We start from the raw sequence: 72,089 nt of genomic DNA, 5'->3' as shown, positions 1-72,089 counted from the left end.
GAAATGAAAAGAGAAGAAATTTGCTTTCGTCATAAGATAGAGGCTGTGTGGTTTTCAATGAAATTACGATTTCTATCGCTTGTGGTGGCCATCAATAAAGGTACTAAATTGCTATTTACAAACAAAAAAGAACCCTCTAGATCGACCGGTGGCTTCGCCACCTTGACCCCCGACATGGGCCCTAAGGAAGGGCTCTGGCATTGACCCCCCCCCCTTTGGAAAATTCTGGATCCGCCGCTGATCAGCAGTTGAACATAAACCATACATAAACACACACACACACACACACACACCCACACGCACTCACACACACACTCACACACACTTTTTTTTTTTAAAACAATTTTGTTTTATTTCTCCAGATGTGTAATACAAACCATGACATACAATTGAATAAAATAAACGTGTTCAATATTGATGCTTTTACATAAACATAATTAAACACAAACTTATTTGCAGTATAATATAACTTAGCAACAAAGTAAACGTATAAGTACTTAAACATAATATGTCAATTGTAAATGTTATTTACTTATATATTACAAAAAAAAAAAATCTGGAGGTAATTTTACTGAAACAATCCTGCCCCCTCCCTGCCCCCTCCATCACACAGACATACTCACCCTCTATCACACAAACATACTCACCCACTCACACACATACTCACCCATCCACCCACCCACCCCCCCCCCCCCCACACACACACAGTACTCACTCAGTGGATGTCTGCCAACATTCTCAACTCAAGAAAAATATACTAAATAAGTTATCCGGCCACTAAATAAGTTATCCAGGCCGCAAAATCGAGTTACGCTTTTAACAGGCTCACGGTGGAGAAGAAAGCAAATCTTAATTAATCTTAAGTTGCTCCCACTTTAAGAAATGTGATCCTAGCTTTCCAATTTTAATTGCTATTTTCTTTTCCTCATCCCTATACTTAAAAATGCTTTTTTTCATCTTTTCTAAAGTTAGTACTCGCCCCCCTGATCTTGACATAAATGTAACATACTTCACCATGAAAATGATAGTATTACACATTTTTATTCTATATGAACTACCTACCAACCCAACAAATATATCTCGCCATTCTAAATCTTTAATTTCATCTAACTCAAAAAGTTGTATTAAAGCCTGCCATAACCTTTGAACGCTCCCACAAGATAAAAATAAATGTTTGTATGTTTCTATTTCCTGCTTACAAAACGAACATAAATTATCACCAACAAAACCAAATCTATGAAGATGCTCATTAGTGTATATGGCTCCATGCAATAATTTAAATTGAAATTCACGTTGTTTTCTAATGAGTATAGTAATTCTTGGTCTAACAAATATTTCTTTTAATTCTTTATCTATAAAATCATAATCATTTTGCCCATCCCTTACCTGCAAATCATACGTTCGTTGCAGTGCTTTGATAAAATAATCATAGATTGTTCTTGAACCCACATCCACAAACTGTATTTTTTTACTAGAAATATGGAAATAAGTATTAAAGCTTATCAAATCAACCTCGAGGAATTCTATTAACCCTGAATCATTCTTCCATAACCTGGGTATCGCATCATAAATATCAATAATCATAAGCAAATTATTACCTTTCATACCGAGGTTCATAAAATATTTAACAGGCTTAACATGACCTTTCTCAACCAAATGATTCAGTTGAACAATCCCTCTTTCAAACAAGTATCTATCAAATATACTTTATCCATTTATACATATATTCTGATTATTAAAAATAATTGGATTAATATAACCCTCCAAATATCTTAAATTACTTGTCTCTTGCCATGCTTGCAACATTTCCATATAGTATGGTGGAATATCTAAAACGAATTTAATCTTGTTTAAATCATAATCACATAAAAAAAAAAATCTACCACCCACAAACTGTAAGCAATGATCAAAAAACAATTTCCATCCCAAACTTTTCTCTCCATATAAAAGACGTTTTATCCACATTATGCGCTGTATTTTAACGGACATTTCAAAATTAATCATTCTTAATCCTCCAAAGTCATAATCCTGATACATTATTGCCCGTTTAATTCTATCTTTCCCCCTCCATATGAATTCAAATGAAATTTGTGCAACTTCTTTATATACCCAATGAGGGACAATAACGAGAGATGAAATATAATTTAATTTTGAAAGCGCATAAGTTTTTAGCAAATGTATTTTACCCATAATAGTTAAATCTCTTTGTTTCCACCATACAAGCAATTTTTTTATTTTACTTAGAATTTCTTTATAATTCAAATCATCTTTTAATCTTCGATCTAATGAATAACTAACCCCTAAAATATGTATTTCCTTAACCAAATTTCCAAATAAAGGCCCAGCAGGTTTGTTCTCATCCTCACCCATCCACATAAAATGTGTCTTTGTTTTATTCACTTTAAGACCACTAATTTGTTCAAATGATTCAAAAATATATTGCAACCTTCTAACCGAATCAATATCCTTCAAAAATATTGTCATATCATCTGCATATAACACTTGCCTAATTTCAGATTTTCCAAATTTAATCCCTTTAATACCGTTGTCCCTCCTTACTGCATGCGCCAAAATTTCGATGGCAACCAAAAACAAATATGGCGATAATGGATCCCCTTGCCTTACTCCCCTTTCTATTTCAAAATACCCCGTGGAGTGACCACCGTTCATAACACAACTACTTATCCCTTTATACAATAATTTTACCCAAGAGCAAAATGAATCTCCAAAACCGAACAATTTCAATATTTGAAATAAATATCTATGAGATACAGAGTCGAAAGCTTTCTCAAAATCCACTGCACACAAAAACCCTTTCCCTTGTTCCCCATAATGCATAGAATAAAATAACATGTCATCTATCAATCGTACAGCTTCCCCAATATTTCTATCTTTTATATATCCAACTTGATCATGATGAATTATTTCATTTAAAACCTCTTTCATTCTTTTTGCTAGAACTTTAGATACAATTTTATAATCTACATTCAAAAGCGTGATGGGTCGATAATTTTTTATATGGAGAGTATCTTTCGCTTCCTTCTCAATTAAGGTAATTACCCCTTGTTTTTGAGATGCCGTTAATTCCCCCCTTTCGTATGTTTCATTCAATACTTCTACTAACAAATCACCCAAAGCTGGCCAAAAAGTATAATAAAATTCAACTGTTAACCCATCATTTCCCGGGGTTTTATTCAATTTCATTTCTTTTAAAACTTTCAAGCATTCATCTTTAGTTAATTTACCTTCACAGATTTCCCTATTGTCTTCATTTAACTTTGAAATATCATTAAAAAAGAAAGGGTCGTTTTGATTTATATCAGCCCTTAAAGAATATAAATCTTTATAAAATAGTTTAATTTCCTTTAAAATTTCCTCCTTATCTCTAGTAGTTTCCCCATTTTCTTTGTACACCTCCCTAATTACACTTTTCCTTTTATTCGATTTTAACAACTGTTCAAAATATTGCGTATTGTTTTCTCCATCTTCAAACCAAGGTGCTCTTGATCTTATTTTAATGCCTTGTCGAGAAAAATCATACAATTTATTTAGTTTATCCCTTTTCTCCTCAATACAATCAACAATATATTTAGTGGGTCCCACTACTAGTTCGCCTTCTAAATCCTTGATTTGTTTCTCTAACAGTTCTATTTCAACCCTCCTTGCTTTTGCCTTTTTCCGCGAGTATGTTATAATAAATTCTCTCATTTTCATCTTTAAAAATCCCAAATTACTAATTTATTCAAAATCTGTAATGACCATTCAGCTTTTAATTCCTGTATTTCCTTATTCATCTCTTCAACAAAATCTTTATCCATACATAAACTACTGTTAAATTTCCAATATGATTTCCCCAAAACAAACTTATCAACCAGATCATTAAATTCTAGCCTAACGCCAGAATGATCACACACACACACTCACACACGCGCGCGCACGCACACACACACACACACGCCGAACTGCCGATCACAAGGTCCGCGGTTCGAGTCCCGCCGCTGCACTAATGTCCTTTGGCAAGACATTGATCTACATTTGCCACACTCCACCGGGGTGAAGTAAATGGGTACCTGATAGAAATTTATTCCTTGAAACGCAGCGCTGCTAAAGCAAGGGTAATTATGCTGCAATTTTGTATTTGTAGAGCGCTTAGAGACTTCTGCGTAGGAAGTGTTAGGCGCTATATAACAGTGGCGTACCTGGGGTACTCCGTCAGGGGGGGCAAGCGACCGAAACAAACAAAAAAGGCGATGCTAATTTTCACTTCTGGCGAGCGAGCGAGCGAGCAAAAAAAATCTTTAAGTAACGTTTGGTATATAAACTGGTATTGTTGCAAGTTGGGGGTGGGAACATTCACTTGTTAACAACGTTAATTTCATTTTTTTGCAAACTAGTGTAGCGAGCAAGAAAAAATCACTTCTTTTTTAATAATTGCCACTTAAACTTGGTTCAATTGTCCCATGCAGGGCGCGGGAACAATATTGTGTTTAGGGTGATTGTTGCAGGTAGGGGGCGGGCACACTCGTGTTTAAGGCAATGTCAATCCCATTTTGGCGGGCAGGCAACCCCCTACATTTCTCTTTTTAATGATATTGTAGCAGGTTAGTGGTGGGCACATAATTCCACGAGCTAGCGAGCGTAGCGAGCGAAAAAAAAAATCACTTTTCTTTTATAGGGAAAATATGGTACATAAAACTTGGGTTCATTGTTCCATGTCAGGGACGTGATTATTAAAAGCGGTGTTAATTCTATTTTGGCGAGCGAGCGTAGCGAGCGAGCAAAAAAAAATCACTTCTCTTTATAGGGAAAATATGGTATATAAACTTGGTTTAATTGTTCCATGTCAGGGACGTGATTATTAAAAGCTGTGTTATTTCTATTTTGGCGAGCGAGCGTAGCGAGCGAGCAAAATTTTTGTAATGATAATTGGTTCATAAATTTCAGATTTTTTTGTTGCAGGGCAGGGCTTACACAATCATGTCTAAGGTGATTAGGTCCATTTTGGCAAGCGAGCATAGCGAGCAAGCAAAAAAAAAAATTATCTTTTAATAGAAATTAATAAATAAACTTGTTTTTATTGGTGCAGGTCAGGATGGACGCAATCGCGTTTAACGCGATTCAATTCCTTTTTGGCGAGAGGGCGAAAAAACTCTTCCATTTTTAATGGTATTGTTGCAGGTCAAGGGTGGGCACAATTGTTTCCAAAGCAATGTCTATTCATTTTATTCGCGAGCGAGTGTAGCGAGCGAGAAAAATGAATTAGTCTCTTTTAGTAACATTTGGTACATATATTGTGTGTTATTGTTGCCATGGTTGCAGGTCGGGGCCCGTCGGGGCAGGCACAATTGTATTCTAGGCAATACTAATCCTTTTCTCTTTCAGGGGGACGAGGAAGTGAAAACATTTAATACAAAATAGGCTAGCAAGCAGTTCGCGCCAGCGAAGAGTTTCAAATTTGTTATATCACTTATATTTTCCTATTTTCATTTGTTTTAATTTTTCAGGGCCGTATGCTAAATATTTTTCTGATGGGGGAAGGGGGAAAGATGCGTTAAAAGTTTTCGAAGAATCTCAAAAGCAAAAGGAGTGAAGGGAGTTCGAGCGACCGAACTGGTCATGAGGGTACTTTTGCACTTTCAAAAGTAGAATTGAAGGATTTGGTATAGGCCTACACTACATTTTCAGGAAAAAAACTGTACGATTTCAAATATCTGGGGTCAACTGCCCCCCCCCCCCCGGTGCTTACGGCCATGTTCTTTATTTCTTTTCCCCATTTTTATTCCTTTCCTTTTCTTTTCCCTTTTTCTTCCTTTTCTCTTCTTCTTCCCTTTTTCTTTCCTTTTTTTCCTTTTTTCTCTTTCTTTCCTTTTTTCTTTCCTTTTCCTTTTTTCTTTTTCTCTCCTTTCCCTTTCTTTTCTTTTCTTTCCCCTTTTTCTTTTTTTCCCCTGGAGCCCGTCAGGGGGGCACTCTGCCCCCCCTGCCCCCCCCATAGGTACGCCACTGCTATATAAGCAAGGATAATTATTATTATTACACAAACACACACTGACACACACACACACACACGCACACACACACACACACACGCACACACACATCTATTCTGCCTTTAGGCCTCATTAATTAACAAAGCATTGTTTGTGTGGCGAGTGTCTGCATCTTCAGGACTAGTCTGGTTCTAGACCCTTTCTATTGATTTTTTTACTCGCCGACTACAGGCGTTATAGGTAGGCCAACTTGTCCCATTTGCAGGCCCCAAAAAATGAAAAGGTTAAATTCCCACAGCATTTGAAAGTAAATACTAATTTAGAACTTCCCTAAAACAATGGGGGATTGAAAATGTGTTTAAGTGGGAAAATAACCACTATTTAGTTGTCGAATCGACTAAAGAGCTATAGAGCCAGTAGGTAATATTATAATTTTCAGACCATTGTACCGAATGGTCGTATGTTTTATGCTGCGCAAAGATTCAATCAGTTTAATTTTGGCCATTACAAGAAGTGGGTTCTTGATGTAGACAAATGCTCATGTACCCTTTACAGCTCATTTTATGTATGTTATTACCAAAGAAGAAAAAAAGCCAGTCAGTCACTCAATAGTGTCTGGCAGTGAAGTCTATCAAGTAAACAGGTTTCCTTGCATAATTTGAATATTAGGACACTGCCAACGTTTAAATTTTAAAGATAGGACATATACATGACACTCCTGAAAAGTTTTACAGGATTTGATGTTGGCTGCAAAAGAGACATAGTATCCCGAGTGATGGCGCGATCCCGAGAACCGGTCCGGATCGCGCCATCACTCGGCTTAAAGGTAATACAAAGTTTTTGTATAGGGTCATTAATTTGTTTCAAATTAACATATTGGAAGCATATGCGATCCTACAGTATTCAGCATAGGCGCCGGAAGTGGGGGGGGGGGGCATTTGCCCCCCCCCCCCCCAATCAAAAAAGTGGGGGGGGGGGGCAAAACGCATTTTTGCCCCCCCCCCCCCTAAAAAAAAAAAAGGAGTAAAGGAGTAAAGATGGTTTGTATTTTTAACCCCAAAGAACATAACAATAATAAAAACCTGAATTAAATGACTCATAAAATTATATTCAAAGAAAAGGAAAGTTAACAAGAATTAAATTTCCCAAACATTGCGCATGCTACCTATATTTATCAATGGAGGTTTTTATAATAGCGCGCGCATATCGTGGACATATTGTGAGAGAATGGGAAAGCGTGTCTGTGTTTTGTTATAGGGGTGAGAAGCTCATGAGCCCCTGAACGCTGGCGTACTGATAGGGGGGGGGGGGTAATTTTTATTCGATACCAGTGATTTACAAATGTTGCTAAATTACATGATTTTCCCGTATTTTTTCTCAATTTTTTTGTAAGTCATACCTTTATAGCGTATGTTGGAAATTAGAAATTCCCAAATTTACAGTCGGGCGAAAAATATGCTTATTTATAAGCCTGTATGTCAGGGTCTGCAGAACGGCCGGGCTCGGGGGCTCGAGCCCCCCTCACTTTTTGAAAAAAATTGTTAAAGAGAGAGAGAAAAAATAAGTGACCTGTCTATGTCACAAAATAATGAGGTATCAAAATATGCTCATCTGACCGTAATTAAATGCCTAAAACTCCCGAGCTTCCGGGGGCTCCGCCTCCGGACTCCACCAAGAGCCCTCTAGGCGGTCCCCTATATGCTCATCTGACCGTTATTAAATACCTAAAAAAACAAGCTTCCGGGGGCTCTGCCCCCTGGACCCCACCAAGGGCCATAAGCCGTGCCCTGGATGATCATCTGACCGTAATTAAATGCCCAAAACGCCAGAGCTTCCGGGGGCTCTGCTCCCTGGTTTCTCCGCCAATTGGTGGTGGTGGTGATGCAGATTTTTCTTCTGCCACCCCCCCCCCCCCCTCCAAACGTTTTTGCTCGTTACGTCACTGCCCCTGGAAGGTGAGCCCCCTGGAATATTTGCCCCCCCCCCCCCCCCCCCCAATCCCAAACTGCTTCCGGCGCGCCTGCTTGAAAGCATCTTTTACTCTGTCCTGACTAAATTATGTAATGTTGTTCAATTTCTGGATTCTTTGTTAAAAAACTTGCTTGTTGGCAAAAGTGTATACTTCTTTCATACATTTTAAATGTATATAGTCCGATTAATAATAGCACGTAATGATGTTTTTTAATGTGACAAGTAATTCACATTATCCTATCGATAAGCTAACGATTTTCTTTAGTATCATATAACAAATGTAACAAATGACAAATATGGTTTTCGTGAAAATGTATATTCATCGTTAAGGTAAATGTTGTATGGTATACAACAATGGGCAAATAATTGTTTCCAGACCAATGATTTCAGTGAGAAGAACTTATATTTAATAATGAAGCTGTTGCCGTTTGGACTTACAATAATAAGTACCCCTGAAAGTGTCGCAATTTATCATGTGTGAGTGAGCTTGAAGTTTAATGGTGTATGTATGTTTGAGACTATATAGCCTTTACACTGTTTCATTAAAGAGATATATCTCCAATCAAATCAAACTGAGTGATGTTATCGAACAACTAAACAATATCAATCTTCTATTGTCCTAAATAAACCTGGGAAACCTGAAAATGTAAATTCATCGTTAGTGAAAACGTTATACAATATACAACAATGGGCAAATAATTGTTTCCAGACCAATGATTTACGTGTCTGAGAAGAATTTACATTTAATAATGAAGCTGTTGCCGTTTGAATATGGACTTGAAATAATAAGTATAGCCCTGAAAGTGTCACACTATATCATGTGTGAGTGAGCTTGAAGTTTAATGGTGTAGGTTTGTTTCCATTTAGAATTCACCCAAGTTTTCATTTATGTTTTTATATTTATTTATATGTTATTTATTGTTTTTATCACGGAGCATTATATTCACATCATCATCATAATTTAGGATTTCGTTTTATATTATATGTGTCTAGTCTACGAATACCGTCTAGTCTACGAATACCGTCTAAGGGCCATCGCAATTTGTGTTGCTGTCATAATGGTCACTTTTAGCGAAAATGGACACATATATATTTTAAAACTTTCTTCTCGGTGGGGGAGGGAGGGGGCCGGGGAAGGGGTTGGGGTACGATACCAAAAGAATATATCATTTCATGTAATGCTAGATGTGTAATGAAAAATGTTTAAATTCAGTATTTTTTCCCGCCCAAGATTTACCTTTATTTGCCACATGTTCTCATATTATTTTAGACCCCTCGGTAGAACAATTGCGCTGTAATTGCACAACTATAGGCAGACCTATCCATTCGTACCATGTACCCACCTTTTCATTTATGCAATTAGCATACTAGCTTATATCGAGAAATATACAGGTGCCATCGGCTAACTTAAAATCACATTTCCTATCCATGTCTTGTTTACCTTGAACTCTACACTAATCTTACCTTATTTTAACTACGGAATACTCACCTGGGGGAACAGCTCAAAATTCCTCATTAATCGAACCCATAGTTCCCCACTTTTTTACCCATGTAAGCTCCTGAAGATACACGAACTCTATTAATTCAACTTGAGAATAATTAGGTTTTAACTCAGAAAACGTACGCCAATTGGTGGTGGTGGTGGTGCAGATTTTTCTTCTGCCCCCTCCCCTTCCAAACGTTTTTGCTCGTTACGTCACTGCCCCTGGAAGGTGAGCCCCCTGGAATGTTTGCCCCCACAATCCCAAACTGCTTCCGGCGCGCCTGGTATTCAGTGATCGTTGTCGCGGCTGAAATTGAGTCTAAAGTTATGACATTGTAAATAGTAAACTCTTTCTGTCGTATTGCTCCCTAATTAAGCTATAAAACAATGTTTCTTGACTAAAATAGACCGATTGGCTATTCCCTTCTGAAAATTATGTATCACAACTACATATTCTGAAATTTTCATGGTCGCAGCTACTATTGTATGACCGTAGGCGCTATTTGAAATTTATCAACATTTACGGGAAGCGCCGGTAAATCTGTTATATTCCCATTTTCTCGAAAGCAGAAGTGTTTTAGGGGCTAAATTTTCTAGTGTTTATAATACATCCACAGGGGCATCCAAATATATCAAAATTGTGAAGAATCACAATACAGCCAATTTTCAATATTTCCCAAAACTTTGTTTTACCTTTAACGCGTATAGTTGGTGAATAAAAAAAAATCAATAAAAAGGGTCCAGAACTATAAACTACTTTAGGGCGATCAGTGTGGCTAATTTTAAAGATTATAGGTCTACGAACTGATTGAACAATTTGCAAAGGATTTCCCGAATACTCAAACATGTAGAATATTCTCGGGATTCTTGATAGTCTTATAGTTAATATTATAGTTAAACAGTTGAACGTCTGGGTATCATGGGCTTAAAGGTTGCGAGTCCTTATAAAGTCTGCATGCGTACGATATGAAACCGATTTGTCATTTTTCTTTTCGATTAAAGGCCACCAATAAACTCGCAATTTTCGCCGTCGGATGAAAATGCAGAAAATGAACCCAGGGATTCTGATAAACAGTACATGTTAGGCTGCTGACTCTGACGATAGGGGGCGTTGTCAAATGAAACTAAACGGAGCTATAATTTATGCTAACCAAACTGCTGCATCATAGACTAAATCGCGTATGGGATGGGCCAATTTACAATTTCACAATAATATTGTGGTACTTAATCGGTATTCTCTTCTTCAGAGCGACCAAAATTGCAGAGAGTTGTAGACGCCGCCATAATTGCTCATGTAAAAGTTACAACTTTGAACCAATCACTGCGCTGCGCGCATATGGCGGGCGGAACATGCCATATACATGACAACTATACAACTATACATCCATTCGATGGATGTAGGGTTTTAACCAATCAGAACGCAGGAAACTGTACAACTATACAACCATACAACTATACGACTATACGGCTATGCATCCATCGAACGCATGTATAGTTTACAGCGTGCGGGCCGAAGTACCATAATCAACCACTATACAACCATACAACCATACGACTATACGTCTATAAAGCCAGGGGTTACTGCTGCTCGTGCAGTGGTTTCTCTCTCAAAACAACTACTGCTCGCGCAGTGGTTTCTCTCTCCTCACCAAACAACTACTGCTCGTGCAGTGGTTTCTCTTTTCCCCTTTCTCCTCACAAAACAACCACTGCACGAGCAGTAGTTGTTTTGTGAGGAGGGGGGGGGGGGGAGAAACCCGCTGCACGAGTAGTAGTTGTTTTGTGAGGAGAAAGGGGGAAAGAGAAACCACTGCACGAGCAGTAGTTGTTTTGTGAGGAGAGATCGAGAAACCACTGCACGAGCAGTAGTTGTTTTGAGAGAGAAACCACTGCACGAGCAGTAGTTGTTATGTGAGGAGAGAAACCACTGCACGAGCAGTAGTTGTTTTGTGAGGAGAGAGGGGGAGAGAGAAACCACTGCACGAGCAGTAGTTGTTTTGTGAGGAGAGAGGGGGAGAGAGAAACCACTGCACGAGCAGCAGTTGTTTTGGGAGGGGGAGAGAGAAACCACCGCACGAGCAGTAGTTGAAACCCGAGCTTTATAGACGTATAGTCGTATAGTTGTATGGTTGTTGATTATGGCACTTCGGCCCGCACGCCGTAAACTATACATGCGTTCGATGGATGCATAGCCGTATAGTCGTATAGTTGTATGGTTGTATAGTTGTACAGTTTCCTGCGTTCTGATTGGTTAAAACCTTACATCCATCGAATGGATGTATAGTTGTATAGTTGTCATGTATATGGCATGTTCCGCCCGCCATAAGCATGCAGTGTACGTACATACGTACGTACGTACACAGCTAGAGCTTATGGTTGGCTATCTATGGAAAGCCGTTGGTGACTTTATTCACGTGCCCCAGACGTATGGAACGCGGCACACGTCTGCTAAATTGACCAATCACCGCCTGTTATTTAGCAGGCGCGTGCAAGGTGCGATAGCACACGCCTGTTACTTTGCCAGACGGATGCGCAGAACGCTCGTAAATTGAATTTTAAGACAACCAATCAAGTCCGCTGTTACAAAGCTGCTCAGCTCAGTACGTACGGCGCCTGTTCGCTATTACAAAACTGCTCAGGTCAGTACATATTGGATGGGGGACACACCCACGGCCAGGCACGGATCCAGGGGGGCCGAAGGGGTCTCCCCCCCCCCCCCCCCCCCCCTCTCCCCCGCCAAAAAGAGAGAGAACTAGAGAAAGAAGAAACAGAATTGAAGGGGAAAGAGGAGAGAAAGGAAAGAAAGAAGAGGAAAGAAAAGAGGGGGAAGAGATCAGCGGGGGGGGGGGGCGACTGAGGGCCTTGCCTCCGAGCCCCCCTCCCCTCTCCCCCCAAAAAGAGAGAAGGAAGGAAAGGGAAATAAAAAAAGAGAAGAGGAGTCAAAGGAAAGGGGGGGGGAAGGAATAAGAAAAGTAATGAAGGAGGATTATCAGTTACGATTTTCTCGCCAACAATTTGTTTATCCTCAGGGGGTGGGGACAAAAAAAAGAGAGTAGGAAGGGAAAAGGACAGAGGAGAGCTAAAGGGAACAAAAAAAGGAAAAAAGAAAAGAAACAGGTGAAAAGAAAGGGAGGGGGTCAGATGCAATTAATCCAGCCAACAACATGTGGTTCGGGTAGGGGGTGAAAGGCCTTTACCTCCCCCCAGCAAACTTAAAAAGAGAGAAGGAAGGGAAGGGGAAGGTAAAGAGATGAGAAAGGGAAAGAAAAAAAAAGAGGAAGAAGAAAGGTAGGGGAGATTGCGATTTTTCCCGCCATCAAGGTGTGGATCGGGGGCGAAAGGCCCTTGTCTCCCCCTCCCCCCTCAGCAAGAAAGAGAGAGAGAGAGAGAGAGAGAGAGAGAGAGAGAAAGAGAGAAAGAAAGAAGGGAAGGAGGGAATGGGAAAGAGGAGAGAAAGGGAAAGAAAATAAAGAGTAAGAGGAAAAGAAAAGGGGGAAAAGATAATTATGGTTTCGCGCTCATCTCGCCTCCCCCAAACGAGACCAAGCGCCAGATACGCCACTAGACACCACTGGCGTACTAATTCGAAGGGGGCAGACTCCCCCTAAAGTGGTTCATTTTTAATTCGATTTCAGTGATTTACAAATGTCGTAAAATGACATGATTTTTTAGTAAATTATACTGTTTTATGAGTTTGTTGGAAAATGACGAATTCCGAATATTACAGTCAGGCGAGAAATATGCTTATTTTGAGGTCTGCAAGTCAAGGCTCGCGGAACATAAATTGGTGTGGAGTCTAGGGGCGGAGCCTCCGGAAGTTCAGGGGCAATGGGCATTCATTACGTTCAGATGAGCATATTTTGATACCTTATTAATGACACGGGTAGGTCACTAATTGGCGTGGGGTCCAGGGGCTGAGCCCCCGAGGAAACTCAGGGGCTATCGGGGCATTCATTACGTTCAGATGAGCATATTTTGATACCCCGGAAACTCAGGGATTTTTAGGCATTTTATAACTGTCAGATAAGCATTCAGGGGCACGCCTTAGGGCCCTAGGTGGGGTCAAGAGGGTGAAGCCTCCGAAATTTCATTTAATTACGGTCAGTTGATCATATTTTAAGACTTCATTATTTTGTGACACTGGCAGGTCACAATTTATTTTTCTTACTTCTCCCCACTTCTCTTGAATAAAATTTTTCAAAATAGATGGGGGACCCATGCCCCCGAGCCCCGCTGTGCCGCGAGCCTTTACATGTAGACCTCTAAATAAGCATACTTCTCGCCTGACAGTAACTTTGGGACTTCGTCATTTTCCAACAAACAGTAAGTAGCGGTAACTAGGCTTGTAGTCCGGTCAGCTCCGTTTGGTATCCTGAGGTTTTGAGAATTCCAGTGTCATGGACAAACGAAAATCTTGAAACTTTTCATTGGCTAAAATTGTATAGTTTCTGGGTGCCTGGAGATGGTAGGTCCATAAGTTCTAATAAAAGCTTCGTTCACATATGCCTTCCGGTCACAAAACCTTATTATCTTATTTAGCTCAAAATCTTGGAAATCTAACTTCCTTACTTATTTGGAAAATAAATCGTGCAATATTGTATATTTACGAAAAGCTTGAATGTGGTATAACCTAAAGGGTAAATCCACTTCAAAATAATTCGCTTTCAATAGATGTAGAAAAACAAGTGGAGCAGAGCAGAAAAAATGAGTAAAATCGGATAACTAATAAGGAAGTTATGATTTTTTTTTTTAATATGAAAAACTATGGAACAATGGAAAGCACTACACAAATTGCCAATTTGGTTATCAGTTTGTGACGCCATTGCCTCACTATTTATCAATTGCTTTATATATTTTTATCCCATTAATTTCCCTCTTTTGACTTGATTTCCCCATGCCTTTGCCCAGGTTATATGATTTGTATCGTTTTGCGGGCATGACATTTCACAAGATTTTTTATAAACTTTGAAAAATTGAAAATATTTTCAGAATATTGTATATTTATAATTATTGACTTTTATATAAATAAATTTTCAGAATTCACATTTTTCTTGATTTAACTGAAAACAATTTACTCTACATTAGATTATTAGTGCATCCACACAAAAACATATTATTGTCAATATGACTTGGATGCTGGTGTTAGGAGATGAGATTCTCAGGGGGAAAGTGAGAAATGTATATTACCAATAGAAAGAAAACAATAAGAGGATAACGAGGCAATGACGTCAGGAGCGGATCCAGGGGGGTCGAGCGGTCCTTGCCCCCCCCCCCCCCCCCCCCCCGCAGAGAGAGAGAGAGAGGGAAGGAAAAGAAGGGAAAGAGGAGAGAAAGGGAAAGAAAGAAGAGGAAGAAGAAAAGAAAAGGGGGGAGGAAGAGATCGGGGTTGAAAGGGCCTTGCCTCCCAGGCTGTTCCCCCCCCCCCAAAAAAAAAAGAGAGAGAGATAGAGAGAAGGAAGGAAAAGGGAAAGAGGAGAGCTAAAAGGGAACAAAAAAGAGGAAGAAGAAAATAAAAGGGTGAAAAGAAGGGAAGTTGCTGTTAATCCCGCCAACAGCGTGCGGAGCGGAATGGGGGCCGAAAGACCCTTGCCCCCCCCCCCGGTCAACCTATAAGAGAGAAAAGGAAGGGAAGGGAAAGGTAAAGAGGAGAGAAAGTGAAAGAGAAAAAAAGAGAAAGAAGAAAGGTAGGGGAGATCAGTTGCGATTTTTTTCCCGCCAACAAGGTGTAACGGAGGGGGGGGGGGCTCTGGTGTACTGATAGGGAGGCGGGGGCGGCTTGGGGGAAATAAAATTCAAACGTGGTTTATTTCTAATTCCATAACGGTGGTTTACAAATAATGCTAAAATGACATAATTTTTCCGAGATTTGTCCTCATTTTTTAGTAAATTACCTATATTTTTGTATGCGTTTGTTGGAAAATGACAAATTCCTAAATTTACAGCCAGGCAAGAAATATGCTTCTTGAGGTGCCTACATGTCAGGGCGCGCGGAACGGCGGGGATCGGGAGCCTCGAACCCCCCCCCCCCCCACACACACACACACAATTAACAAAAAAGTATATTAAAGAGAAATAGAAAGAAAGAGAGCAAGGAAGAAATAATGCTTAACTGCCAGTGGCACAAAATAATGAGGTATCAAAATATGCTCATTTGACCGTGATTAAATGCCTATAAAACCCCTAAGCTTTCGGGGGCTTTGCCCCCTGGATTCCACCTAGGGCCCTAAGGCGGGCCCTTAGATGCTCATCTGACGGTGATTCATTGCCTTAAACCCCTGAGCTTCCGGGGCCGGGGTGGGGCGGTGGGGGCGGTCCTCCCTTAAACGCTGGCCCCCCCCCAAAAAAAAAAAAAATAATGAAAAATAAATAAATAAATAAATAAATAAAAATAAGAGAGAGGAGAGCAGAGGAAGAGGACATAGGAAGAAAAAGGAGCAGACAAAGAAGATTTTCGAAGGATTAAAATCAGATTCGAGAACGGTACAACGAATCGTCTGCTTTCTTTAATGATTTAAAGGTACTATGTCCCTTTTGCAGCCAACCTCAAATTCTGTAGAACTTTGCAGGAATTATGAATATGTCATGTATGTCCTATCTGTGAAATTTAATGTTAGCAGTGTCCTCATATTCAAATTATGCGAGGAAACCTGTTTACTTGCTGGACTTCACTGTCAGACACTATTGAGTGACTGACTGGCTTTTTTCCTCTTTGGTAATAACATACATGAAAAGAGTTGTGAAGGGTACATGAGCATTTGTCTACATCAATAACCCACTTCTTTAGATGGCCAAGATTAAACTGATTGAATCTTTGCGCAGCATAAAACGTATGACCATTCGGTACAATTGTCTGAAAATTAAGACTATTACTTTTGGGCTCTATAGCCCTAAAGTCGATTTGACAACTAATAGTCGTTATTTTCCCACTTAAAGACATTTTTAAGCCCCACCTTATTTAGGGAAGTTCTAAATTAGTATTATCTTTCAAATGCAATTGGAATTTAACTTTTTCATTTTTTTGGCATGCAAATGGGACATAGTACCTTTAATGAAACGTAAAAGCTTCCGCGCTTCGCGCAGGAGAAGGGGGGGGGGCTGAATTTAGACGAGAACGGTACAACGAATCGTCTTCTATCTCTAATAATTTATTGAAACGTAAAAGCTTCCGCGCTTCATGGAGGAGGGAGGGGGAAGCTCGCCCGTCCCTGTACCCACCCCCCCCCCCATTACGTCACTGCTGGTCACCATTACGTACCAATATTTGGGTCGCATGATTTCAAATTTGGGCCCCCCCCCCCCCCTAAGAAATCCTGGATCCGCGCCTGAATGACGTCACAGACTTATGAGTGAGTTGCCAATTTGTCTTGTGATTTTAAAAGTTTTTCATGTCATTAAAAATCCAAACCTTTATTATTTATCCTATTTTGCAAACGTTTAGTTTCATTGGTTTTTTATTAATTTTTGAAGTGGACTTGCCCTTTCAGTCCATACAACCCCCTCTCTGTCGATTCCTTCCTTTGCTGTGAGTTAGGGACATGATACATCAGCCCCTAGATGGCAACGCTGTTACACCCAACCCCCCCCCCCCCGCGAAACGCACACAGGCTACGCCATCTATGAACTACTTGAACGAAAATTGTCGGTAATATGTACTTGCACTACGTGGTCAGACTGATGGGGGAGGGGGGGGGGTAGGCCCGGGATGATGGTTCGCGTTTAAGGGTCGTTATTCATAACATGGGTTGAGGGTCGCTTTTCATAAACAATAAAATTAAAATTAAATTAGAAATAAACAAAATGATAATAAGAAAGCGAAATAATGAATAGGGAACACCCCACGGCTGTGGCGTAGGCGCAGGGGGGGGGGAGGGGGGTCGCCATATGGCCTCGATTATTTGTAGAAAACATTTATTGAAAACGTACAATTCTGAACAAATAAAGAAAAAAGTCGTGCCCCAATAAAGTACGCGACCCATCATCCTGCCCCTGCCCCCCCCCCAAAAAAAAACCATTACGACCACGCTACGCCATTCGGTCTACCCTCCCCGCAGTATTCCCTTGGTACGGTACGAGTAAACAGCGGGGGCTAGGGTACGTCGCCGCCCCCAGAAATAAAAAAAACACACAAAGAAAATGCAATAAATTATCAATAATTCATTGCATTTGGCCCCGACCCCTAACATAACAAAATTCTCTATGTGGGCATGCCTTGAACCATAATGCATGGTCCTACAGAGTTCCTATTAACTAACAGCTACATTATTATAAGAGCAGTTTCATTATCAAATCGAATAAACACTTACATACAGATAATGTTATATATGTTTTGTTCTTATACACATCATATTTATACCTAATATGGTGATCAGGGGCGTCGCTAGACCTTTTTCAGTGGGGGGGGGGGGTGTGTAGAGGCCAACGATTACCGACAAAACTAGCCACCAATTACCGACAAAATTAAATTTCCAATATCTACAAATTTAACCCTATAAACCCGGGGCCGAAGGCTAAATTGTTTTTCCTATGGACTATCTATTGTACTTGCATATGCCCAACAACCCCCTTCTCTATTACTCCCACTCCTCCTCTCTCAGGCTCTTACCTCCCCTCTTTCTCCTCTCTTTCATCCCCCGTTTGTTTTCTTTCCCTTTTACTCTTTTTCTTCTTTTTTTCCTTTTCTTTCTTTTCTTTTCTTTCCTCTCCTCCCTCTTTTTCTCTTTTCTCTTTCTTTCTTCTCTTTTCTTTCCTTTATTTTTCTTTCTTTTCTTTTCTTTTCTTTTTTTTTTTCTTTTCTTTCCCTTTCCCTCTGTTTTTCCCCTCCCCCTTTTCTCTTTTTTCCCGACGGCAGCGCAATTTCCCGACAATATCCTGACAGGTGGGGGGGGGGGTGTCGCACCCCCACACCCCCCCCCCCCCCTTGGAGACGGCCCTGATGGTGATTCGTTATACCCTAACTTTAAATTAGACCTTCATTGTACCTAGGCAATCTCATCTAAACGCGCTAATATCCTCTCAGATTTAGAAATAATAATACTAACATAGAAATATGTTGTATTCCTCCAGCACACAACACATACATAATCTCAGGTGTAAATATCGTTTTAGGAAAAAGAACTTATCAATCAATACTGCAATCTGCATGTGATTCACCTATAATTATTGCACTATTATTATGCTTCGACTACCCATATGACATATAACATAGAAATATAAAGGAATAATCATAAACTATATACAAGACAAGAAATATAGACTAAAGAATATTAAATTGATTGTCTCTAAGAAATGTGATAACTTCCACTTATGCAATATACAGCAATACATGTTGTATTATAAGCCAATCAACATCCAAACATCAACCCTTAAATATAATTAGGCCTATGGGATAAATATGAGCAGGTTTTTTCGATTGAAAACTACCAAATAATAATGGTCAGACAATCCCTTGTGCCAAGCAAATGCAAACTCTTCACAGTGTTTCCAACTTCTAATCTGATAAGCAAACATGCCTCCTATCACTAATCCCCCTGTCCTAGCCCAATGGAGAGTGTTGCTCAACAACACAACATTAACGAGAATATTGGGGGAGAAAGGGAGAGAAAGAGAGAGTGTGTGGGTTCCCCTACCACGAGTGAGGTTGACCTGACCCAAGAGAGATAAAGGAGAGATGGAAGAGGGGGAGAGATCTTGTTCCAACACTATGTATCTACACTGGATCATACACATTATCACAATGGCACTGTTGCATAGTATATCACCTAATTTGCAATTAAAGTAGGTTCTGAATGATAGACTGTAAATCTGGAAACTACCATTCATGATATTAGACTTACCTTTTCTTTATCAACCCTAGACTAGCTTTATAGTATTTAGAAACTCCAAAACTAGGTGGAGGATAAACGTTAATCATATAGCAGTTCGGTACCTCGTTTATAATTTGACATACTATTCTTTGCATCAGAAGGTTCCAACCTCATTGGAAGTACTCTTACAATTTATACTTCTTTTCTGACATAGAAATCAAAGTCAATACTTTTAAGAACGGTAAGAGTACCACGTGCGTCGATCACCACGTGCAAGGCACATTTTTGCTTGTCTGCGCTGCATGCACTCACCGTACACACACATTAACTCCATATTAAACAAGATATCTGATTGGTCAATCAATTCCAGACGCATGCGCAGTAAACAGCATCCGTCTGGAAAAAGGCACACGTGTGCTAATAAAGTAACAGGCGTGTGCTATCGCACCTTGCACGCGCCTGCTAAATAACAGGCGGTGATTGGTCAATTTAGCAGACGTGTGCCGCGTTCCATACGTCTGGGGCACGTGAATAAAGTCACCAACGGCTTTCCATAGCTATCGCCTTCATTACGTGTGCCAAGACCGTACGCGTGCATGTCAGAGCGTACGCGTGGTTCCGACAGAACGTACGCGTGGGTCGATCATAACGTACGCGTGGTTCTGACAGAACGTACGCATGGTCATTTTCCATTATACTTCTATGTAATTCTTAACGTACGCATGGTTTTGACATAGCGTACGCGTGGTTCAGTCATGTCATACGCGTGGTTGTGTCATGTCATACGCGTGGGTCCCGAAAAAATGTGTAACTCCAAGACGGAACCACGCGTACGTTATGACAGAACCACGCGTACGTTATGACGGAACCACGCGTACGTTATGACAAAACCACGCGTACGTTATGACAGAACCACGCGTACGTAATTCAGCTGTGTGTTTTTACTGTTTACTAGACAGTCGTACAACCAATGAGAAAGCTTGTTGTATTGTGTGGATAGCGCTGAATTTCCGCAGTTCTTTTATTTGCTGGCCGAGCATGCTTTCCCGTTTACAAAGGTGGGGAAGAGGGGCGTTAATGGGATATAAGGGAGGGGGATAAAATGGTATAAAAGGAGGGGTTGGGGGGGGGGAGTTCATGGGATATAAAGGAGTGTACATTACGGGGTTTTATTAATTATGAACAATGGGCAGGATCGTTTGAGGATAATGACAAGGGGGTGGGCTTAGTGATGTAGCGGATGGTTATAGGTTAGTGTATATAGGTGTGGGGGTTGTTGGAGAGGGGGGGGGGGTTAATGGGGAAATAAAGGAGTATATATTATACCTATTTCGTTTTAAGGTTTTTAAAATTAATTATGAACCGCAGAAAGGATTGTTTGAGGGTGATGAGAAGAGGGAGGACATGGCCATGTATCCTGGATGATCAGAGGCTACCGGGGTGGAGGGGGGGGGGCTGAGAGGGGCGTTAATGGGATATAAAAGAGCATATATTACCTACTTTGTTTTAAGGGGGTTTATTAAATATGAACAGTGGGTAGGATTGTTTGAGGGTGATGGAAAGGAGTTGGGCTTAGTGATGTGGTCTGGATGGTTAGGGGCTAGTATAGGGAGATGGGGGTTGTTGAAGCGGGGGGGGGGGATGGTTCAGGGGAAATAAAGGAGTATATATTATACCTCCTTCGTCTTAAGGGTTTTATTTACTATGAACAGTGTATAGAATTGTTTGAGGATGTTGAGAAAGGGGCGGGCATAGTGAAGGAGCGGTGATGGAAAGAGGCTAGCCTGGATGGGGTTGTTGGAGAGGGGGGGGGGGAGGGTTAATGGGGAAATAAAGGAGTATATATTATACCTATTTCGTTTTAAGGTTTTTAAAATTAATTATGAACCGCAGAAAGGATTGTTTGAGGGTGATGAGAAGAGGGAGGACATGGCCATGTATCCTGGATGATCAAAGGCTACCGGGGTGGAGGGGGGGGGGGGGCTGAGAGGGGCGTTAACGGGATATAAAAGAGCGTATATTATCTACTTTGTTTTAAGGGGTTTTATTAAATATGGACAGTGGGTAGGATTGTTTGAGGGTAATGGAAAGGAGTTGGGCTTAGTGATGTGGGATGGATGGTTAGGGGCTAGTATAGGGAGATGGGGGTTGTTGGAGCGGGGGGGGGGTGGTTCAGGGGAAATAAAGGGGTATATATTACCTTCGTCTCTCTGAGGGGTTTTATTCATTTTGAACAGTGGATAGGATTGTTATAGGGTGATGGGAACGGGGAGGGCATAATCATATACCCTCGATGGTTTGGGGCTAGCGGGGGGGGGGGGGTAGACGGAGAGGGACGTTAATGGGATATACGGGAGTGGGATAATGGGATACTAGGAGGAGTGCCGGAGAGGGGCGTTAATCGGATATAAAGGAGTAGGAGGGGCCGGGGAGGGGGAGGGTGCCGGAAAGGGGCGTTAATTGGCTATAAAGGAGTGTATATTACCTTCGTCTTTCTCAGGGGTTTTATTAATATTGAACAGTGGATAGGATCAGTTTAAGGTGATGGGAAGGGAGAGGGCATAGTCATGTAGCCTCGATTGCTTGGGGCTAGCGGGGAGGGGGGGGCGGCGGGGCGGGGAGGGCGTTTATGGGATATAAGGGAGAGGGATACTGGGATACTAGGAGGGGTGCCTGGGAGCGGCGTTAATCGGATATAAAGGAGTGAGAGGGGGCCGGGGAGAGGGGAGGGTGCCGGAGAGGGGCGTCGATTGGCTATAAAGGAGTGTATATTACCTTCGTCTTTCTCAGGGGTTTTATTAATATTGAACAGTGGATAGGATCAGTTTAAGGTGATGGGAAGGGGGAGGGCATAGTCATGTAGCCTCGTTTGCTTGGGGCTAGCGGGGAGGGGGGGGCGGCGGGGCGGGGAGGGCGTTTATGGGATATAAGGGAGAGGGATACTGGGATACTAGGAGGGGTGCCTGGGAGCGGCGTTAATCGGATATAAAGGAGTGAGAGGGGAGGGTGCCGGAGATGGGCGTCGATTGGCTATAAAGGAGTGTATATTACCTTCGTCTTTCTCAGGGGTTTTATTGATATTGAACAGTGGATAGGATCAGTTTAAGGTGATGGGAAGGGGGAGGGCATAGTCATGTAGCCTCGTTTGCTTGGGGCTAGCGGGGGGGGGGCGGGGAGGGCCTTTATGGGATATAAGGGAGTGGGATAATGGGATACTAGGTGCCGGGGAGAGTCGTTAATGGGGATATAAAGGAGTTGGATATAAAGGAATAATGGAATGTAAAGGAGTGGGAGGGGGCCGAGGAGGGGCCGGGGGAGGGGGAAGGGCGTTTAAGGGTTTTAAAGGAGTGTATATTACTTACTTTGTTTAAAGAATTATTAATTATGTACAGTGGGTAGGATTGTTTGAGGGTGATGGAAAGGAGTTGGGCTTAGTGATGTGGCCTGGATGGTTAGGGGCTAGTATAGGGAGGTGGGGGTTGTTCGAGCACGGGGGGGGGGGGGTTCAGGGGAAATAAAGGAGTATATATTGTACCTCCTTCGTCTTAAGGGTTTTTATTAACTATGAACAGCGGATAGGATTGTTTGAGGGTGGTGGAAAGAAGTTGGGCTTAGTGATGTGGCCTGGTTGGTTAGAGGCTAGTGTAGGGAGATGGGAGGTTGTTTGGGGGGGGGGGTTCAGGGTAAATAAAGGAGTATATATTATACCTCCTTCGTCTTAAGGGTTTTTATTAACTATGAACAGCGGATAGGATTGTTTGAGGGTGGTGGAAAGAAGTTGGGCTTAGTGATGTGACCTGGTTGGTTAGAGGCTAGTGTAGGGAGATGGGAGGTTGTTTGGGGGGGGGGGGTTCAGGGTAAATAAAGGAGTATATATTATACCTCCTTCGTCTTAAGGGTTTTTATTAACTATGAACAGCGGATAGGATTGTTTGAGGGTGGTGGAAAGAAGTTGGGCTTAGTGATGTGGCCTGGTTGGTTAGAGGCTATAGTGTAGAAAAGGGGGAGGGAAAAATGAGAGGGAAAGGGAAAGAAAAAATAAAGAGAAGGAAAAGAAAGGAAAGAAAGGAAAGAGAAAAGAAGAGAGAAAGAGAAAAAAGAAAAAGAGGAAGAAGAGGAAAGAAAGGGAAACAAGAAGGAAAAAAAAGGGGGGTGGGGAAAGGAAAAAATGAAGAAAAAATATAAAAATGAAACAAAGGAAACGGGGGATGAAAGAGAGGAGAGAGATGGGGTAAGAGCCTGAGAGAAGACGGGTGGGAGTAAGAAAGAGAGAGGAGGATGTTCGATGGAGTCGCCATGTCAAAGGAGCAAGACAAATATGCATAGATAATTATGTTGCTGTGTCGGGTCCGCTGTGTCGGTATTCTTGCTCGATCCCCGTGTACTATATATCAATGCAGAAGTTTGAAGTCGGTGAGATGGTTTATTATGGTCGGCTGGCAATTTGTTTTCCCCTACGGACGGTGATTTTTTATCGGACAAAGAAATATTTTTTTTTTTGAAATTCAGACAATGATTAAGAGTTGGTACAAGGAATCATCTTCTTTCTCTAATAATTTAATGAAACGTGAAAGCTTTCGCGCCAGAGGGGGGGGGGGGGAGGAGGGGGGCGGGTAAAACCGAATTCAGACAAGGATTAGGAGTCGAAAACAGTACAAGGAATCATCTTCTTTCTCTAATAATTTAATGAAACGTCAAAGCTTCTGCGCTTCGCGCGAGAGGGGGAAACTGCATTCAGACAAGGATTAAGAGTCGAAAACAATACAACGAATCGTCTTCTTTCTCTAATAATTTAATGAAACGTCAAGGCTTTCGCGCCGGATTGGGGGGGGGGGTGGGGGAAACTGAATTCAGACAAGGATTAAGAGTTCGAAAACAGTACAACGAATCGTCTTCTTTCTCTAATAATTTAATGAAACGTCGAAGCTTCCCCGCTTTGCGCGGAAGCGGGGTGGGGGGGGGTGGACTTAAAAATAATTTAGCTCCTGGCCACGGTTCTATAGGGTTAAATTTGTAGACATTGGGACATTGGCATAAATATTTTTGTCGGTAATTGGTGGCTAGTTTTGTCGGTAATCGTACGCCTCTACACCCCCCCTCCCCCCCCCCCCCCCCCCAACAACAACGGAAAAGTGCATTTATCAGAAGGAAAATGGCACTAATTGTGTGATAAGGCGCACGTGTCAAAGGGGGGCACTTGTCAGAGATGAAAAGGAGCGTTTATTAAAGAATTAAAGGGGGCACTTCTAATATTTGAATAAGGGCATGCACTCATCGGAGATGTAAAGGGGCACTTATAAGAAAAAAACAAATCTTACGCACAAATAATGCAAAAGCGGTCAGTAATTCCCAAGTTGGTTTCAGAAAGCTGGAGAAGAATCATTTTCGCATCGTATACTGTCAGATTATAAGTTTAATGATTTACACATTTATCCAATCTGTCTATAAAGTGTAACAGTAACGACCCATATGTGACAATTATAAACGATGTGCATGAGACTAATTTTGATCGAAATAATTTGCATATAATTATGCGCAGATTGATTTTTTTTTTTTAGACTGACAGTTCGTCTTTTGCGCACCGATACAACTGAATAGAGTGTTTTTACCGAGATTCTGGCGATAAAAGTGTGTAATTTCCTGAACAAATTAGGCTTTTAAGATATGGCTTTTACTGATTTTGTGAATCCACAAACTACAGAATTCGGAAGCTTTGCCGACATGCTTGACGATGCATTCGTGTCTTTACTTCTCGCATTTGCTATTTTTTCGCGCTTTTTTTCCCTAACTTGGTTCGCTAAACCGCGCTTTTATAGTTAGCATTTTGCAGTTTAAAAAAATGAGTTCTTTCCGGGGCCTTGCCCTTGGTTGGTTTCTTTCTACTTCTCTTTAACATACTTTTTCAAAAAAGAGGGGGAGGGGCTCGAGCCCCCCCCCCCCCCCCCCCATGCGGGCCCTGTGACTTACGGCATGATGATTTGACAGATGGACCTGAAGCTAACTGAGTCCTGACATACTTTTGAACGTTGTAACTTGTGCGCCCTGTTGTAAAGCGATCATCGGCACTTTGTTTCAATCATATAGACCTAAAACACGAATTAGGGCTAGTTATGACCAGAAAACGACCCAAATCTCGGAGAAAAACGGGAGAATGGCTAGCTGAACCGCGGGACCTTGGCCTATATACGAATAAGTGAGGGCCCTGGGTCCACTTCGAACTCGTGTTTCTGGCCGGGTTTCTGGGCCGTCGCCTCCCCTCCCCCATGTATCCGCACCTGGATAGAGCTATTATTAGTATGTTGTAGGCTATTTCGGGGTTTAAATGACTCTTTTTCTCCCTATTACATAATTATATGACTAATATGCCGGGTTATTATGCCGCGGTAATATGCCGTTAAAATTGAACTGGTTTCTTTATATTTCCTGCAATAAATAGGGGATGTATGGAAATAGACGCAGGCGCGGATTCAGGATTTCTTAGGGAGTGGCGCCCAAATTTGAAATTATGCGAGCCAAATATTGGTTCTTAATGGTGACACCGGCAGAGGTGAAATGAGCAAAAAAGATTTGTTTTTGGGTAGACAAAAAAAATCCGCATCACCCCACTCTTTCATGCAGGCCCCGCTGAACGTTTCTCTAAGTAGGTGGGGGTGGTACTTACGATCAGGTAGAGCGTGGCATAAATTCGCGTGGGGGCGAAGCCCCGGCGGGGGTCAAGGGGTGGAGCCCCCAGAAGCTCAGGGGGTATAGGCATTTAATTACGGTCACTAAGATGAGCTTATTTTGATACCTTATTTGTGACACTGTCAGGTCACGAATTGGCGTGGGGTCAAGGGGGCGGAGCCTCCAGAAGCTCAGGGGTTTTAAGCATTTTATAACGGTCAGACAAGCATGCAGGGGCCGCCTTAGGGCCCTTGATGGGGTCGAGGGGGCAGAGCCCCGGAAGCTCAGGGGTTTTATGCATTTAATTACCGTCAGATGAGCATCCAGGTGCCCGCCTTAGGGCCCTAGGTGGAATCCAGGGGGCAGAGCCCCGGAAGCTTAGGGGTTTTATGCATTTAATCACGGTCAGATGTTAATGTTGACACCTCATTAATTTGTGACAAAGGCAGGTCACTATTCTTTCTTTCTTTCTTTCTTTAGGAATTTGGCATTTTCCAACAAACGCATACAAAAGTATAATTTACAAAAGATTGAGGAAAAATTTCGGAAAATATGTTATTTCAACAACATTTGTTAATCACCGGTAGCGAATTAGAATTAACCACGTTTAAATAATATTTGGGAGGCATCTGTCCCCCCCCCCCCCCAATAAGCCCGTGAAAATCGCAACTGATCTCCCCCTACCTTTCTTCTTTCTCTCTTTTATTCTTCTCCCTTTTTCTCCTCTTTTCCTTTCCCTTCCCTACCTTCCCTCTGTTTTAGGTTTGATGGAGGAGGCAAGGGCATTTCGCCCCCCCCCCCCCCGATCCACACGTTGTTGGCGGGATTAATCGCAACCGTTCTCCCCTCCTTTTCAACCATTTCTTTTTAGTGTTCCCTAGCTTTTAGCTCTCCTCTTTCCTTTCCCTTCCCCCCTTTTTGGGCGGGGTTGGGGGCAAGGGCCTTTTGGCCCCCCGAACTACAACTTGTTGACGGGAAAATTGATAACTGTATATCCCGCTTCTTTTCTTTTCTTCTTCCACTTGTTTTTCTTTCCCTTTCTTTCCTTCTCTCTTTGTTTTTGATGGGAGGGGGGGGGTAACAGCTGGGAGATAAGGCCCTTTCGCCCCCCCCCCCCCGATCTCCTTCTTCCCCCTTTTCTTTTCTTCTTCTTCTTCTTCTTTCTTTCCCTTTCTCTCCCTTTCCCTACTTTTCCTTCTCTCTCTCTCTCTCTCTCTCTCTCTCTCTTTTTTTGCGTGGGGGGGGGGGGGGCAAGGCCCGCTCGCCCCTCCTCTGGATCCGCGCCTGAATAGACGGTCATCACGACTGTGCATATGTTTATCTCCTCATCGATGAGCTGAGGGTCTTGAAAGAAAGAGAAAAACGGTGACAAGAGGAATTCCTTTTGCGTTGCACGCTTTCTTGTATTTCTCACTGTACTTGTACTTGTACTTTTTACTTTGTAACAATCATGTAAATTGGAAAAGAACTTATGGGAAAAATCCACTAAAAAGCAGAATGAGCAGCACATCTCAAAAGTGCTCACTTATTCTAAATTTTATAGTATGAAACTGGGATGTGACGACCGGGTGAAACGCCCGTTTACACATAAGTAGAGGGGGGGGGGGGGGATTACTCGTTTATAAATTAGTCAGAAAAGAAGACGAAAGACTTCATGCATGGCTGATCGTCAACAAAACGGAATTAAGTATTTTGTCAACTCTTTTGTTGCTGCGGCAGGCAGCCAGTGAAAACGAATTTTGTTTAATCAAATTATGAAAATGCAAGCATTAGGCCCTACTTGAAACAAACAGAACTTTGTTATTCCTGGCTCATTTCTCCTGATTGAGGTGTCATATGAAAAGGAAGAAAATGTAATATCTAGAAATATGATTTTCTCTTTGAAATACATTCAAATATTGTTCGCCAAATGACCTTTTGGTACCCTCTCTTCAAATTGTTTTCAATCACTCATGTGTTAAATATGCATCATAATGAGTTGCATCAAATGAAAGAAGAGGATCTAAGTATGTGTTTTTTATTAATTATAATTGTGATTAAGTTTTGATAATGCATCGATAATTCTCGGTTTCGTTTTTCTTGGACGCACTGTATATCACCTCCTTTTGGAATACCCATGTTTGTGGTAATTGACTTTAATATAATATTCCGCTTTTATAATGTCTCAAAGCGCTTTGCAGATATACTATCTTCCATGGTAAATCTAATCAAGATTATGGTCAGATTTGTTAATTATTTTTTCTCCTTATAGTATTTGGTAAAGTTTTTCTTTGGTAACTTCATTCATGTTATTGAAATAATTCGGCAGCCATTTTGAATCTATAAAGGGCCGCCATTTGTAAGAAATATAACAATTCTTAAAACTCAAGTATTGTGTAACTATATGCAGGGGCGGTGATTTACTTTCATGACCGGGGGCACGAAATGCTAGGGACGGGGAGCAGTGTAGTAATAAGCAAAAAGGTGTTTTTTTTTGGGGGGGGGGGAGAAAAAAAATCTGCATCACACCAACTTTTACATGGTACATGCAGGCCCCGCGGAACGTTTTTCAAAGGGGGGGGGGGGGCTAAAATGTTTTCGGTCAGGTACAGCAAAGCGAGCGAAGTAAGTGGAGCGTAAAGTGGCTTAAGGTCAAGGGACAAAGCCCCGGCGGGGGTCATGGGGCGGGGTTTTAGGCATTTAATAACGGATAGATGAGCATCCGTGGCCGCCTTAGGGTCCCTGTTGGGGTCCAGGGGCGGAGCCCCCGGAAGCTCAGGGTTTTTAGGCATATAATTACCGTCAGATAAGCAACCAGGGGCTCGCCTCAGGGCCCCTGGTGGGGTCCAGGGGGTGGACCCCGGAAGGTCAGAGTTTTTTAGGCATTTAATTACGGTCAGATGAGCAACCAGGGGCAGAGCCTCCGGAAGTTCAGGGAAAAACCATGCCATTTCAGCTACATTTGTAAATCACTGGTATCGAATAAAACCACGTTTGAATTTTATTCGGGGGACAACTGCCCCCAAGCTTCCCCCCATATCATTACGCCAGTGCGAGGGAGCACAGTGAACGAGAGGGGTGACGGTGACGGAAGTGACTATCCCCTCACAGGTTTTTGAAGCTTAGTTGTATTAACAAATTACATTCCTTAGCAAAACTGTAGTATAAAAACAAGCGATATACATTTTTCATACTTCACTTTTCTACAATATTTACTGGTAAACTCTGAAGGAGTTTATACGAGGGAGCGTAGCTACCGAGCGAGAAGATTTTTGCATTTTTATTTGTCTAAACACTGCACTCTTGGGCCTTCCAGAGCCTTAAAGTTTGTTGCAGTCTTTAGTCAGTATTTGCTATACTTTTGTTTTTTGCACTTTTTCAAATTTTCAGGGGGGGGGGGGGAAGATCCTCCCTAAGAAAATTGGATCACCGCCCCTGAATATATGAGGTACCTGAATCAAGTATTTTGAATTTATGACATCTTTGTCCCTTATGTCGTGGAATTGTCCATATGTATTAATATCAATCACATATTCAACTTAAATATGCTTCTAATTTGGATTAAATTTAAAAACTAAAACAATCTCAATTAAAACATGCACACTCAAAAAGATAAAAGTAGCAATTTCTATATCTCTTTAAACCCCTTCTTCCCCCGCTTAGCCCCTAACCAACAAGGCTTCATCGCTATGCCCATCCCATTCTCATCATCCAAAAACAATCCTATCCACTGTTCCTAAGTAATGAAACTCCTTCAAACCATAGGTAATAAACTCATTGATATCCCCGTAACCCCCACCCCTCCACTAGTGGCGGATTCAGCCAGCGGCGAGCAGGGGCGAAGGGGGCTCCATTCGTGAGAAAATATTTTGCGACGGATCAGCCGGCCGGGAATAAGCGGGGGTGGGGGTTAAGAGCACAACAATTTTTTTGTTTTCATGAGAAAATATTTTGCGGCGAATAAGCGGGGGGGGGGCGGAAGGGGGAAGCACTTAATTTTTTGCTTTTGAAGGTAAAATTGTGGTTACCATCTCCCCCTTTTTTGGCCAGGGGTGGGGGCCTGCCTTTTTTTAACATTTGCCCTTCACTAAGCCCGCAACCATCGCGGCTACATGACAATACCCAACTCTCATCAACCTCTAATAATCCTGCCCTCTATTCATAATGAAGAAATTAACCCCCTCAAAAAAGTAGCTTATATACAGTGATTGTTTCCCTTAACCCCCCCTTTCCCCCTCTCCACTAAACCAAACCATCACGTCTAAATCACTATGCCCGCCCCCTTTTCATCTACCTCAAACAACCCTACCCACTGTTCATAATTAATAAAACCCCTTAAAACGAAGTAGGTATTAATATACACTCCTTTATATCTCATTATATGCTCCTCCCCGGCACTCCCTTCCCCTGCCCCTCCACCTCCTTTATATCCCACTATTTCTTTATATCCACGCCTTCCCATAACGCCCCTCCCCGGCACCCCATCCCATTATCCCATTATATCCCACTCCCTTAAATTATATCCCATTAACGCCCCTCCCCGGCGCCACCCCCCGCTCGCCCCTGACCAACCAGGCTACCTTCTCATCACCCTCAAACAATCCTGCCCACTGTTCATAATTAATATTTTAAAAAGTCTTGAAACGAAGTAGGTATTATAAACCCCTTTCATAATCCCATTAACGCCCCTCTCCGCCCCCCCCCTCACGCTAGCCCCTGACCAACCAGGCTATGCCCACCCCTTCTCATCACCTTCAAACAATTATTCCTACCCACTGTTCATAATGAATAAAAACCCTTTAAACGAAGTAGGTATTATATATATATATATATATATATATATATATATATATATATAAACCCCTTTCATATCACATTAATTAGCGCCCCTCCCACCACCCCACTCCCTCCGCCCATCCCGATAACCCCTATAACCATCCTGGTCAAACTACTTATCTATTATCCTCTCATATTTATAGAAATATAATATAAATCTGAGAGGATAATAGACATTATGTTGTATCCTTCAAGCACACAGCATATACATATTCTCCGGTGTTAATATCGTTTTCAGAAAACGAGCTTATCAATCAATAGTACCATCGATCTGCATGATTCATCTATTAATGCACCACTATTATGCTTAGACTACCCATGACATATAAACAGAAAAGAATAATCATGAACTATATACAAGACCAGAAATATAGAATAAAAAACATGATCTTGAAATACATATACAATTATGGGATAATTATGAGCAGGTTTATTCTATTGAAACTAGCAAATAATAATGTTCAGACAATCCCTTATGCCTGGCAAATGCAAACTCTTCAGTGTTTCCAACTTCCAATCTGAGCTCTAAAGCAAACATGCCTCCTTCCACTAATCCCCCTCTAGAGTGTAATAGCTCAACAACACAGAATGAACGAGAATACTAGGGGAAGGAGGGGAGAGAGAGAGAGAGAGGGAGATAGGGAGAGAGAGTGTGTGTATGTTCCCCTACCAAGAGGGAGGGTTGACCTCTGTACAGAGTGACCCAAGAGAGATAAGGGAGAGATGGAAGAGCTAGGGGAGAGATCTACTACACATAGCATACCGTGCATGTATTATACTCTGTTGTTTCAACGCTATGTATCTACACTGGACCATAGGCCTACACAAACACAACGGCACTGTTGCATAATATATATATTCACCTAATTTGCAATTAAGAGAAAGTTCTGAAAGATAGATTGTAAATCAGGTAACTAACTATACCATATTAGATTTCCCTTTTCCCTCCCTCTTTTCATCACCCTCAAACACAGGGAACACTCGGGCCTGTGCCACGAATATAACGAGAAATATGATTGGCCATTCCAACATCTGTGTTTAAAGTTACACAACCACGCGTACGTTATGACAAAACCATGCGTACGTTATGACATAACCATACGTACGTTATGACAGAACCACGCGTACGTTATGACGGAACCACGCGTACGTTATGACTATATTATGCACACTTAATAACAATACCACGCGTGCGTAATGACAGAACCACGCGTATGACATGACAGAACCACGCGTATGACATGACAGAACCACGCGTACGCTATGTCAAAACCATGCGTACGTTAAGAATTACATAGAAGTATAATGGAAAATGACCATGCGTACGTTCTGTCAGAACCACGCGTACGTTATGATGGACCCACGCGTACGTTATGTCGGAACCACGCGTACGCTCTGACATGCACGCGTACGGTCTAGGCACACGTAATGAAGGCGTTGGCCAACCATAAGAGCTAGCATAGTTAGTAGGCTGCATGCTATGAGCCAAAGCTATGAGCAGCTTCGACTTGTGTTATGTCACGCGCGTAATACTACTCGTATCTTTGCAGCTCATCATGAATATTCATGATGCGTATACCTCTGAACCAATCGGGAGGCAGGATTTTACCCTCATAGGTAAACCTGTTTGAGAAGAAAAAAATTCGCGACCGGGCTACTCCTTTCGTATAAAATACAATTTTGTCTCACCAGCGATTCATTAAAGACACTGACAGGCTCGCATCAAAAGGCCCATATGTCCCGTATATATGGGTTTTCAGCGATCGAATAGCATCATGTCTGATCACGGGGAACAAGGATGGACAAGTACTATAAAGGTGAGAATTAAAGGTTTTCTGATTGTTTTAAATAGTTAAACAACTTGGGAAAGAGTATGTATCAGACGTAATGCCCATTTTGCGTGCATATACTGCCTTTATAAAGTGAGTTTGTTCATTGTTCGATTATATATTAAAACAGCCATGATACGCAAAGCTTCTTGTAAGGAGGTTCATTATTTACTGTGTTTTTGCATATTTTCGAATTCAATACTTTCCTATAATGTCTTATGTCGGATTTACCATTCTTTACTATAGTCCTGATAAAGTCTTTTCATTCATGGCGAAGTTTAATTCCTCTGGTGTGATGTGACGTAATTTAATCATTTTCGTCGGCCTTATGCCAAAATGGCCTTTAAAGTTTTGGCCTCTCTAATAATCAAAAGTTTGTGGTCATTTTTTGTTGTTTTTGAAGTCAATTTCGATAAATATGTTATTAACATATTTGTAAACAAATTTAACACATTTCATGTAAAACTTAATAACTAATAGTTATTAAGTTTTACATGAAATGTGTTAAATTTGTTTACAAATATTCAGAAGTTTTCATGCTATGTGCAAAAAACATGTTACTTTTTGGGGGGCATATGGCTTGAATGTAGCGTATTTATGCCAGAAGGGCCACCTACACGGCATTACTTGCCAAAAGGGCCTTAACCTGCCGTTATCATACGCGTGCGAAGTGAGCGCCCTTCTGGCATAAAGACATTTTCTTGTTTCGCGACCCCTTTGGTTTGCCAGAATTAAAGCCCCTGCTACGGCTACTGGGTAACGAAAATTGATAAAAGTGATTAACTAATTGTTATTAATATAATGCAGCTTTCGGTGAAGTAAGTTTTTAGAGATCGTACATTTACTTATTTAATTAGGACACCTTTTTCGTTGCTTTTTTCATTGCAGTCCCATACGTGGACATCTGCGTATTTCATGAGTCAGTCGCATTTCATGCATCCACATTTGACTTAATTAGATCTTACTCAGAATTCATGAGCTAAATTCATGATAATATATATATATATTATATACGTTCAGTAAATATTCTTAGTACATTGTGTCTATTGTAGACTAATCGTGTTTAAAACCAGTTTTATCAGTTTCCGTGATCCAGTAGCCGTAGGAGGGCCTTTCTGGCAAACCAAAGGTGTTGCGAAACAAGAAAATTTCCTTATGCCAAAAGGGCGCTAACTATGCGCGCGTACGATAACGGCAGGTTAAGGCCCTTTTGGCATAACGCCGCGTAGGTTACGCCCCTTTTGGCACAATGCCGAGTAGGTTACGGCCCTTCTGGCATAAATACGCCGCATTCAAGCCTTATGCCAAAAAGGCCCTAACATGTTTTTTGCACATAGCATGTACAATTCTGAATATTTTATAACACATTTAACACATTTCATGTAAAACTTAAAAACTTAACATATTATCGAAATTGGCTTCAAAAACAACAAAAAACGACCACAAACTTTTGATTATTAGAGAGGCCAAAACCTTTAAACGCGATTATCTCGGAATGGCCAAAAGCAGTTAAGGCCCTTTTGACATAAGGCCGACGTATATAGGCAATGGCGAGCTAGCGACCTATTTTGACAGTGAACTTTCAAAAGTCAATGGGACATGAGGGTTCCAATGAAAGAGCTAGTGTCAACGTACGTCGGTGGATGTGCTTTTCGTTTAAAAAAAAAAAAAAAAAAAAAAAAAAAAAAAAATTAACGATTTTTTAGGTAAAAGTCAGTAGGCGAACATGTTAGGCTGCTGACTCTGACGATAGGGGGCGTTGTCAAATGAGACTAAACGGAGCTATATGATACTCATTAGGTAAACCCCTTCTTTAAAACAATAAATTAAGCTTGCATAATAATGACATGCACTCACTGCACTTGGTTTTTAATAAGACGAACATTATTAATAGAAACAAAATACGTAACAATATGATACAGCGAAAAAAAGAAGAAGAAAGTAGATAGATTGGAAGAGAGAGAGAGACAGAGAGAGACAGAGACAGAGAGAGAGAAAGAGAGAGATAGAGAGAGACAGACAGAGAGAGCGAAAAATATCATTGCACTTGAAAGAAGGTATAACGAGATGTTGGGAGAACAAGAGTAAGGAACGGACAATTGAAGACATGGGGCGAGGAGATTAAGGAAGAGGGGAAAGGGAAGAGAGAGAGAGAGAGAGACTGAGAGAGAAAATTAATTTTAATTTCGATTCAATTAAAAAGAGTTTATTTCCACTAAAAAAACGAACAAATAATACATGTGATATAGTACAGACAGTTAAAAATATACAAATCATGAGCATTGCATGTATGTGAAGTTAATTTAAACAAACTGAAAATGAAAAAGGAAAAAAGGGGCACCTGGAGAAAGCTTTTTTTTAGCTTGTTGATTCAGGCGTCCAAATAAATAAAATAGTTACACAGATATAACACATAACATAACATAATAACAGAGTATTGCGCATGGATTCATCTGCCCCTCCCTCCTCACCACTCCCCTCCACTTCACTTTCTCTCTCTCTCTCTCTCTCTTGTGGTAATTTACAAAATTATATTTTATTTAAAAATAGGTATTGAAATAAAAACAAATTAAAGGGATAATAGATATATTTTAAGATTTTGCTTGAATGAGTTCAAGTAAACATATTGTGTGACAGAAGATGGAAGAGAATTCCATACTGTAGGCCCTGTATATCCTACCGATTGTTGCATGTACTGTTCATCAATATTCCAGATGTGTAACTTTAGACTATTTCGAGTATTATATTCATGAATTTTAGAGTTAGTTTGGAACAGTGGCGTACGCAGGATTTTTTCAAGGGGGGGGGGGGGTAGCATTTTGAAATCGGGCCGAAAATTTCGCAACGACTCAGCCAGCCGCTGAATAAGCGGGGGGGGGGGGGGGGTAAGAGGACACTTTTTTTTTTTTGGTCTCGAAATTTGAAAATTTGACATTTTTCTTCGTGGGGGGGGGGGGAGGTCATTATAGGTCATATTTTTTTATAATTTTTTTAATAATTATTTTAAAAAATCCAAAGGGGGGGGGAGGGGTTTTTTAAATATTTTTTTAGGGGGGTTTACACACGTAAAAATACTAAAGGGGGGGTTCAACCCCCATACCCCCCCCCCCCCCCCCCTGCGTACGCGCCTGGTTTGGAACACAGTGGCAAGAGATGACGGTGCATTACCTTTGATACATTTGAATACAAACACAGCATTTTGATATTTATCTAGGCTATAAATATTGAGGGCATTTAATTGCCTAAATGAATGTTTAAAATTGGCCGAAGAATTAGAGTTTGTACAATATCGTAGACGACGCTTCTGAAGTAAAAATAAGGGTTTCAACCCGGTTTCAACTTAGAAGGACTTGTATTTTCCCACACGATGTTACCATATGACAAATATGAAAGAATGAGTGAATTATAAATCATAAACAATACATTATCTGGTAAATAATACTTCCGCTTTTCAATAACCATGTAGTGCTACTAATCTTTGCAGAGATCATGGCAATATGGGATTTCCGTGACAGTTTTTCATCTATGAGAATACCTGAAAATTGAATATTTGAGACTTTTTCAATAATTGTTTGATCAATATATAATGGTGGAATTTGATTTGTTATTTCTCATTTGTTACACTGAGCTGTTCTTAAAAGTATACATTTGGTTTTGTCTAAATTAAGCGATAGTTGATTTGCCTTTAACCACAGAGATACATTCGTGTTCATTAAACTGGTCTATCAGTGAGTATAAATTATTATGGCTTAAGAACAAAGAAGTGTCATCAGCAAACTGTACACATTTTAAGGAATGAGAAGAGTTGCATATGTCATTTATATATAAAAGGAAAAAATGGGCCCTAAATTTGACCCTTGTGGAATTCCACATTTAATCAGTAATTTGGTAGAACTGTATCCATTATAATTGGTACCTTTGTGAAAATAACTCTTAATACAATTCAACGCAAACCTCTAACATCATAATTAATTAATTTCTTAAACAGAATAGAAAAATCAACGGTATCAAACGCCTTACTCAGGTCTATAAAGACACCAAATATAAATTGTTTTGAATTCAAGGCATTAACAATGAGTATCATGAACAGATATTAAAGCATGGTCAGTAGAAAAATGGGTTCAAAATCCAAATTGATTATCATGTCATAATGTGTTTAGATACAAATTTGTATGTTCTATCATAGCCTAATCTCTCCTTGATTTTTGAGAAGCATGATAAAAATGGTATAGGACGATAATTACCAAGTGTGCTTATCCCCCTTTTTAAAGATTGGGATTTAGTGTTGGATACTTTTAGTTTTAAAGGTACTATTCCCATTTAAGGAAAGAGAGAAAGAGAAAGAGAAAGAGAGGGAGAGAGAAAGAAAGAGAGACGAAAGACGCTGTTTAATTTCATATTGTTATGAGTAGGTTTACGTATAATTCATTTTTTCAACGTTTCAACGTTTGCTTTTTCTTTCAGCAGACTCACCCTTGGACAACCAATTTCCTCATCGTGAAGATGATTGTTTTCTGCAACAGGTAACCTCCTAATTTTTGTTTAATACACATATTCTAAAAAGGCCTTGACTACAAATGAAAATAAGAATATAAACAAACATCCTTATGAATTATTGTTGACGTTATTTGCCGAAGTAGTGAGGGTGTGTGTGGGGAGGGGGTACACTTCTTATGTTCTTATATTCGTTTTAAAAGTACTCTTTAGCCACGTTTCATTTCACGTCATTGGGGGGCCGGGGGGACGCACTGTATATATAGCTGAAACATGAGCCGTACGTCTAAGTAATGCACTGTGAATATGCGTACTCCATAGCATGATGTCAACAAGTCGATAACTAGTTTTTAGGTCGGCAGCCTTCGATTTGCATTACTTTAGATTTCGCATTTTCAGAGAACTGTTACTCCTCTGACAGGTAGTAAAATCCCATACAATTGATGTTATTGTCGTCTATGGCTCATTAGTTTCCGTTGATATATAATTCATCCATTTCATTTTCTAATTGGATAATGGGCCAACTGAATAATAACGGGATAATAACGGCACAATTTGGAAGCAATAATCATTCAGGCTTATCATAACATACATGTACTTATAATGAGGGCTTCTATTTATAAACTCCCTTTTACACGGCGCATGGTTTTATCTCGTTACGTACAGGACCGTTCTACAGGTTGCCTCCACATTATGACATTTATGTATATATATATATATATATATATATATATATACGTACCATCTGGAACCTGCTATCTTTTGTTTACCCCCATGTGTTAATGTTCTAAAATTAATTTTAAATTACTAAATTAGTAGTTGGATCAGAAGTTGATGTTTAACAAATAACGTCGCAGATCACTTACAGTCATGTACATGCCACCCAGGCGCGTACGCAGGATTTTTTCGAAGGGGGGGGGGGGGGGAGGACATATTTATTATTTTTTTGTCCCGAAATTTGATAGACAGTTTCGTGAATGATAACACATCAAAAGGACTCTGTAGTAATCGATTGGTGTTAGAGGTTAGCGGTGTCGTGGTCAAGTGGATACGTCACTCGACTGTAAATCCAACGTTTTTGGTTCGGGTCCTACTGCGGCACTGATGTTCTTTAGTAGAAAATGTTTCTACATTTGCCAGCCTCCACCTAGGTGAATTAAATGGGTACCCGTAGGGAGAAATTACTTGAATGCTTTAGCCCCTGTGGGTACGGGTGAATACCAGTAATACTTTAGAAATCATGATTTTTCCTATTTTCCCCGATCCATTTCTCTCTCTCTCTCTCTCTCTCCCCTCCCCTCCCTCCTCTCCCACCCTCCCCTCTGTCCCCCCCTCTCTCTCTATCTCTTTCATACTCTCTATTCCCCCCTCCCTCGTTCTCTCTTTCTTTCTCCCGCTCTCCGTACCTCTACCTCTTCCTTTCTCTCCACTCCCACTCTCTCTTTCTGTCTCTACCTCTCCCTCCACTCCCTCCTCTTCCCTCTCTACCTTTCTTTTCCACTCTCTCTATCTCTCTATTCTTCCCTCTTCACCTTTATCCCTTTCTTTCTCTCCCTCTCCCTCCCTCCCTTTCCAATTTCGCTATATTTCTCTCCCCCTCCCTTTCCCTTTCTATCTCTCTCTGTCTCTTTCTCTCTGTCTCTCTGTCTGTCCCTCCCGCTCCTTGTCTTTCCTTCTATATTCACCCTTTTCACTGTAAGTTATCGCCTTCATCTGTAGACGTCAATTCTGCTCAAACGGATGTATAAATATAGATTTATAAGGCGCATGTTGCTATGTTGGGCAAGCACACATCAAATAATGTGCAAATGTGTCCAGCGTGGCCAATCTATAAAAATACTTTGCGTTCCTGAAAAATCGAAACCAAAAATCATATGGTTATTGCAACAAATTATGAGCTGTGTTAATAAGATGTTATACTTTTCACAAAGTAGCAGTAAAATGCTTTTATATAGTACATTGATCACATTAATCCATAAACGCTTTACGTACCAACATTGTAATCGATAGACCACGTCAACATCCATTTGTGCCAGATTTTAGATCATACGTGAACATGACCTAAGGGAAACAAATTGTCTTGTGCAAAATGAATGCCATCATCCTGTAGTAAATGAACAATGTTATCGATGATGAGGGTATTAAAGAAGGAAATGTTTTTGTGAATTTTTATGAACAGTGATTTTCGTTATGGTCGTTATTCTCCCACTTAAAGGCATTTTCAAGCCCTTTCAGTTGGAGGGAAGTTCTAAATTAGTATTATATTTTAAATGCCGTTGGAATTTAACCTTTTCATATTTTTGGCCTGCAAATGGAACATAGTACCTTTAATAGACGTGGTAGAATAATGTGTAGTGTAATTATAATTTTAATTTATAAATGTCTATGCGATTTACAAAGTAGTGGCTGAAGAGGAGGACATTTACATTGTTTCTGACATGACCTTTTTCTTTATCTTTGTCTTAGCTATCTACAAGGTAGTGTCTAAAACGAATTAAATTTACATGGGTCATGAAGAAAAAACAGATTTAATGGGCAAGTTATAGGTCAATCTGTTAAGCGGTTGATTTCTCGAATTCTATACGTTTATAACAAAGTTTAGATGTGGTTATTGAAACCTCTGATTTAGTATTCCTGTGTTTCGTTTGAATTATATGTATGCCTAGTCAATACATAGGCTAGTTTAAATGTATCAGAGAAGTATCGTGGAAAAAAAAATACAATATGGAAAGAACATTTGTACTCATACAAAGCATTACTGTGATAAAATCATTCCTTGAGTTTGAAGGGTGCGCCACCAAGTAGGCGCCATTAACCGCGTAGTTTCGTTCCCTGTCGGTAAAAGTCCTTGACTTGTTGCGACTACAAGATGGAGATTTCTTAATATTTTAACACATCTCTAGAACTTGTCATTACTTTCGCAGTAGGATAATAGCTTTATAAGGATTATAATCATACATGCCAGTCTCTCTTCACCCCAGGCACCTTGTAAATTACATAGATCAGTCATAGATTATACCATTTTCTGTTCATGTAGGATCTGTGGAATTGCCTGTGATGGAGGAAGGACGCCCTCGAGCATGGGGGCTATACTAAAGCTAGTTGCAGCCATCGCTGTGGTAGTGATTGGTGTTCAAACAGTCAGAGTATCAGGTAAGATCACAAACCCGATTTTCCTCCTACTTACTGCTAAGCCACAGTTGGCGAGGCTGTGCATGCGAATTCATGGATCACGCCATCTTTAGCGTGCAGCAGGTAGGCGATTGAGATCGCAATATAACATTGTAAAATACGGCCAAATTTGTTGACGGGGGCGGATGGGGGGGGGGGGGTTAGTCTACGCACCTTACATTTAAAAGAATGCCAGATTCCTACACTTACCAAGTTTTTGAATTTTTCAAGTAATTTATGTGATATTGATTTGTCCCAATTTATTTGAAGATGTGACACATCATAGCTTACATCTGAAAGTATTCAAAAAATGGTCCTAATTATAGCCAGTTCTTGCGTAACGAAAACAAAATATTAAAAAACAATCAAATTTACAAGGAGTATAAATAATTGATTTGTTAACAGTACAGTATCTAATTGCTGTAAAATGCTGTTTAAAGTTGCCAACAATTTCAGTTTCAGTTTCAGTTTATTGTTTCATATTTCACATGTATTACATATTTTGCCATGATTTTGTACAAAGTCAGTGGTCAAATTAAATGTGGATTATATTAACATAGACAAAAACAGAAAGTGGGTACCTCATTTGTTCGAAAGCACATTAAAAGACTGAACAAAGAAGAAGAGTGAAATATGGAGGGGTCTATGGTGAAAGCTATACTCCTGATTATAGGCCCCGAAGAATAGTTAATTTATATTAGTCTTTAAAAATAGAGGGAACGAGCAATTACTGTTAACCGTAGTCAGGGACGGCGATTGACATTGGGGACGGGGTGGACACGTCCCCCCTCATTTTTTTAAAGATAATAATCTCATTATTGAAACAGTGTAAAGGCTATATAGTCTCAAACAAACCTACACCATTAAACTTAGTGCAACCGCCATTATGCCAGGCACCAAATTTAGTAATCTACTTTTGTGTTTCTAAAGACCGAGGTTTCCCATGTTTATTTACGGAAATGAACATTCAATACTGGTAAGTTGTTCGATAACATCACTCAGTCTGATTTGATCCGAGATATATCTCATTAATGAATCAGTGTTAAAGCTATAGTCTCAAACAAACCTACACCAGCAAACTTAGTTCCACCGCCTTGGTAACATTGTTCAGATGAGAGAAAACGGTACAAAGGTAGTGACTTCAATGATAGATGTACAATTAAAAATAATCTGAAAGTTTAAAAAACAGACCATTATTAATGATACAAATTGGGAAAAATGATCTGATCGATTTCTTAAATCTCCCAACTGTATTATTACAATTTAATACATTTTAGGTGAATGAAAATTGTCACAAAGCAATGCATTTGCTCTATATACCATTCCAGACATTTAAAGTGTTGAAAGATTTTTAAAAGCCTGTTATATGTCTTATTTTCATGGAAAAACGGTTGGAAAAATTCAAAAATGGTTGGGAGAATTTGCTTTTAGAGGTTGTCGCACAGTGGATTTTTCTTGTTTTGTTTGCATGTTAGAGAGTTAGTACAGTAGAAAGAATATAATAAGTAACATTTGATACAAAAATTACGCAGTTTTTTCATCAACCTTCATCAATGTTACCGAGTCACTTTAAGCCAGATTGATATTGTTAATTTGTTCGATAACATCATTCAGTTTGATTTGATTGGAGATACTTATCTCATTAATGAAACAGTGTAAAGGCTACATAGTCTCAAACAAACCTAGTCCTACACCTTTAAACATCAAGGTCACTCACACATAATATTGCGACAATATCAAGGATACTTATTATTTCAAGTTCATGTATATACAAACAGCAACAGTTTTAATATAACATGTAACTTTTTCTCACTTAAATCATTGGTCTGGAAACAATTATTTGCCAACTTTGTATATTTTCACTTAAAATGGAATTTACATTGTAATGCAATTATCAGGTTTCCCAGGTTTTTTAAAGGAAAATAGAAGATTGATCTTGTTAAGTTGTTCGATAACATCATTCAGTTTGATTTGATTGGAGATATATCTCATTAATGAAACAGTGTAAAGGCTATATAGTCTCAAACAAACCTACACCATTGAACTTCAAGCGAAACAGTTCCGCTATGTGATTGTACGCATATTAAACATATTTGGGATAGGTTGGAACACTGGATATAATTATGCTGGAACCGGAAATAGAATAATATTTTCACTACAAGATAAATTATTTGGTTTAAGAGGTTTAAATATAGGATTTTCCGGCCAAATTCGCGAGTTTGTCATTTAAATTAATTTTTCTTGCGTTCAAATTCGACGGTTTTAGTGCTGTCAGATATATCTTGGGTTTATATTCCTTTTTCTATAGTTTTCAAATCTATGAAGTTTTCGTTAGAATCTATGTATGTTTCATTCAAATTAATGAATAATGTCCTTCTTTCGCTATTTGGTCATTCGATTTGGCGCAACACGATTTCTGACATCGCGAAGGTGTACTTTTAGCATTCGAATTCATTTGTAGCATTCAAATGAGCACTTTGTGCACTAAATTGATGGTCAATATACATTTCTCGTTTATTACACACTTTTTATAGTTCATTCTTTTTCTTTCAAGAATGTTTTTTCCATGTGTATTTCACCATATTTTATTTTCTTGCATTTATACACTTTATATACTTTTAGATTTATCTGATATTCATCATCCTTTAAGTTTGATTGTTAAGAAGAAAAAAAAACCCACTTATATCTACAGACTTGATGGTCTCAATATTTTTGTAAATTTTCATGTATGGAAGTTGTTTGTCTTGTGTTTCATCATAAATTTATCACAATTTTTATTATGGAGGAATGGTACAATATTGTGACTGGGGTAGGTATTTTTGTGTCCCCACTTTTCCGGGGTATATGAACATGTCCGTGCAGAAATGCCATATACCTTGATTTCGCCCCTTCTTTACCTAATGTCTGACTACACCCATATGCATTGTCCTCAAAATTAATAAATGGAATAACAGAAAAGACCCTAATGGCAAATCATGCATTTAATTGCATTTTTTAAAACTGTAAACGTGGGTTGTATTTCTTCCCCCTAACGTTCATAACTTGATTAAACATAATTCGAATACGAATGACAGGTGTTAATTTGAATGATAAAAACCATGCCTCGACAAGTTACGATTAATTTGAATGCTAGTTGAGCAGTTTCTAAATTAAATGACGGATCTATGAAACCCTTCGACCAAAATTCTAAATTGAATACCAAAACGGGAAAATTGAATGATAATTGGCATTGCAAAGCCGACCTGCGCTAACCTAAATGTAAAGTAAATGAATTCGAATGACAAACTCGCGAATTTCGCCGGGAAATCCTATAATTATGAATTGAATTGTATACAGATTGTGGTGCGACAGATGGTGTATACGTGCAAAGTAAAGAAAATATTGCCCGACTTTGATAACATTACAGTTTCGATTATAAATTATTTCAAAAATGAAAAGTATAATGCAGATTCGAACTGTAGAAATAATAAGTTCACAAGAAAATGGTTTCAATTCAGGAATTTGTTATATAAAAGGTTTTTTTTTCAGATTTTTTTTATTTTTTTTTATTTGTTTAGAATATCATTAGCAGTGGTCACAACAAAGTAGTTGTATATAGCCCAATAATCAAAGGATAATATGTCTCTTTATATTGTTTCTTCAATTTTTGTTGTTCATGAATATCAAATATCCATTATTGAAAATATGTATGTCTTCTGTTAACTCGACAGTTCAACAAATATTTGTATCTTGAGTAGTCAATTTTATTCATGTTATAAATATGAATTATCTTGAATATATGTTTGTTCATTTGTTGCAAACGAAAATCTATTAAATCCCTGTGGAGGGATAAAGTATGAAGACAAAAAATAACTTCAAGCTCACTCACACATGATATATTGTGACACTTTCGAGGCTACTTTTTATTATAAGTTCATGTATATACAAACGGCAACAGTTTTAATATAAAATGTAATTTCTTCTCACTTATTATCATTGGTCTGGAAAAAATTATTTGCCCATTGTTGTATATTGTATTCCATTTTTACTAACGATGAATTTACATTATAATGCAATTTTCAGGTTACCCAGGTTTATTTAGAAAAATAGAAGATTGATATTGTTAAGTTGTTCGATAACATCATTCAGTTTGATTTGATTGGAGATATATCTCATTAATGAAACAGTGTAATGGCTACATAGTCTCAATCAAACCTACACCATTAAACTTCAAGCTCATTAACACATGATATATTGCGACACTTTCAAGGCTACTTATTATGTCAAGTTCATGTATATACAAACGGCAACAGCTTCAATATTAAATGTCAGTTCTTCTCACTTAAATCATTGGTCTGGAAACAATTATTTGCCCATTGTTGTATATTATACATCATTTTTTCATAACGATGAATATATATTGAAAAGCAATTTTCAGGAAAACCATACTTGTCATTTGTTATATTTTCTATATGATACTAAAGCATATCGTTACGCTTAGGCCAATCAAAAACAATCATTTGGTTGTCCTCGACCGCCTGCTCCTCATTTTCGGACCGCTCGTTGTTGTTGTTTTTTAAATTTTAAATTCAATTTTTTTTTTTTTTTTTTTTTGGGGGGGGGGGGGGGAGCAATCTTGAACGCCAAACATAACATTTAATGCATTTTGCAAGGATCAAAATCCGTCCCGTTGCCAGTTTGGTCTTTTCAGTACGCAATTCTGTATTTATTAAACTTGCCATTTTTATTTTTCTATGTCAAAATGCCGTTCATTAAAATCAGGTTCTGAGCATTCTTTAACTCATTTTAAAGCCCATATGTACTAGTTTACAGGAGGGTTTAGACCACCCTGCCAGGTCACTGGACAGGTGGTTATCTCATCAAATCAGCTCTCAGTTAACATAAGATAAAGAGGATCATAGGGGAACAATGGTCACCGATTAGGCATTGTTTGCTATATAGAGGGCGCAAGTAGCTATAAGTAGTACAGTGGGGATTTAAAGGGTGCTGTATTTCAAAGCCAAAAATACTTTCTGCGTTGGTCTTGATATTCATTGTACATTAAACTAGTCTTTTACCATATTAAAGTGTTTTATTGACTTCGATTGTTTAAATGCTTGACATCCCAATGATTTTTTAAATATTTTTTATGGAAAAATATTTATACAAAAATAAAATCAAAAAGAATAGGGGGGAATAAAAATAAATGAAATAAAAAAATAATTATAAAAAAAAATCCGCCCGCCCGCCCCTACTCCAAAAAAGCAATCGAGGACAACCAAATGATTTTTTTTTGGCCTTATCGATAGGATAATGTTAAATACGTGTCAAATAATAAAAACATTACGTGCTATTATTACCCGGACTAGACAGTTTAATATTTATAAAACATGTATACACTATTGCCAGCAAGCAAGTTTGCATATTTTAGTCAGGACAGATTTGAAGATGCTTTCATTGATGCCCTACACTATAGTTGGACTGTTGTCTTCAAAAGTCTTCCATATAAATATACATTGAGGAGGTCAATAATCATTTTCAAGACACCCCTTTCGTATTAGGTTGACACTTCAATATATATTGTGGACACATGTAACAATTTAAACATATTTTTTCTTTGGGGGGAGGGGGAATCCAGAAAAGGTTCGACAAGGACTGTGGCCTAAAATTGAAGTTTACTGATAGGTCCCTTCACACATTTTTGCGGATACTTTTATGAGCAAAACAGTATATGGAGCCAACGTCCACACACGTCACATCGCACCCATGGAATGTTTTTTTCTGTGTCCTGCCCTGGCTTTTCACATGACAGCATGTCACAAACTGCACGCTCGCGATGAGGATGTCGTGCACTTATTTCCTCATGTCTTTTGCGAGATGCCCCACCTTCCGAGGATCTATTCCCTTGGACACCAACAAATGTATAGGAAATACTGACCAAAGACTGCAACACACTTTAAGGCTCTGGAGGGCCCAAGAGTGCAGCGTTGAGACTAATAAATATAATATAATATATATATATATATATATATATATATATATATATATATATATACATATAATATCCTTCACAATGTACAAGTAGATATTGTAGAAAATATGTATTCCGTTGATATCGCGTAAGCTTATTTCCACGATTAAAGGTTATAGAAATAGATCAGTGCTACAAAAATGAATATTCTGTCTACTTACTAAAATTTACCTAATAAATATTTACAACCCTTCGGACTGCACACTAGATACCGGCAAAGTAAAAGTGAAGTGTGAAAAAAGTGTATTGCTTGTTTTAATACTATAGTTTGCTAAAGAATGTAATTTTGTAATACAACAAAACCTGTGAGGGGGTAGCATTAAGCTATATAATACGACTTATCATATAGCTCGATGGAGGTAGTCACTTCCGTCACCTCCGCCCCTTTCACTGGCGTACTGATGGGGGGAGGGGGGGGGGGTCAGTAACCCCCCGGGCCCAAATACAATTCAAACCAATACAATTTGATACAAGGGATTTACACATGTTGCTAAAATGGCATTATTTTTCCCTGAGCTCATGGGGGCTCTGACCCCTGGTTGCTCATCTGACCGTAATTAAATGCCAACAATCCCTGAGCTTCCGGGGATCTGCCCCCTGGACTCCATCAAGGGCCCCAAGGCGGGCCTCTAGATGCTCATCAGTCTGATCGTTATTTTATGCCTAAAACCCCTGAGCTTCTGGGGGCGCCGCCTCCCTAGACCTCACTTCAATAATTAGTGACCTGCCAGTGTCACAAATAAGGAATCAAAATATGCTCATCTGACCGTTATTAAATGCCTAAAACCCTGATGCTCATCTGACCTTAATTAAATGCCTATTAAAACTCCGAGCTTCATGGGGCTCTGCCCATTGTCATTGACTCCCGCAGGGGCTTTACTCCCGTACCCCACGCCAATTAACGCTCCACTTGCTTCGCTCGCTTTGCTCCTCCTGATTGTAAATACTTTAGCCCCCCCCCCCCCAACCCCCAACGTTTTTGCTCATTACGCCACTTGTATGGCAAGCCAAAATGGAATATATTCATCTCTTGTATATATATTCATCTTTCATTCTAATATATTCATCTTTTCAATATGTTCGTCTTTTTAATATTTTCATCATTGTATATGTTCATCCTATCACTATATATTTAGTTTTTTATTTTATTTATTTATCTTATCACTATATTTGTCTTTTTAATTTATCCATCTTTTTAATATGTTCATCTATCCAATATTTTCATCTTTTCAATATTTTCGTCTTGAAATTATATTCCTCTTCTTCATTACATATTTATTTTTTTGTCTTGTAAATATTTCCATTTCAAATCCACGTTTGTTTAATTTGTTTATCTTTTACAATATTCGTCGTTTATTCTACATCCGATTTGTTCGTGTTTCATTATATTCGCTTTTCCAAAATATATTCGTCTTTTACAAAATATATTCATCTTCTAGTCTACGCCGAAGGCAAAATGATTATGAAGGAAAAACTGTGCTGTCATTACGAACTCGTAGCTCGTGCACAGTTTTTCCTTCATAATCATTTTGCCTTAGGCGTAGACTAGAATAAATGAGATTTAGATGACGTCATGCGCAGCAAGATTTTCAATATGGATGTCGATTTTGACCCATAATTTCCTAAAAAGGGACATGATTAAACGGATTATTTCAGTCAAGTTGGTATGTGGAACTGAAGTAGTTAGTGTCAGGGTGGCGTAAAGCCAAATGGACGCCTTGAGGACCCCGGCCGGGCCCCAGGAGTCATGGGGTACACCCAGGGGCGTAGACAACGGGGGGGGGGGGATGAGGGGGATGGCATGTACAATCACCCCCCCCCCCCAGGTTTTGGGGAATGATATTTGCTTACTTAATAAGTCGTAATGATGATAATAATAGTAATAATAATAATGATAACAATTATAATATTAATAATAATAATAATTATGATGATGATAATAATAATCCTCATCATTATTGTAATTGTGTTTATTGTTATTAGCCGCATTCACACGGTGAAAGCCAATTCAGACGGTAAAAAAAAGAAAATCTTACAAGTATTTTGTGGTTATCTTGGGTTTGGAAACCACAAGATAACCACAAGATTAAACAGGCGCGGATCTACGGGGGGGGGGGGGGTTTAGGGGGTTTAAACCCCCCCCCCCCCCCCTTGGGTGGCCCAAAAAAAAAGAAAAGAAAAAAAAAAGAACGCACGCTGGAGAGAAACCCTTTCAAGTGCAAATATTGTGAGAAGATATTCAACTCATCTGGTAACTTAACCAAACACATGATAACTCTGGATATAACTGTGTATTTAACTGTTACTTGATTTAAAAAGACGTTATCATGCACTGCTTTTTATGGTCTCCATTGTGTTAATAGATGCCAGGAAAACATCACTTACGGGGTTCAAATAAATACCCCCAAAAAAATCGGGGGGGGGGGGTCGACGAGAGGGCCTTGACCCCCAACCGCCAACAAAAAATGAAGAAAGAGAGAGAGAGAGAGAAGGAAAGTGGAGAGCAAGGGAAAGGAAGAAAAGGAAGATCGAAGAAAGGAAAATGGGGAAAAGAAGGAGATCGGGGGCGAAAGGCCTCTGCCCCCCTCCCCACCAAAAAAAAAAAAAGAAAAAAAGGAAAAGGGAAAGAGGAGAGCTAAAATGGAACACAAAAGAGGAAGAAGAAGAAGAAAAGAAAAGGGTGAAAAAAAGCAGAGATCAGTTGCGATTTATCCCACCAACATCGTGTGGTGGGATTGAGCGAGCGAATCATTTAAAGAGCGCGCAAAGCCCTCCCTAGGTGGGGGAGAGGATGGGTGAAAGGTAGCTTAGACGTTTCATTAAATTATTATGAAAAGAAGACGATTTGTTGTACCGTTCTTGACTCTTAATCCTTGTCTGAATTCAGTTTCCCCATCCCACGGGAAGCGCGGAAGCTTAGACGTTTCATTAAATTATTATGAAAAGAAGACAATTCATTGTACCGACTCTAATTAAATCATTGTCTGAATTTTCAAAAAATGTTTCTTTGTCCGATAAAAAGTCACAGTTAGAAGGGGAAAAAATTGCTGGCCGAACGACATAAAAAATCCCACCGACTTCAACCCACACCCCCCCCCCCCCCCCCCTTTAGCGATGCCCCTGAATGTAGAGTGGCCTGAGCGGGTAGGCACAGGGCGTGGTTCTAAACTTACTGAGACACTTCGACGAAGACACCCTTATTTCATGATCGCGTGTGTTGAACTGCCCTGGGCTTTACAACTTTAAACCTCCAGGGTTTATTTTGCATATATAGGTATTTACATGTTCATTTATATAATAAAAGGAAATAAATATCATAGGAAGCAAATAAAGGATGACTAACAGAGGAATGACAACAAACAGATAGGAGAGGATGATCAAGCATAATGATGTGCACCAATCTATAAATGTGAATTACAAAGTAGCCTGTTCACACTACAGCTCTACAGTAACATAGCATTTGTAGCCTTAATTTTAAGCAGTTGAAGAAATTAATAAAAGTAGGCCTACTTGAAGAAATCGTTGAATTGTAAGATATTCAGTTTATTTTTATTTAGTAAGACAAAGTACTAGGTATTAAAATAACACACATTTAACACCTTTGGAAAAAATAATACCCCAGAAACGTGAAAAACAAAAAATTTATTGTCACACATGCCTATTATCGGACATATTTAAAAACTAAAATGTGGCACCACCCAAAAAATATAATTCTGAGATCCTCCTTTGTCTTTAATTTGCACCTGGAAATGAATTCTTTGTTCCCCGTCTATGTCATCGCGGCGAAAAATGTCAGACTTTTCTTCTTTTGAGATGCACATGCAGCCTCAGACAAATGTGCCAAAGAAGTTTTGTCTTCTTGTGTTCCTAAAGTTTTGGGCAATATTTTTCAAGTCCAGTTTATCTGTACGAGATTTATATATGAGTAATATTGAGCTTTGGTTGAGCTTTCTTTGGGTCATTGTACTTATCAGATAAGTTTTGATCCCTTTCAAGACAGAGAATGTTCTCTCGCAAGTTGACGTTGTAACCGGGATGGTAAGGTAAATGAGAAGAAGGATGTGCACCTCTGGGAATGATCTCTTATAGATTGGACTGTTGTTGAAAAACTCACAGATTGTTTTAATGTATTTTATTCGTCATACACGTCTTGGAGGCTTGTTAGCCGCCGAGTTAATGCTACAAACTCAATATCTCCGGCATACACTTCCCTCAACTCATCAGCACGAACAAAGTATTGGGTAGGGGGGGGGGGCTCATGATAACCGAGCCCCGCAATAAGTATCGGGGGCGGCTCAATGATATCTGAGCCCCACTTAAAATATTGGCGGCTCAATGGTATCTTAGCCCCCTAAATATCTAAGCCCCACCAACAAATTGGGGAGTGGGGGCTCAATGATATCTGAGCCCCCCAATATATATATATTTTTTATTTTGGGGGGGCGGTGCCCCCCCAAACCCCCCGGTTCCTAATCTTATGTACAGGTCAATGAAGTCTACTTTTTGAAACTTAAAGGGATTGGGTAACTTTGTCTCGGGTTCTGAAACAAAATCCTAGAATGATAGTTAGGGCTAGTTCTGATCGGAAAACGACCCAAATATCGGAGTATGGCTAGCTGCCCCAGGGCCTTGTCCTATATACGGATTAGGGAAAAAAAATACTTACAAAATTTCGGGGGGCTACTTTTATGACTTTTTGGGGGCTCTTTTTGGCATTTCGGGGGTTAATTCACCCAGAGCCCCCGTGTAATTTTCCCCCTGATACGGATAAGTGAGCGCCCTGATGGGTCCACTTCTAACTCGTGTTTTTAGCCCTTCTTTCTTTACTTTTTCCTTTCCTATCCTTTCTTTTTTTTTCAAAGAAGGGGGGGGGGCGGGTCCGTCGCCCCTGTATATCCGCGCCTGAGTGACACCTGAATAAACAAACCTTATTTATTACCGATCAAAAAAATAAAGAAAGAGCCCCTCGACACCATAGGTGTAAGTATTCAGCCAGTTGCTACCCCCCCCCCCCCACCAAAATAAACTTTTAAAGTGAATTTTGTTGTTCTAATTTGATACCAGTGATTTACAGATGTTGCTGAAATGGCCTATTTTCCGGGATTTTTCCTCACTTTTTAGTAAATTATACTTTTAAGCGTTTGTTGGAGAATGAAAAATATCAAAATTTACAGTCAGGCAAGAAATGTGCTTATTTACTATTTAGAGGCCTACATGTCAGGTCCCGCGGAACGGCGGGCTTGGGGGCTCAAGCCCCCCCCCCCCCCCCACACTTTTGAAAAAGTATATTGAAGATAATTAAATAGAAATAAATAGAAAAGAAAGTATGCTCATGTGACCGTAATTAAATGACCATACCCCTGAGCTTCCGGGGGCTCTGTCCCCTGGACCCTGGACCCCACCTTGGTACCTAAGGCTGGCCCCTGGATGCTAATCTGACCTTAATTTTAATGCCTAAAACCCCTGCGCTTCAGGGGGCTCCGTCCATACGCCAATTAGTGATCTGCCAGTGTCAATAAGGTATTAAAATATGCTCATCTGACCGTAATTAAATGCCCCTACCCCCTGAGCATCTGCCAATTATACGCTCTACCTTATCTTAAATACTCTATCCTCCCCCACTCACTTTCAACCCAATTTTTAATCACTTTTATTTCTCATTTAACTCCTTCATTAAACCTGGAAACGCCCCCAAATACTTGGGGCGGGGCCTGTATCACGAGTATGAGGTATGAGTTGGTTGAAGTACGAAGCCACGTTTAAAAGTATAATCGATTACAACAGTTGTGGGTCCGATATCACGAGTATGCCTTCATAAAATAAAGGTTTTAAAGAAAATGTTCACTTCTACTTTCAAAAGGACTGGCCCATTTGATTAAAAAAAATTGTAGAGTTATTATTATGTCATTTCTAGAAAAAATGTCAACCACATGATTTACAATGAGTCTTAATACATTGATTTGCCGAGTTGCTTCCTTTTATCAAATATACACGTAAAACAATAGGGGGACAAAATGTGCGGATAGCAAACCGCACAGATCGTCCCTCGGACGATCCGTGCGAGTCACGGACGATCCGTGCGAGCAGAAAACCCGCATATTATGTCTGACAGACAAACAAAACTGGTAGGACAAACGGCGCGGTCACACCGGCACCCTTACTCACTCAACCAATTTTCACCGGGCACTTTCCGGGCGCCGCAGAATATCTGACCACACAAAATCAGAAGGGTCCCGTACGGTCTTTAAAATCCACGGCTCACCACCGGGTAAAGAAAATCGCACGGGGCCGGTGTATATGTGACTTAGGCATTAGGAAGCGATTGAGACGTATTTTATTACGTACCCGCGCGTGGCAAGTATGGCCGATTTGACGTGAATATCTCATTTAATTTTGGATATCGGTGCACATTTTAAATGTCGGCCGTTTAAAGATACTAAAATAAATGCTCAATATAAGTAGGTCTAGATCTATAGTTTCAGAATATATTTTAATGGATTTTTAAAATTCTTTTCTTTTTCAAAACAATCATGGGCACTTTTAAATGTTTTTAGAAATGGCCAAAAAAAATGTTGAATAACAAGTGAATAACTAGGTCACATTTGCCACGGCGGCCGTGCGGTCTAAAATATCTAAGGTCAATAGCAATTATAAGACCGCCACATCATTCCCACGGGCACATATGGTAGCGGTCACACATGTTAGGGTAGCCGCACGGCGTATTTTGAATTTGTGGAGACAGAAAGTCTGCGACTGCTGTACGACCTTTGAAGTGATGACTCATGGACGCCTCAGGGCGTCCTTGCGGCGGCCGTAGCTTTTTGACAAAAACTAAGGCAGACGTAAGGTAGCCGCAAGGTGTCCGCAAGGCGGCCCAAGGGGCACCCAACGCCGACCGTGTGGCCAGACTGATGCTACTGCTTCAACCCTGGAGTATATAAAACGCTCAGTTACCTTACGTCCGACGTACGGTCGCCATGGAACCGTTCTACGGCATGGGTACGGCGTGTCTAATCGCTACAGCAAACCTAGAAATGAAAACAGTATACCTCCGCGTTATAATCCCACGGCGACCTGTACGGCCTGTAAAGAGAGGGAAACAATCCAAGGTGACCCTGAGGCCACCTCATATTCTCTGCGGCCACCGCAAGTATCTCCCAAATTTGGGGGCGTATGGCCGCCGTATGCTAGCCGTAGAGCAAATGTGACCTAAGCATAAATAATGACGTTTATCCTAGTACGTACCGCTTCGTAGGAGCAACCTGCACTTTCTCTCTCTCTCTCTCTCTCCCTCTTTCTGTATTATTTACCCCTTCTCTTTTACTGTCACAGTATTTTGTATGTAACCATGAAATAAATACATTTAGTAAACTATTTTTTGGTAATTAGATAGAATATGAACTCTGTATACATGTATGTGTAAATGAGAATCCAGTAAGAGGATTTCATTATATTGTTTGTAAGTGTACTAGTGCTATATAATGAGTGCAGCCTAAGACTACTTAGGCCATGTAAAAAAATATACATGTTTAGCGTCCCCGCCCGCTTCCTTTTTGGGGGACGCCTCCTATTTTTTTTAAAGAAAAAGAAGGGCCTCCTCCTTCCTATTTTTCGAAATAACAGGACGCTAAACATGTTTTTTTTTTTATTTGGCCTTACTAGTTCTGTGAATATTGTAAGGAGTTTGGAATGTAAGTTGCTGAAGATGTTTTCAAGCTCAGTAATTTTGCTGAAAAAGGAAGTTTCGGATTGAAGTGATGCAGATAACTATTGGAAAATACATGAATAGTTTCGAAAGTATAATGATTTTATTCAGTTTCAATGTGAATACCTGAGACAAGGTATGACTTGTTAATTTATGGATTATTGAAGGCTGAGCGTAGAATAAAGTCTAAAGCAGGGCTCCCACTTAGCCGAGTTGGAGCCTCGAGTTGTGGCGAGCTGGCTCGATCTTATGGCAAGCCTTTTTATCATTAAAACATATTTCTTGATATCAAGAAATAATTTTACGTTGTAAAGCAATGGTAATTCTTGATATCAAGAATTCGATTTCGTGATATCAAGAAGTATGTTTTAATGATAAAACTGCTTGCAATAAGATCGCACCAGCTCGCTACAACTCGTGGCTCCAACTCGGCTAAGTGGGAGCCCTGCGTCTATGTGGACAAATGATCATCAGTCTCGGGCCTTAACGTGTAGGAATCTCATTAGGCAATAGTATAGGGATGTTTTAACGTGCCAAATTTAATGTTTGTGTACCGTATCGCTTACGTTTCATTAAGTTAATTATTTTCATGTTTCATTTTCCAAGAGCGGCAATCCTAACGTTCAAATATGTAACATTTGGAACTTATCCTACGATGGTAAATGAACATTTGGGAACAATGGTGGAAACCAATTTTAGATGTTGCTCCTTCTGTATATTTGAATGTATTGGTTGTTTATCAAGAGGATTTTATTCAAATGTACATTTGTCTACCTATTTGTTTATTCATTTATTTAAATATTTTCCATTAACATAATTATACTTCTATACTTAAAAAATCATTTAAGGATGTATTTATCTATATGTATTTATCGATGTATTCATTATTTAACTCACTTTCATTGTATCATTACATGACGTAGGTGAAGTATGTCCTCATGTGACCATAATATGTCCCTTAACCACTCTGGAGAGCGGTGAGACTGTACAGTTCATCCCGAAACTCATGCAACCCGGTCAAAAGTGGTTAATATCCGGCCTCCCAGCAAACCTCCGGATTCCTGATGGTGTACGGCGTTATTATTGCACAGAACCAGGTAGTATTTTCATGCAAAATCTCCGAAATGAGGCGGCACAAAAAAAAAAGGGGGGGGGGAGGGGAGGCCTCGTTTTTCCGAAGGTTCATAACTGCAACGTTTCGTACATCCGAAAAACGAAATTCCCCATATCAGGGGTTCGTAATCCCATGGTTGAGAGAGGGTTCATGATTTCGAACATTTGCAGTTGAAAAAGGGTTCATTATTCTGAAAATGTGTGTATTTCTGAAAATTAAAAAGCCTCGGTATTCGGAAGGTTCATATTTCCGATAAACTTAACACTGTTGTACCTCATTTCCGGAATTACGAATCCTATTTCTTTTTTCGGATATATGAACTATCGGAATTATAAACATCCGGAATAAACAAACTATCGGAATTACAAACCTTCAGAAAGAACGACATGTAACCGAAAAATAACGCTGGAGCCGAAAAAATACATTTGTGTCAATTCATATTTATATGGCACTAAAAAAAAAACATTTTTATTATGACACCGATCAGAACATGTGGATTGCCCTACTAACGTGACCAGGCATATTATTACAGAAAATATCATTCATTCAATATATTTTCAATTTTATATTCACTAATATAGGGTGTCGTGATAATAATAGAGGTTAATTCAATTAACTCTCAGTCCAACGGTAGAGGGTTCGAATCCCAGCCTGGAACTAAAATGTGCTTTGGCAAGGCATACTTGTCCCTCTCCACCCAGTTGTAAATGGGTAATCTTTCGCAATCGACAACTGTAGGATAATTGAAGTGCTCCAATAAAGAATAGCATCAATGCTGAAGAGGCTCCTGGATAAATAATAAATATTTTCGATATCACCAAAGATTTGAACCTTTTGCCTTCCGGTTTCGTTTTTTCGTGCCATGCCATTTTCAAAAGCTTCTTCCGTTCAAATTGTTTTTTATCTTCAACTTTTAAACATGTATTTTCAACACAATTTCTGATGAATAAGAGAGGCATGTCAACTTAAACTTAAACTTTTAAATGGACGTGTGACATAATAATATAAGAAACGTGTAATTTTAATTATCAAGTAACTGTTGATTAGGTAGTCTATAAGAAAACTGCATTAAACATTGTTTCGAACTTACGTTGAATAGTTTATTGAAGGGGCCGTTTGACACTTATACGCTACGAACCCCGAACCCCGGACGCTTACGAGACCACTGCTCTACCACTGAGCCATACTTTATTATGAAGTACATGTATAATGGAAAGCGACAAAGCTAATTTTAATTTAGATGTCAGATATAATATAATCTAGCTTGAACAAAATATTAAAAAATCTTCTTAAAGATACTATATGTCTTTAAGATGAAACAAGAATTTACAAGGCTAGTGATTAAGGGGATTTGATGGTTAAGGCGTATTCGTTTTGGTTTGTACATGTATGTATTTGACCTTGGGTTATTCACTTTTCTTATCCATGTTTTCCCCTGTATTATTTCTGTCACAAGCCTGCCGCTCAAACCCTTGTTTTAATGGAGGCAATTGCAAGGAGACGGACGCAGGATTTACTTGTCTCTGTTTAGGTGGCTACCGTGGTGAAAGATGTGCAGGTAAGTGAAACAAAGGGACGTGCATGTTTTTTTTTGTATGGGGGTAGGGGGACCCTTGTACAGCCAGGAAATCCTGAGGAGAGCGAGCATGGCAAGATAAGAGGAGTAGCATGGTTTTTGTCTCGCCTGCGTAGCAAAAAGCGAGACATATGCGCCGTCTGCAAACTTAGAATTTGTTGCAGCATCAACATCAAGATTTAGAATATTTAGCATAATTTCAAAAGTATACATTTCTATTCCATGAAACTGGAACATAAGTGTTATCAAGTATCAAAAATCACGTAGTTAGTCTTTTAGATGACAAAGTCAAGGTCAAGTGTCATTTCAGGTCTGCAAACTTAGACTTTGTTGTGGCATCAACATTAAGATTTTGAATTTTTTGCATAATTTCAAAAGTGTTTGTTCAAATTCCAAGAAACTTGTACCCAAGGGTTATCAAGTTTCTCAAATCAGATGACTCAAGTCAATTTTTGTTCATATTTCATGAAAGTTATCAATCTTGGTACAAATAATAGTAAACAATTCTTTTGATGATTCTTAGTCGATATTCACTTCAAAATGCTGATGATATACAGAAGATTTCATATATTGGGGCTTGTTAATTGGCCACCCTGCATATAAATAATGTCCAAACCTCAATTTGTCATCATATCGAATTGCGTAAAGCAGGCGAGACCACCGAGAGCGTTTACCTTGTTTGTTGTTAAGGTCTTGATGAAAGGTGTGAAGAGTGTCAGTGAAAAAGAGGGATACGCAGAGCTTTTGTTTAAAGCAGGGCTCCCACTTAGCCGAGTTGGAACCTCGAGTTGTGGCAAGCTGGCGTTATCTTATGGCAAGCCGTTTTATTATTAATTGATATCAATAAATAAATTCTTGTTATCAAGAAATAATTTTATGTTGTAAAGCAATGGTAATTCTTGATATCAAGAATTCGATTTCGTGATATCAGGAATTCGATTTCGTGATATCAGGAATTCGATTTCGTGATATCAAGAATTGAATTCTTGATATCAAGAAATATGTTTTAATGATAAAACTGCTTGCCATAAGATCGCGCCAGCTCGCCACAACTCGAGGCTCCAACTCGGCTAAGTGGGAGCCCTGCTTTAGGGGGGGGGGTGGGTGGGGGTGCAAACCCTTGTTGAATCCTTGTCTACATGCACATGTTCATGTTCTCATGAGAAAAGCGATACAGGATGTACCTGCCTCTGTTTTGAAGGCCATCATGGTATACATCGAGGAAAAGTATTGGCTAAGTATACAAAATGAGAGGTACGGTCAAACCAGTTTAACAGTGGCCACCTCACTATAAACGTCACCTGTCTACAGTGGCCATGTATTTTGTCTTCCTTGAGGAAGAAAAGTGAGGTTATAAAACTTGCCTAGAAACGCCACCTGTGTACAGTGGCCAGTATTCCCTTGGGTGCTCTTAGTTGAGATGTTTGACTGTATTTGAAATAATTTGCTTGTTTTGTGTGGTAAGATGAACACAATCATTTAAAGATCACCAAACACGCGGTCATAATTATGACCCTGTTGATTTATATGTCTGTGCTTCTGTGATCCAATGTGTTTCTTCAAAACTTCCGAGGGGGATTTCACAGGGACTCCAGAAATATGATTTGATGAAGTGCTAAATAAAATGTCATTGTAATCTATTTTGTTCATGCAGTGAAGTAACCCTAGGTAAATTAATAGTTATACCTCTTTCTTTGATAGTGGGCATTTCCATGTACCTTGTCCAACGGGAACTCATGTTTCAATTGAATTAGATATCTACATTCTATTATTCCTTTTAGCAGATGACCCTGTAAATATAGGAGTGGAAGATCACAAATCGTTCATCAACTGTTCACTAATTGCATTCACACCAATACACAACGTATTCTAATCAGAGGCGGCGGAGCGACTTCCAAAGTGGGGGGGGGGGGGCACCAACAAAAAGGGCACTTTCAAAGGGAAATCTCACAGCGAAAATATACAATTGTTTAGACATTGTTATATAGCCCTATATTGTGAGTACAGTATCAGGGATGATTTCAATATTTGTTTCTCTTTTCACCTCATATAAGATATTGCTTAAGCATCATACTTTGCAATTGGATTTGATGGTCTGAAAATTTTAAAGATTTGTGAGGTCGCAGTGCGAAAAATTATATCTTATAAAGAGAAAGAACCCAATCATGATGGGATTATAAGCACATTCTTATAACGGAAGACTGAAAATACCTTTGATAAGTTACATAATTATAACATCTATAACTTACTATGAGCGAGCGTAGCGAGCGAGCTTTGGGGGAAAATTCTCTCAGTCGCTTGAAATTAGGGGCACGTTTAATGATAAGAGGAAAAGGGGATACTAATCGAAAGGGTTAAGACACCTATTAGAAAAGAAAAGGAGCACGGGTAAAAAAAGGCTATTTATCAGAGGTGAAAATGGGGCACTTCTTACACCTAAAAAAGAGGCATGCGCACCAGGGATAAAAAGGGATTTTATGAGAATAGGAAATTGGCATTTGTCGACGGAAAAGAGGCACCCATCAGATTTTGATAGGGGCACTTATAAGAGATGAAAGAGCACTTATCAGGAGGGGAAGGGGCACTTGTCAAATTAAAAGGGACACTTATCAGAGGTGGAAAGGGGAAGGGGCACTTTTAAAAATGAATAGGGGCACTTGTCTCAGAATTGAATAGGATGCATATACAAAAGATGAAAAGGGGCACTTATGAGTTAAAAAAGGGTAGTTATTGAAAGGGGAAGGGGTACTTTTTACAAAGGAAAAGGGGAACTTGTCAAAGTAAACCGGGCACTTTTCCTTTGTAAAAAGGGGCACTTCTTACAAAGTTAAAGGGGCACTTTTCCTATGTAAAAAGGGGCACTTTTGGGGGTACTTGAACAAATTGGGGGCAATGTGTCCCCCCTGCCCCCCGGGAGCGCCGCCTCTGATTCTAATACGACTATGGTTTGAGAACTTAGTGACTATACGATGTAAATATGACTTGGTCAATTTAGCGCCCTACGCAAAACCAATTTGATGGGAGTGCTGAGAAAGTTACATATTTAAGACATTTTACATCTCCGTAAAGTCTTTGTTAAAACTTATTTTACCGAATAACTAAATGAGTTCAATTTTCTTTCTTTTTCCCCTCAACATATCTTTCTAATATTGATTGTAAACTCTATAGATATAACCATCTACTCGTTAAAGCTTCTTGGTGAAAAGGTAAATGAAGGAACACTTTCTTTAGCGTCCCGCTCCAGTCCTAACACGTACGTGCTGGTACATCAAGATCATTGGAACAGGAAATTATCCCAATTGGCATGTCAGTATCTAGGGTTTGAAGGTAAGACATTATCAATATCATCTTAATGGCCTTCCATTTTTGGTTGCAAGTTTGTTCAGGCTTTGCCAAATGTGTGAGCCGTTGCCTTCCCCTGCTTCTCTTTTCAGCAATCTTCCCTGATAATACATAAATATATTCCTCTACATTTATCCTTTCTGTATGATTATGTGACCTACAAATTGCATTTGCCTCTTTCTTATTGTGTTGATGAGTCTTGATTTTCTAAACACTTCTTAATGATTTATTTTTTCATCATGATATATTCATAATCTTACTCAAGAACCGGGTCTCTGTGGCCTTTACTTTTCTCTCAAGCTCTTTGACTATTGTAACCATTGCAATTCTTTCATTTATCTCATGAATACCTTTCCAATCTGATGCTGCAGTGTACCCAATGTATTGCAATGTGGACTTGCTTTATTGTTTCCCTTTATTTTTGAGATTCCATGGAGGTGTTTGAGTTTTTAATAATACACCATGTTTTCTTCTTTTTAAATGTAATTTGTTTAAATAATTTATTTTAAGTTATTTATTGATGAATTTACTCTTTTTTCTTCAAACACTGGTATTATAATCAGTAGTATATATATTTTGGTCGAGTTGGAGATTTTAATTCCATTTTATAGATGAAGTTTCTCCCTCTTCAACCTTAGTCCTTTTGTTATACTTTCCAGTTTTCGAAACGCTTGTTTCGGGAGCCTGTCCAAATTGTGTATGGTGTATGTCATCCCAAATTAGTTCTTGTGGTACCCGATAAAGTAAACATTAGTGTTGTGGTTTGCATTTATTTTCTTCAAAATATTATTGTGACTACTCTGGTATCCTATTTTTTTACTTCACCTTTATTGAACAAGGAGTATTTGCGACGTTGAGCGGTCCGCTGTACGAGTCCTCGTCCGTCGATGCTCAAGCTGAAGCCGAATCGGTGATCTGCCCTCCTAATGCCACAAACATCACAGACTGTTGGTACAGTGAGACTAGAGTGGGACGGATAAACGAGAGTGAAATTATTTCCATTGTGTGTTGCCCCGGTGAGTTATAGTAATAATGATAAAGTTATTAGTAATCATGATTTTTAAAAAATATTATAATAATGGTAATATTTAATTATATTAAAAAATGATAATAATACTGATTGTAATAGCAATAATAGAAATCATGATGATGAAGATGATAAAATTAATAACAATGATAATGATAATAATATACATTAGGCTTGCGGTTGCACCATGTAAGAGAGAGGGAGGATGATAATAATGATAATATGCCTTGTCTACACAGGGTTGACACCGAGTAACTTCATCAGTGAAACTTTATCAAAATAAAAACGTGTTCTACATGTACAGGGAGTCTAAAAAAACGGAGATACATTTTGATTGGCAATATCTTTAAAAATGCTCGACCATCCTCGATACAAATTGATTGATAACATGCAGTAGTATCCCCTTAATATAGTGGTCCTGTGAAATTCAAAATAATGCCAGCAAAAAATACTAACTTAAACTTACAATCAACTCTTATTATTATAGGCTAATCTCTAATTTTTTCATTAAAATTCACGAACGTGCATTCAAATTTACATAGAGGTCGCTCGCAGGTGAATTTGGACATTCAATTTCAAAACCCGAGCAATCAATTTAATTTTAATATCGGCACTCTTTTTCTTGTTCAGTGAAATCAAATTCACGAATGTGCGTACAATTTTCCACTTCGTGCATTCAAATTAATGCGGCGCTCACGATGAGCCTGTTTGGGCATCCAATTTCATGTTTCGGTGAGCAATTTCCTACAACGTGCATTCAATTTAGTTTAATATTGAGAGGGATTCCAGATAAGAGGGACACTTTGATTTCTTTAAATTGATTACTTGGAATTATTGCTAATCACTGTTACAAATGGGATCTCCACAGTTTAGTTAATATTCTTTGTTTATATGACAACTGCTGCCTTTTGATCATGTATTTGATGATCACATATCTAATTATATATACATATATACACATAATTATCCCGTGCTACACATTTCTATCAATATATATATATATATATATATACACATTCGAAATAATTGGAAACATTTATATTGTTTAAAAACATAAAAACTGGTGATTTTGAGGTGATGTCTGCTATAGTACTGCGGAAATGCATTTTCCCTTAATTAAACAAAAAATGCAATTACTTTGAAATGCATTTCCACAAAAGCGTAACAATGGGATGTGTAACATTCCACTTGGCTTTGAAGTTCCATGCTCCGAACCGCGCTTCCACTGCGGGGACTTTCGGAAGCCAGGCACCAGTTTTACATTTATTACAAAATATTAAATTACCGGCAAAATTTCATTGTAAATCAAAAACTTTGTATGGGGATTCTATTGGGAATAGTGCATCAATATTTTAGGATAATGCACTAATTTGTGCATGTTTCAATGTCCCGTTATTTGATCCATGATTTACAACCTTCAATAGCACTAAGCTTGCTAATGCATGTTTTCGCGTGTTTTTTAAATATTTTTGTAGTTAAAAAAAAGGATGAAATTACACAAGTTTGTGTTCGCTTGTTCTACTCTTTACACATTCAACAATGGATGATAAATCATTGAAAGGGACAGCGAACAGTTGCTGTGATACAATTTTCTGATGTAGGAATTCTAAGTCCTGAAATGTCATGTGCTCTTTTATCTCACCACCTGGTCAACAATTGCAGATTAGCGCATAACTTTTCGGCGGCTTGGAGCATGGGGTCAAAGGAGAGCGGTTTGATTCCAGTCCTTCTCTATCACGTCCCTGCACTATGAACATGACTGACAAAGAAAGCGGACAAAATATACAGTTCCTCAGGTAGACAAAGGAACATCCCTTCACTGCTTTTATGTAAAAAGGTGAATATGCATGTGACACCTGTTCTACACATGTTTACATAAAAGCAGTGAAGGGATGTTCCTTTGTCTACCTGAGGAACTGTATATTTTGTCCGCTTTCTTTGTCAGTCAAATTCATAGTGCTGGTTATATCTAGCCCATTCCCTTTGTACCATCTTCGATGCCGCCAGGAGAAAATATGTCAGGCATCTTGAAGATGCGTAGACAAAAGATTCCTGCATAGCTGCAATCTAACGGGCCACTTTCAAAGGGAAATATACTTTTGTAATGATAATTACCTTTTGCTACCACTCGTCTGATATTAGGGACTTTTAGATTTGCACAATGACAACGTGGATTGCTACAATCGACGTCCTTTCAATGCACTGCCTTTAATGGACGTCACACGTACTATCAGTCCACGCAAATCTAAAAGTCCCTATTAAATACGAGCAGTAAACAGTGCTTACCTCAACAGGAGGCAAACGAAAGGAAATGGAGCAAAATTTCCTGAAATATTAATCAAAATTACTCGACTGGGCATGTGTGGGCACTAATCTGACATATAACATCTTTTATTTTCGTGAGCCGGAAGAAATTGGAAAAGTGTCAAATTGCAGGTTTTAGGACTGTCAAATTTTCCCGCAAATTTTACTATATTTCACAAATTTAAACTGCTATTATACAATATAAGCAAATTTTTTGACACAGTATAGGCTTTTGTATTCATATTTTATCATCTGTTTGATTTTTCCCTATGTTAGTTCAAATAAAAAGTGGGATATAAACAATATTTCGTTGTGAACAAAAACACTACTCAAGCTTTCCAATGATATTGGCGGCTTCAAACCTCGGACATCAAAGGTGACAGCACACATCTAGATTCTATTGTGCAACCTTAGAAAACGGCAGCTGCTTATAATAGAATAAATTGTTGTCCGTTGGGACTCCACCTCTTTACACTATGAACATGACGGACAAAGAAAGAGGACAAAATATACAGTTCCTCATTCTACCCTCAACAATTGCTGTGGTAAACAAAGGAACATCCCTTCACTGCTATAATGTAAAAATGTGTATAACAGGTGTCACATGCATATTCAGCTGATCTACACATTTGTACATAATAGCAGTGAAGGGATGTTCCTTTGTCTACCGCAGCAATTGTTGAGGGTAGAATGAGGAGATGTATATTTTGTCCTCTTTCTTTGTCCGTCATATTCATAGTGTAAAACTCCTTGGTTATACTAGCTGTGTGCACACTGCCGCCCCATTATCTGCTATTAAACTAGAGGCAATCGCGCAAGGACCGAAACATGGAGAAGTTTTTCGTTGTAAAAAGTGTAAATCCTCTGAAATCTGGCATTCCAAAAGACCAGCAAATAATGAACCTCGACCAGTAAATATACCGAAAACTAAATTTGTAAAAGGAAACCTGTTGGCAAGGAGGCGACTGTATGGGTACCAATTCAATGGAAATTTTTATTTAAAAAAAGAGCCCCCATCAGTATTAAAAGAGCCCCCGTAAAAAGGCTCACGGGTGCTCTTTTTTTGGAGGGTAGAGCCCCCGTGAACAAAAAATTAATTTGAGCCCTGCTTATAAATTTTAAGGAGATGTTAGGAATACTCCAAAAACCTCACCTACGAAATGTAACCGAGGACGGTAAATTCTTGTTAAGATATCATAATCTTGTTGCATTTTTGCAACACCGCGTGTACTGACGGTTTCTATGACTTGCTATGGGCACATGCGCGTACAGGCGCAATTTTCAAATGTTAAAACCCCCCCTCGAGAAAATCCTGCTTCCGCCACATATGAAATATAAATTTCACTGTCGTGTTTTATTTGCACTTCTATGCCTCTGTCGTTTTACTCTGTAATATGCTCTTATTATTTCTTTACTTTATTTCCTACAGTGAACCAGTGTAATATAACTGGTCATCCACTCGGCCTTGAAAGTGGTGCTCTTCCCGATTCTGCATTATCTACATCATCCTGCAACTCGTCGCTCGTCTGCAGCAGTTTTGGCCGCCTGAACTCTGTGAGAGCCTGGCTCCCGGCAATTTCCGACCAATACAGTTGGATACAGGTCCATTTTGAGTCAAGTTATATCGTAACGGCCATAACGACTCAGGGTTTAAATGACGATGATCAATGGGTGACGTCATACACCTTTTCGTCTAGTTTGGACACCATGACTTGGACTGATTATTTGAATGTATACTCTGGATCAGTTGAGGTAATTGCAAAACTGCGGTTTTTCAATTACATTTTTAAAAAAATTAATCAGTGGTCTTTGTGTTCAGAGATAAATGTAAACTCGTTGAAACTCCATTAAACTATGTAAATTTGTTGATGTAATACAGCTTTGTGTGCCATGGCTGAGAACCCCTCCCCCCCCCCCAAAAAAAAAAAACAACAACAACAAACAAACAAACAGTATATACTACTTAAGAATAAAACTGATTTGATCGTCTTGCAGAAGTTAAAGTTAATATAACGATGTTTTCAATAACAATGTCCCACTGTAATTTTATATTTAAATATTATTATTACTTATTTTTTAGGCAATAAACAGAAGACAAATTAAATCAGAAAACAGGAACTGCCATTTCTCATTTTATATATGTATAATGGGCAGAAGAAAAGTCAAAATAGCAATATACATAATATTAGCCTGCGCATATTAAAACCACAGAGGATCATTATCAACCCAGAAGGATTTCAAAAAAAGAATTATTAGAAAAAAAGAATAAAAACTCTCGAAAATGACACCTTGGTTGAGCAAGCCATGTTGATAGGGAGGTTTCGACCACCCCCGAGCGATGGAACTCGGGTTGCTCTTCTTCTTTTTACACAATACTGTTCAGGATACTGAGATATGGACTCGACAAAAAATGAGAAAAAAGAAGAAGAACAAAAAATGGCCATGTTTTTCGTAATTGGCCCTTCTTGACAACAACGTGTGTAGTCAGCATCACATGCCGTATAGGTTAATGAACTAACGATCAGCTTCATTACGAATGAGCTTTCTTTGCAATATTACTAATAACGTCATTCTCATTAACTATAGATATTTCCGGGAAATTATGACCGTGGTTATGTGACTCACACGCTTGCTAGGCCGGTAGTTGGACGCTCTTTCCGGATCCATCCAAAGACCAATTATGATGATTGCGTTTCTTTGAGGATGGAACTATATGGGTATGGACCTCTAACTGATGCCATAGGTAAGTGCAGAGTAGGACTGTTACTTAAAGAGAAGGCTTATACATATGCAGGGGCGGCCGAGCGACTTCCAAAGTGGGGGGGGGGGCACCAACAAAAAAGGGCACTTTCTGGAAAAAAAGGGCACCTACAGTGGGAAATCTCAAAGCGAAAATATACCATTTTTTAGACATTGGTATACACCCCTACATTGTGATTACATTATCAGGGATGATTTCAATATTTGTTTCTCTTCATACATCATACGAGATATCGCTTTAGCATCATACTTTACAGTTGGGTGTGATGTCTGAAAATGCATTTACGAGCGAGCGAGAATTTTTTTAAAGATCTGAGAGGTCGCAGTGCGAAAAATTACATCTTTTAAAGAGGAAAAAAGCCAATCGTGATGGGGTTATAATCACATTCTCATAACGAAAGACTGAAAAGACCTTTGATAAGTAACATAATTATATCATCTTTAAATGCGAGCAAGCGCAGCGAGCGAATTTTGGGGGAGATTGCTCTTAGTCACTTTAAATAAGGGGCACGTTTAATGATTACATGAAAAGGGGACAATTATCGAAAGGAATAAGACACTTATTAGAATAGAAAAGGAGCACGTGTCAAAGTACAAAGGATAATTATAAGAGGTCAAAATGAGGCATTTTTTTCACCTGAAAAGAGGCACTCACCAGTGATGAAAAAGAGGCGTTTACGAAAATGGGAAATTTGTTGACGGAAAAGGGGCACCCATCAGATTTTGATAGGGGCATTTATAAGAGGTGAAAAGGGGATAGGTCCCTTATTAGAAAGGAAAAGGGGCACGTATCATTATTAAAAGTCGGTCTTATCAGAGGTGAAAAGGGGCACTGACCAGATATGAAAAGGGGCACTTATGAAAATGTAAAAGGGGCACTTCTCGTACCTGAAAAGAGGCACTTACTAAAGATTAAAAAGAACACTTATTCAAGATAATTTGAAGATTTATGAGAATGGAAAATGGACACTTATTGCAAAGCAAAATGGGAACATGTCGAAGGAAAATGGCACGTGTCAAAAATAAAAAAAAGGGCACTCGTCAGAGGTGAAAAGGGGGAAGGGGCACTTTTACTAAGTAATAGGGGCACTTTTTAAAGTAAAAGGGGCAATTCTTACAAAATAAAAGGGGCAATTCTTACAAAATAAAAGGGGCAATTTTCCTATGTAAAAAGGGGCACTTTTGGGGTATCTGAAAAAGTGGGAGGGCACTGTGCCCCCCCTGCCCCCCCCCCCCCCCGGGAGAGCCGCCTCTGTACATATGTTTATAGATTCGTAGGTGCTGAACTGAATGAAAATATGTTGGCGAGCTTTCCCTCTCTTTGTGTGTCAGTGTGGTAGAAAATTATAGTTGAATTGTCCCCTGAACTGCATTGCTCTTAAAATGCTCACATCATTCTACAAGAAATGGTCAAAACTTGAAAACTCTGGACGAAACACTTGACTTGTGTGCAGTCCCATTTACCCAATTCTTTGTGTAAAGCATGTGGATGTAAACAAGGTTGGATCTTCTTTTTTTAGATTTTGATCATCCCAAACCCCAGAGTATATATATCATTGGTTTTGTTCTACAAGGCCAACCGTTCACAATTGCCTCCAAAAAGTCTCTGTCATATTGTGATATTATGGCCAGTTCTTGAGACAATTTTTCAAGACACAATATTGGAAGTGGTTATCCCAGGGAATATGACATAATGTTTAGTGTTAGTCGGTAACGGGTGTTATCAATCACACAAATAAATGTGTGCACTACAGGGGCGGCGATCCCGGGGGGACGGGGGGGGGGGGGACTTTTTTAGGCGAGATCGTCCGTCCCCCCCCCCCTTGAAAATTTGAAAAAGTGCCACACAAAAAATGTATAGCAAATACTGACTTAAGGCTGCAACACACTTTAAGGCTCTGGAGGGCCCAAGGGTGCAGCGTTTAGACAAATAAATATGCAAAAATCTTCTCGCTCCGTCGCATAATATCCTTCAAAATATTCAAGTAAATACCGAGAAAGGTGAAGTGTGAAAATAGTATATTTTTTGTTTTAATAGTATAGTTTTGCTAAGGAATGTAATTTTTTAATACAACAAAACTTCAAAAACCTATGCGGGGGTATTCACTTCCGTCACCTACACCCCTCTCGCCCTTGCGTACTGATATGGGGAGCTAATGGGGCAGTCCCCATGGCATGATTTCTCCCTGAGCTTCCGGGGGCTCTGCCCCCTGGACCCCACCAAGACCCTAAAGCGGGCCCTTGGTTGATCAACTGACCGTTATTAAATGCCTAAAACCCCTGAGCTTCCGGGGGCTCCGCCCCTGGACCCCACCAAGACCCTAAGGCGGGCCCCTGGATGCTCATCTGACCGTTATTAAATGCCTAAAACTCCTGAGTTTCTGGGGACTCCGCACCCAGGACCCCACTCCAATTAGTGACCTGCATGCCAGTGTCACAAATAAGGTATAAGAATATGCTCATCTGACCTAAATGCCTAAAACCCCTGAGCTTCATGGCTCTCACCCCTTGGCCCTCACCTGTGCTTGGCCTCTGGACCCCACTTCAATTAACGCTCCACTTGCTTCGCTCGCTTGGCTACCTGATCGTAAATATTTAAGCCCCCCCCCCCCCCACTTTGAAAAACGTTCCGCGGGGCCTGCATGTAACATGTAAGGTTGGTGGTGATGCGGATTTGCTTTTCTGACCCCCCCCCCCCCCCCCCCCCCCAAAAAAAAAAAAAAAAAAAAAAAAAAGTTTTTGCTCATTGCGCCACTGTTCCCTCGTCCCCCGGTCATGAAAAGAAATCGCCGCCCTTGGCGCACTATTAAGACCGACCCTCTATCCTGTTCAGCAGAACCGCCTCACCGCACACTACACCATCCTCCTGCGATCCGATTTTCGAAGATTAATGGTAATTACATAAGTGATGGAAATCTAAACAAACATCATCTTCCCAATTTAGGTCCTGAATAATGTTAAGAATAGTATCCACTGAAATCTTAATGGATTTAATTCTTCTAGTCATAATAAACACCCAATCGGCTTCAAATCGTAGACAATCGCACTACTGGCCTGACGTCACTACGAGTCAGAGCCGATTTAGCTTGCCCTCCCTCAAGAAAGTTTCAAATCCCTCAAAAATTAGATTGGATAATCCATGAGAGTGATGAGACTATTTGGACCCTCGATCAATAAGATTTAGATAAGTTCGAATGTTCCTATCAAATGTCGTTGCAAATGCTTCCAAAATTGGTTCGTAGTCAGATCGTATATAGAGTGCGATGGGTTTAACTCATCCATCATAAATCTCCCTCACCCGAATGCTCCCCGAGCGCAGAGGCAAACTCAAGACATTTCCAGGTGGGCCAGCGAGTTTCGCTGCGTGCGACATGTTTAACCGTGCCCTCGTGGTGCGGTCGGGTTTCATTTCTTTAAGATTTCAACGAATACGGTGATAATTTGATCACATTATGTCAAAGATTAAAGATTATGTCAAAGATTAATTTATTTAAATCGGCAATTGCCGAACGGTACTACTCTTAAGAATAAATAAATATCTTTTCCATCAATATAGAATTCTCGTTTGGGTAACGAGATGTCGCGGGTTGAACGCCTGGACAGGCCGGCCCCCATCTGTTTAAACATGAATATTGTAGGTGATTACAAGAGCATCCTGTCACACGAATGCTGAAGAAATACAAGAAAATACAGGAACTCTTGTGTACCAATATGACAGGTGTTTTTATTAACACGCAAAAAATCAGCATACCTGTATATTCATAATCGTGATAATTATTGGTTTCCTAAGATTCGTACCATTCCCCGATTAAAAATCTCCCTTTGTTTCCTTTTCCATTTGTTGTTGTTGTTGTTGTTATTTTGTTTTGTATTCCTTGCTCGTTTGTTCTTATTAATTCGTTGTATAACTTGTTGACAGAGTAGATTACCGGATTACATTCATGAAAAATACATTAAAAGAACAACCTTGCCTTGCGAGTAAGTAGGAAATATACAAAAGTTAGTTACAAGGTCAGTAAGTTGTCTTCGTCTTTTTGTTTTGTGTGTGTGCAGCGTCGCTGAACCTCGATGCGGAATTTGGTTGTAATCCTCCTGTCCTAGGTGAGGGGCTTGGTGTGGAAGATGGCCGTATACCAGACTCTAATCTGACCGCGTCATCGTATTTGGGTGCTAAGTTTAAAGCTTACGACGGAAGGCTGAATGCCGTTGCCGGCCAAGGAAACTACGGTGTATGGGCCGCCGACCATTCAGACAACGATAAGTGGGTTAAGGTAATTTGCTCTAGCATGTCTAAATGCACGTTGAGATGATATCAAAAGATAATTTGTGTACAGCTAGAATGCATAAAAATCTAACTTCTCTTCGTGATAGGCTGCACCTTGACAGATGATTATATTATGAGATACAAACTAGGATACAACGCTATAACAAAATAAAAAAAAAGTAAGGGCTGGTCAGACTCGACCTTCAACGAAAACGAAATTTTCCTCCTGAGGTCTATCCTAAATAAACATTAAAGGGCGTACCTTCAATCGAAAATCCCGCTATCGCTATCATTCAAATCTGACCAGCTCTTTCGTTTTGCTCATTTTGAAAGCAACAATTGTGTTCAAATGGTACATAAAAATTTTGATTGCTTGTCCTTATTATATTGTTATCAAATGCAAGATAATCTGCCATCGGATATATTAATATTTTGTCTTCTTTTCATCATTAACATCACCAAAAGGTCGAGCTCAGCGAGGATACTTTGGTAACTGGTGTTATCACACAGGGGCGTGACTCAAGTGACCGATGGGTTACGTCATTCCAATTCTCCTACTCAAGAGACGATAGAAATTGGACCTTTGCTCTGGAAGAGCATTGCGGGGTACGAAAAGTGAGTGTCATTTTCGCACTTCCAGAAAAGGCCAATTTTGTTTTGGTTAAATTTATCATCTTCCTTGTTTATTCATGTTCTTTTAATTACTTGTATATTTAAATACTTGTTTAAAATTTCCTTATTTAATTTTGCATGCAATTTTTCAACCATATCTACATACGTTTACACATCCAAAAGGATGAATTTCCTATGCAAAATTAAAGGATTTGAAAAAAGTATTTTTGAAATATGAAATCATTCATGTGCCTCGGATACGATATCTCTAACATTAACCAACGTTTGCCATTCTCCACCTAGGTGTAATTCAGTACCTGGAAGTTTCCGAGGGTCATAGGGATTGCGGGGCACTTGGGAAGAGCATAAATGATACTCATGATGAGCCTTTACATGGTTACTACAAAAATTATAGATCACTATTATTATCATTATTAGAAATAAACATTATCTATCGCTTTCATTCTTTTTCAGACTTATGCAGGAAATTTTGATTCTAACACACATGTGACCACACTGTTTCCTGAGCCAGTAACCGCACGGTACGTCAGGTTTCATCCTAAAACATTTCGTTTTCGGACGAGTATGAGATTCGAAGTACTTGGTATCAACACTTGAAGAATAACGAGTTATCATTAAATTGATTTATTGTTTTATTAAATCTTTTTTATTCATTTAGCGAGTTATCATTAAACTGATTTATTGTTTTAATAAATCTTTTTTATTCATTTAACGAGTTATCATTAAATTGATTTATTGTTTTATTAAATCTTTTGTATTCATTTATTTATTTACTTTTTTAATTTTGTTATCTATTAATATATCTATATATGAATTCATTCATTTATTTAATGAAATAATTATCGTGCTATAGCATCTAAATAAAAGGGTTTGATTAAAATTCTAAATGATTTGAATATAGCGCCATAGTTGTGTTGTCATAGGATTACACGATTACAAGTGACAGCAAGATCTTTAACTCTAATAAGGCCGGGGACCATTATGGCCCCCCCCCCCCTCCGCGATTTTTATGATTGTTCGGGAATGCATACGGATGGCGCCCCGCCGCTCGCTGACTTTTTGGTTGTTGGGTCTTGTTTAAAGTTTAGGTGTTTGTGTTGGGAGTCAAAATTGTAGTTAGAAATTTAAAAAAAATATA

General features: G+C 39.4%; 1 protein-coding gene across 1 annotated transcript; it reads left to right on the top strand.

The window, feature by feature from the left end:
* Nucleotides 1-32,235: 32,235 nt before the first annotated feature.
* On the top strand, nt 32,236-71,634 carry LOC115924250 (EGF-like repeat and discoidin I-like domain-containing protein 3). Its single transcript, XM_030986299.1, has 12 exons — nt 32,236-32,539; nt 37,019-37,074; nt 40,083-40,198; nt 54,855-55,028; nt 56,502-56,603; nt 59,790-59,948; nt 60,803-60,979; nt 64,724-65,046; nt 65,881-66,037; nt 70,108-70,325; nt 70,784-70,933; nt 71,405-71,634. Exons 1-12 carry the CDS (start codon nt 32,471-32,473, stop codon nt 71,546-71,548), a joined length of 1,845 nt encoding a protein of 614 aa, XP_030842159.1. The 5' UTR covers nt 32,236-32,470; the 3' UTR covers nt 71,549-71,634.
* Nucleotides 71,635-72,089: the final 455 nt, after the last annotated feature.

Source organism: Strongylocentrotus purpuratus, unplaced genomic scaffold, assembly GCF_000002235.5.
Source record: "Strongylocentrotus purpuratus isolate Spur 01 unplaced genomic scaffold, Spur_5.0 spur5_scaffold_15, whole genome shotgun sequence".
Taxonomy (NCBI): Eukaryota; Metazoa; Echinodermata; class Echinoidea; order Camarodonta; family Strongylocentrotidae; genus Strongylocentrotus; species Strongylocentrotus purpuratus.
Note: the sequence above shows the minus strand (reverse complement) of the source record. Positions and strands in the feature narration are given on the sequence as shown.

Excerpts from the sequence above, each read along its gene's own strand:
- LOC115924250 (XM_030986299.1), top strand. The coding sequence starts at position 32,471 with ATGGGTTTTCAGCGATCGAATAGCATCATGTCTGATCACGGGGAACAA. Across the intron at positions 55,029-56,501 it reads TTATTATTGCACAGAACCAG|CCTGCCGCTCAAACCCTTGT; the intron begins GTAGTATTTTCA and ends TTCTGTCACAAG. Across the intron at positions 70,934-71,404 it reads AGCATTGCGGGGTACGAAAA|ACTTATGCAGGAAATTTTGA; the intron begins GTGAGTGTCATT and ends ATTCTTTTTCAG.